The sequence below is a fragment of the Ixodes scapularis genome, unplaced genomic scaffold (genome assembly GCF_016920785.2).
Source record: "Ixodes scapularis isolate PalLabHiFi unplaced genomic scaffold, ASM1692078v2 PGA_scaffold10__122_contigs__length_95168666, whole genome shotgun sequence".
NCBI classification, from domain to species: domain Eukaryota; kingdom Metazoa; phylum Arthropoda; class Arachnida; order Ixodida; family Ixodidae; genus Ixodes; species Ixodes scapularis.
In genome coordinates this window covers 49282553-49354641 of record NW_024609836.1, presented here as the reverse complement: position 1 = coordinate 49354641, position 72089 = coordinate 49282553, and the positions used below count along the sequence as shown (strand labels likewise).

Genomic DNA, 72089 nt, shown 5'->3' with positions numbered 1-72089 from the left:
TTACTAGGTAACAGATGATGTTTACTTGTGCTTGTTGTGATTTGTCGCTTTACATAGTATTCTTCTGAAAAAAAGATCAAGCACTAACCATTGACTCTAGATCCATGATGACGGTGGGTATTATTATGTGTATCGTTTTTGTAATATTAAAAAAAGAGATAATCTTAATCCATAAATCATGATGTCTGCCTTTTCAACATTACACATGTTCAAATTCTACTCTCACTCAAACTATTAATTTTAAAAAAATTGATAGTTTTATGCGCGCTGTCAAAACGCGTTTAAACTTGTTTAAAGAGTTCTTACCGTCTGACACCTACTGTGAACACTGTGAAATTATACCGCGTACGGTAAAGATTTGGGAACGTGATAAACTTTATAAGTGATCTGATACCAATAGTCTTCTGATTAGTGTGTGACAACGTGCATCTCCGAAAAGAATGTTATAGAAGCGTTCAACGCCTGCTCGAATAAAAACGAGATCAAGTTCCGGATCACATTTATACCTCTTGAAGGTATATTGTATTTCATGAAGCTTGTGAAAGTTGTAGTGCAGGGTATGAGAACATATAATGAAGTGATATAAATAAACCAAAATTTTGCAGCTATAAAAGTAAGCAACATACTAAGATGATTTTACAATTATCCGCACCCTGGCTGTAGAATTTATATTAGTCAAAACCTTTCCAAGCCGAAGCCGGTCACAGAGTATTACATATGCAAAGCCTCAACTAATTTGCAAATGATTTGTCACATAATCCACTGACACTAGTCTATACGATAGAATCGGTTTATGTCTACGATCACTGCATCATATCATCAGTCGTGGATGCGGAAGGGCGTTCGGCTTATTCTTTATGGCCGACAGTAGTGCGTCCCTTGTTGAATTTCTATACACATTTAAACACACTTCTCTGCGACAAAACACTTTCAAACACACTGCGCACAAAGTCTTCGGTAAATATCGGCGTCAGACACGCTCAGACCACAGAAACGTTAGCTCCCCCACTTGTGTTATTTATACAAGGGAGAGCAATTGTTTCAAACACTTAGGCCTGAACTGAACTGGCCTAACACGTTCAAATCTGGACAGCAGTAAGTGAAGAAATAGTGAACTCGCACAAACAGAAGTTCTAAGATTACTGGAGTGCAAATGAAGTGGAATCACCCTTGTAGCACACACGAACAAACATGGAATGAAATGTTACAAATTCAACTTCTTAGTGTGCGAACGCAAAAAAAGAGACAAGGGACACGCAAGAACACGGCAGACACGGTTTAACGTGTTTTTGTGTGTCCCTTGTATTGTGTCCATTGTGTCCCTTGTATAAGATGTTTAATCAATGAGTTTTCCTAATTCTATCTATGTACAAATTCAAAGTCCTACATTCTCTGCGAAATGCAGTCTGTAACGTTCGGTTATTATTCTCGTTAATTAGATAATTTTACTCAGTAAGAGGAAATCGAATTTAAAGAGTGGTGATGAAGCAAAGAGAGTTGAGAGATTGGTGCTAACGCCGGTTTTCGAAGAAGATAAAACTGCTTTATTGTGTTAACTTTCTTCACGAGTTCGATTGGTCGAAAGGCTCTGGTTTTAGAGAAGGCATTCTCAGATGATCCACCCAGATTCATACAAAGCAAAATGTTTTACGAAGTGACTATGTTTAATCCAGAATATGAGTGTAATAGGAAACAACATGTTTTGTCTCCAACGAGGCAGATACGAACACGACTTGAGGAACGACCAGAGCGTTTGCTCATCCCACACATCGACTACGTGCGGCGGTTCGCTCATGACACTGCCGCCGATTTCTATCTTTTTTATATGCCCTGCAGTCGCGTCTGGACTTCAGAGCCTCCAGTGTCACCAGTGACCGGTTTGGAAGAAGAAAGTATTGCCTTATCCTTCATTTACACCCACACACATTGAGAAAGCATTGCAATGTATACAGAGGTGTTGGACCACTCGTCGTGATGAATTTCTCGGTGATTCTATCAGCCCCGTATGTCGGAATGAATAATCTATAGGTGAGATTTTATTCGTTTATTCTTTCCTACGCACCATGAACAGGCGTTGGTCGTCTCCCACATAGATACTCTAGTCAGCTACGCCTGTGCCAGTGCATGTAAATTGTTGGTCCGGATAAAAATATCAAGAAAATATTATTGTGGATTTGCTTGACTTAGTTTGCAATGGAAAGGTGTTGAGCGCGTCGGCTCTGATCTTAAATGAAGCTTTCACAAAACATACGGTCGCATTTATAACTCTAGTAGCATTTTGTGAAAAAAAAACAGTGAGTGTCCAGGCGAGCTGGTGATAGTTCATCATAATGTTTAAAACCCAAAATTGTGGTTAAAAGAATAGGAAACGGTTTTTTGTTTGTTTGCTGTTGCAAAGTGAAGAAATGGTTTGAATGCCTATTGAGTTTCAAAGGATGTGTCTGGGAGAGAAGTTGGTGATGGTCGTATCAAAAATGCCTGAACATTTCTAAGAAGTCATTCGATGGCCGATCCATATGTATCTAGGAGTATATTCGGTGCATTGGGAACGAAGTGTATGTACCGAAGGGGAGGTGTTGGTGTCTACCGGGTGTACGAGTGAGAGAAAACAAACGATTTGGCTGCATTCTCCTGTGCCTTTTTCTTCGACTTCAAAGTTTTCTATTTTTTTTCCTCACCAGTCTCGATTTTTTTAGACATCAGGTTTCCGTGCTCTCATTTTTTTATTTGACAATACCGCCACCCCTGTCAAAACCAAACCAGGAGTGTAAAATAAAGCGAAACAACTTAACAACTTAAAAAAGTAAATTCAATACAGTGTGAAGATGCTGTAAAACAAATGAAACTGAAATAAAAAATCGAGCGTGCAAAGTATTTGTGGATTCAAAAATGTGCGATAAACCCCCTATTTCCAAGGATGCAATCTAGCCAAAGAAACCCAAAGATAAAACAACCCCGCGCCGGTAATTTTGACCTAAGTTTGAGAGCGCAGGTCTCGGAGGTCCCGAGGAGAGGTCACCTCAGTTTATTTTAAAATCTCGTACGATTGACAAAATGGGGTGTTTATCTTGTCAACATCCGTCCAGGAAAACGCCCGGTCATTTTATTTTGGAGTCAGGACAAGACCTGATCTATGCATCTGACAGTGCTATCCACAATTAAGGGTTTTGCGTTTAGATTATACTGTACTCGTTTTCGCCGCAAGAACCGTAGTAAAAGAAGTGTGGCTCTTCGCGGTGCATTACTAATTTCCCCTTTTTAGATAGAGAATCGAGATATCTGTGGGTGAATTTTAGACTAGATATCTGTTATCTTATCAAAGCGTACACGCTTGAAACGCCGAAATCATCGCTTCTTCATTCAATAAGCAAATCTTGTAAGAACTACTCCGTGCGGCTTATGACAATGCGCCAAACTTTCTATTTTCTCGAAGTGAAAACGAACATAGATATCCACTAGACCAACTACGCAGGGAGAGAATCGGCACTCCATTGCCCAATCAGCTTGTGGGCGCCGCCATTTTGGGTGCTTAGTGCAGAACGTAGTTTCAATTTAAGGGTGTGGCTTCCTAAGCATTACGGTGTCAAAAAGGCTCAAACGATGTTTTTTTTTTAGATGTTTGCAGACAATGTTCAAAGCATACATGCGCATGAAGCAACATTGCTTCGAACCTGCTCGAGGTGTGTTTGCAAGTAATTCTGTCATAATGTCTGCAGCACACAGAGTGTTTTTTTTTTTTTTTTTTTTTTTGTGATGTGTACGACCAGTGTGTTTGCGGTTCAAAGTTTCCATATCACTCCTTACAACACCGCGGTGACGGACGGCGCTTTTCTGTGGCATTTTTGGAAGGTCTTGAAGTTCATATGAATGGGAATTGGGTGAAAGATTCCCAGCGAATATACGTCGAGGGGTTTAGTGTGTTTTTTTTTTTACAATTGATGCCCAGTAAAATATTAGCCTTGTTTGGAATCACATCACCGGAATCAGCCGAAGATACCTTGACTACAGATTGTGAGGTATTGTATTTGTTTCACCGTTCATCCTGTGCGTTTACGGGGGGGGGGGGGGATGTCTCTGTCCGAATATTATTATTATTTGTATCTATAATTTGGTAAAACTCGGAACAAGCAATAAAGTAAACTGTGATTTTCGGAGAAATTAAAATTTAACTAAAATAAACACTTAAAACAGGAAAGTTTAAGCTTATAATTAGACTAGTGAATTCTACAGTAACAAACGTTTTATTTTTATGAGTATAAAATGCTAGGGAATATTGTGTATAAAAAAAATTTAAAAAATTGTCGTGGCTCACTACCAGATGCAAGAAGGGCATTAGAGAAGCCACGAAGTGAACCTGCCATAAGTGCATGACATATACAATATTTATTCGAGTAATATGCCCACTGTTTATGACCACGGCCTGCGCGTCAACTTTCCTACGGATCCTGGCCTTGCCAATCATCTCGTTCGCCAGAACTGAGTTCGCTACTTATGGTAGATACCATCACCGCTCGAAAATACTGTCGGCACGGATCACATTTTTGTGGAAAATGGTATTCTCGACGTCGTTAATATATTGCCTTCATTATAAAATAAAATAAAACGCGTGGCAAGCCACTCATAAAAAAGGAATATCGGTCGTCCGTCTTGCATGAATGGGAAGATAAGGAGGGGTACGAATTGGGGGGGGGGGGGGGGGGGGGGGGGTATGGGAATATAGTATATAGGAGCCACCGATATCGTGAAGGCGGTAAATTGTTTCCCCCCGCCGACCCAACCCCGGGCTGAGCGCGCGTTCCTCGGAAGGTTACCGACTTTGTTCAACCGAAGCACAGCCGAGGTCCCGGCGCACATGGCCGGGCCGGGGGAACGACAGGCGACCATCACCGCCTCCACACCCCTTGAACTATGGTGTGGGGGTGAGCTATAGCTATTTACGATTTTAAGTATAACGATGGAATTAGCAAGGTCAGGGCCTGAATTCGATGCTTGCAGCCACTAGAAAGTCAATCAGGGCTTTTAGTTTGTTGGTCCTCTTCATCTAAGAACCTATCGGGAAGAGTAGAGCGCTGGAAGCTTCCGGAAATACGTTAAGCGTCTTCAACTATTTGCTCTATGAAGTCCAGCCTTATTGGCGCCTCTAATCTTGAGCGGGCTGGAAGCGACGATGTAAATTTGGAACCTTTTGCACTCGCCTGTACACCAACTCAACCCTCTGACGTCACGGCACCGCGGTGGCGCTGCCATCGGCAGTGTGCATGCGCAGACGCTTCATCTCACTCGAATATGGTTTCTGTGCACGCGCGTTGCGCACACCTGGTGTAGACTAACACTAGCTTGTTTGTCAGCAAAGTGCTGGTAAAAACGGCGAACGCAACAGTCCCAGAGAGCCAATCAGCGCGTCGGAAAAAGACATGGAACTGTATACTCTCATGAGCTGCGTTTGGCCTAATCAACCTTAAAAGGAAGTATAGCGTAATCAACCTTTTCAATCTTCAAGCATTTTAAGGTTGGTTCGGAGCTTTGTATTGGTTGCGCTCACAGCTATTAATAGTTGCCGTGGCAAGCATCAATCCTTCGCATACGGCGTGGCAACCATTTTAAGCAATCGCTGCAAGATGTGATGAGTAAAAAAGATGCGCTATTGGAATAAACTAACGATGTGATCTGTCCGTCGTCATTTCGCAGTATGTGAGCTATGGTTGTCTCAGTGGCCGCGCTGCGGTATTCAAATGTCTTAACTACCTTTAAATGTGATACCGCAATCGACTCTCTTCGACATTACTATATTCCACAAATTGCCTTCCATGCCAGTAAACGTACGATTGGGAGTGTATTACTTTCAAAAGTTGACATTATCAAATCGTATTCAGAAAATGGTGCCGGCTGTGGCTAGATTCAGCGTCCGCTTGTGCGTTCATTCAGCAAACGCTTCGTTGCCACGGTGACGTTGAGTTTAGCAGGCGGACTTTGTTGTGCAGAGGAAAACGGTGGTGTGGCGACATTTGGTGCGTGCTTGGGACCCTTAGTCGCGAAGTTCCGATAGGCGAAACATGGGGCTAAAATATCAAACTGCAAAACCTTGGATGCATTCAGCAGGGCTAAAACATTTAAAACGTTTTTTGTCGAATACTGAAATGCAGAATGATAACCACTCATTAAAAAAAAAAAATAAAAGCAATTGCTTCTTCTATTGAAAACGAAATACTTGTAGCCCGTTTTGCTTATTTATGACAAAACTCTCGTACGTAGAATACATTATACTAGGATCGATGTGCTATTATGCATATTTGAAAGCTTGGTGATTTCTGCTGCGTCGATGTTGTCCATGTGACCTGATCACGTAATGCGTCACGCGACACAACACACGCCGTCACATGATCACGCCGCTTCACCTGATCACGCGACGCCTTACGCGAACGAAACCACACGCTACGTTACTTATCTTTTGATGCCCCATTACCCCAGATTCACTTAAATATTCCAAAGCGCATTAACCCTTCCGTTTTTTTTTACGGCATTCACATTCAATGAAGTGCTTCCGTTAAGTTTGATTGCGACTGTACTTCGCATACAAATTCAGTACCTACTGCGCGTTTCATATTCAATATTCCAATGTCGTTCGCAGGCACACTAAACGTAAGACATACAGTTATCGAGCCAAGCAAAGATAAAAGAATGGCAAAATGAATCGAGCGAGCCGGGCCAATTTCAAGCGAGACTCAGTTGTCGGTTGCAGTCTGCGTTGGCAACGCGACCAGATGGCACCGCCAACGCCGTCCCATCAGACGCGAGCGCAACACTTCCTCGCTTTGTTGTCTTCCCGAGTACCGGATTTGAGTGGGCCGTTGTGGGGATCCGATCTTACAAGATGCTTCTCTGCGAGGCGCCATTTCGTTATCAGCTCGAGGCACGTGTTTGTGTGTTTCTGTTGCCTGGTGTTTTACGACAACAAGTCTGAGCAGGTCGCAGCGGCTGATTTCAATACGCGTGGCCGCCGAGAGATGAATATTCAACTCGGCGCCTCTTTAGGTAGAGTGGGAGTCCATTCAAGATATTCTAAAAGAAAGAAGGAAAATGCTCGCGCGTATACATCTTTTACGGTGCCCTCATGCAGCCTAGCACTGTACTTTAAGCAGCAACCTCGGTAAATAATTACTCCGAAGATATGTATAATCATCAAAACTACGTCTTCGATGTGATCACGAGCATGTTCGTGATCTTCTAAAATGTCATCCTAAAGGTGCTCATGCTAAAGATACCCGTAACACATGTCCCTTTAGTAAACAAAGGGATCTTCCTCTCACAACGGGTGCAAATGACCATTTCCCTAAAAGAGAATCGAGGTTGCACGAGGCAGCGTTCACCCCACGAGTTATAACGAGAATGCTTTCAGACACGGCAGTTTTATTTTAATCAATAAAATACATTTGACACAAAGAAATCCAAAGCAAACGACTGTGAAAACGCCACAAAACCTACTAGATCGATGTCGGCAACGACGAGGCATCTGCACTGGATGGAGTGGCTGCGTTCTGGAATTAGTTGTGGCGGTTTTACTGACGTCACTTGGTCAGAGGCATTTCTGACCCCTAGAAGGAAGGGCGGACCGGCGTCACGTGCGAGCCACGTATACTTACCACCTTACTACACTTTTAGAGTGTGACTATTGTATGAGTAGCCCGTTCAATTCGACGGTATACACTGCATTCCTATGAATCGCGTGGAGTCCGGCCGGCCTAGATGCAATTAGTTTGAACCCTGCCCAATGGAATATAAACGACCATTTCCATTTCTTGTCGTCGCAACATCCTTTATACACAGACATTGTTTTTCGTGGTCATTGGCAGACATGTGGCTGCAGCGGTGGTCGCATGGGTTATTAACCTACCCTCAATTTACCTCAGCGCGGGTTGATATCTTTGTGTTTTTCTAAACATTTCCAACCCACCAAACCGTGACATCGTGTGCGTCCGTTGGTAGTGGCTGGATAACAACCTTACGGAAAAAAAAAATGTCTCCACTCCGTTTATTGGAAAGCGTTTCCCCACAAACTTTCGACGGGAATCTTTAATGTACTTCCACATAAATGTTGCATGAAGTATGGGATATCACTGACATGTGACGTATTGTAATATGACGTCATGTAACACTGCGACGTTATGTGACACTACGCCCACGACGTCACTATGATGTGACGTCATATGACGTAGTGTCCCAAAGTGCTCGTTCTAGTTTTTTTTTTGTTTCCTGTGGAACCATGATTAACTGTTTATATGACTATTATGTGCTCTGTGCTTTATTGTACCACTCCCCTCTTTAATGCCGTGCGGCCTTGAGAGTAAATAAATATATAAACGTAACACTGGATCCCAAATGCTATCGCACTACCACTCCCTTGATAAAATCTAAAAAGAAAGCGTTCTTTTTTTCTTTTTTGTAATGAGATTTGTTACTCTCCACCTGACGTCACAAGAGCCTTCGAAGCATCGGTAAAAAGTAAATGACGACAACTCTTCATTACGTTAAAAGAACAGTCAGTACGACTGATTTTGATTCCTGCTCAGTAAATCACGGACAACGAGTGTTCAATCATTCGCAAGCAATTGTTTGTTGCAATCCACTGACCCACTTCATTCACAGGTCTCCACAGCGTAAACCCAGACTAATCGCAGCATGACCGCCTATCTTACTATTTTGGGTCGTTCCAGCGAACAAAACGCTAGCCGATTACAACTTTATATTATGCGCACACACCCTGATGCGCGTACTCAAATCGTGCGCATTTAGAACCGACTGTTTAAGAGAATAGCGTTTAAGCGCAATTTAGCGAATGCCTTTCTTTTCGCCGACGTGCGCCGTTTACGAAATGACCTTGCACGTCCAACGAGCTCCAATGGGAAGCCATTAGTAGGGCGCCTCTTCGAAGTCGCATTAATAACCACTCGGCTCTCGCTTCGACTTTGCCGGTTCACCCCTATACTGACAGTGGGGTGGGCGGTACGCGCCCGCCGGACCAATCAACCGCTTGTGTTTTGTTATATGACCAGTCTTTCTGCGCTTGGTTATGAGCGGACGCTCATAATCACGTGGCGAAAGATGGACGTCTGATTGGTCAAATGGGCACCTAAGTCCCACCGCACTGTCAGCTTGGGAGTGAAGGGAGCATATCTGCGGTGGTACGGGGGGTTGGAGGGGGGTAAGGGGGGGGGGGGGGGCAACGCAAGGGGCACATACCGGAAACCAGTTGGAAAATGCTTCTCCTCTCTGTCTTGGGTTGTCCACTGCGCTGCTGCTTTAGAAACCTGCGCTTTTGTTGTGTGTTTTCTTTTTAGAAGTTGTGAACCGCTAGGGGATTCCCGCGCCTTTTGTCTGGCTTGGCAATTTTAAAAGTAAACAGAACTGAAAAAGGAATAAGCGGCGCGTCAGACAAGCAGTTCTTGGAGGGGCGTTATGACTCCATCGTTCACTTCGACCGTGGTTTGCTTTGTAGTGCAATTTTCACTCCCCCCCCCCCCCTCTTTTCTTTTGCCAGGAAAAAAAAAAAAAAGAAGACTTGGCTCAACTTGGCTTCCGCCTCCAAACGGAAAGGTTCAGGTGCCAGAGCGAACTCGGACCTTTTGAGAAAGCTTCCGCCAGTAGTTCGTGGAACAAGATATGAATAGGTCGCTTAAGACAACGTCTTTTTTTTTTCCGTTTTTTTTTTTGTGGTACCTTCAAGGTCCCTTCACATGCGCCTAATATATTAAGACAATGTACTTCTTCGAGTCCTGGAAGATATTTACGGGAAAGAAGAGAAGAAGGGGGGGGGGGGATCGATGACCGAGTGTTTTATTCTCGCGGGCGACTTTCTGTGGCTCTGCATGTAGTCAAAGGAGGACGTTTTGTTCAAGATGAGCATCGTTACGGCGTGCGGTCGTGTAGCCACGTGGTACCGCGTGATCCAATTTAAAGACACCAGGCTAGGTGTGGCACTACACTAGCAAAGTCTCTCATCTACAGTGCCAACACCGGGCACCCACTGGGGCCGACTATAATCTCAATGTCTATGCAAACAAACAATTATGTTACAGGAACGATGGAAATGGAAAGATGTTTACAAATCTCTGAAACGCGAAAATAGAGCGCAGCTTCTGAGGAGGAGGTGGAGAGGGTATGCCCCTCCTCGTCCTCCATACCCTTTCACCTTCCCCCACTCCTCCTCCTCATTTCCTGCTTCTCCGTATCCTCCTCTCCTCCTCCATACTCCCGCCTCCTCCCACAGTTTCCCCGCTAAATTTAGCTGAAAAATTGACCCCACGTGACCTTAACACCAATTCAGCTTCTTGCTAAATTTAGCGGGGAAAATGACGTCACATGACTTGGTGTCAAGTCACCTACGAACAAATTCCGTTTCACCGCAAGTTTTAGTGGGAAAATTGACGTCACGTGACCTCAACGCCCATTCAATTCCCCGCTAATGGGGATTCGAATTGTTGTTCGGGGAATTGAATTGTGGTAGAGGTAACGTGACGTCAATTTTCCCGCTAAATCTTGCGGAGAAACTAAATCTGTCCACTAAATCCAGCGGGGAATTGAATTGGTGTTGAGGTCACGTCACGTCAATTTTCCCGCTAAATTTAGTGCAGTGACGGCGACGGCGAACACGGAAACGGGCGCCTAAGAGCTTCGCTGTACCTCTTCCCCAACAGACACAGCGCTGACTTTCCCCACTAAATAAGCGCTGTGTTAGCGCTTCGCTGCTTGCGAAACGACGTCTTTCCGTTCATAACCATGTATACTACGGCTCTAATTCAACGCCGTCAGTGTAGACAGTAAAGTGCGTTGCTGCAACGCACTTAATCTGCGTTATCCCAGTGCTGAGACGCTGTTGTGAACAGGCATTAAATTATACAGGGTATTTCTGAGCGCTATCTTGCCGTCGAAAAAGCGCATAAATAAACAAAGAAACGTATCGGCTTGAAACTTGTCACAAATGTGTCTTTTAAGTTTTGCATTTATTCTACTAAAATTGCACGAGTGCGGGTTTCACGAAAACAATTTAAGGCAGAAGAAACTTTTTTCTTCTTTTCTTATTCAAAAAAAGAAAAAAGAAAAAAAAAAAAGAGACTTACCTGGTTGACGCCGTTGCTCTCAGGGTCGGTTTTCTCGAAGCGATGGTAAACCCATTTTGGTAAACCACGGTGCCTTGGAAGGAAAAAGTACTTAGGTACTGTAATAGACGGCCGGATATAAAACAACAATAATTATTTTTGATTGGGCAGTAAGATGCGCCATCTATCGGTGAAACACGCCAATCATTTTGTTTATCCTCTTTTTCCGCTGGTTGTTATCGATCTAGTACGGTATTTTAAGTCAAAATATAGTCATGTTGTACTTGAAGACCAATTTATTTGTTTCAGATGGTACGAAGAAATTTTAGGAACTATGCTAGTTTTCGGACGAATATTCGAAAATGTAAGAAACATTTCCTTCAGTATGTTTCGCCATAAACAACGCATAACTTTCCCGTGTGCCATCCAGTCTGGCAACGCCGGTGCTGTAGTATCGTTTTTGTTCCTTGCGACGCACGTTTCTGCGATTCCTGCTGATCTCAACTGTTTGCCGCCTTTTCCTTTTGCCCAACCGATCCACCGGTGACGATGAGCTAAGCTTCTCGTCGCCGTTGAATTGCTGGCCACCGGGGATATGTAGAAACCTCGATGCTGTCGGCATACTGTCGGCGCACTGCGAACAAAAAAACAGTACAATGTTCCAGCTGTTCACCCGGAACGAAGACTTTATCGAGGATAACCCCCTTTCTTCGCAAAGTAATCGCTGCTCACGAGTTGGCGTGCATAATGTAACAAATTAAACGTGTTAGTATAAATATATACCAACACTCGTTCGCAAATCATTTTTTTACTCACCATAAAAACACTTGCAAGGCTTATGTACCGTCATATATGTCTTGGATCCCGGACTGCTGAAGAGTGATGCGTTCGCGGAATGCTGCGGTCGGCTAGTTTAGTAGTCCCTCTGAACTACGCTTTGCTTGACGTGCTAATAGTTTGATGGTGCGTCATTAGTATAACAGCCGCATTGAAATGAATATTCAGCAGAACCAAGAAGAACTATTAGCCCTCATTAAGCGACGTCGCGACCATTTTGCTTGTAGGTACTGCTCCTCAATCGGCGCCCCTGCTCTCCCAGTCACGTGACCTAGGATTCCCTCTCCTAGGGGCAATAGTTAACTTTAACCCACGGTTCGGGTTCGAGAAAACGGGCCCAGGTGGTGTACCACATACGGACGAATTTTGCTGGGTCTACCTACGGGTATTCATCCCAAAGAAGTTAAAAACGTTTTTGTATTTTGTTGCATCATCTCTAAGTAGCGGCGTCATACCAATTCTTTTTTTTTTACTTTTTTACTTCTAGTGGTTACAAAAAAAAAGGAAAATAATTTAAGCTTAAATGGGTCTCCTGAATTGGCGCGCCAAGGTGAAGCGGATATACTCTCCAGCCAAGACGCTGCTGGTCGTACAATGTTGCCAAGCGACTTTCACTGAAGCATACACAGACGAGTGCAGAAACTAAGATTTATTTCTAAAACATACAGGTGTTCTTTTCGACCGCGAAAGAGCAGAAACAATTAAATAAAATACCTGAACCAGTAACAAATCGAAACATTAAAAAAAATCTGAACTCTTAAAGTGCTAGATCAGAATGCACCGGAAGCCGCATGGCCATTGCATCAACGATGGTTGCGCTCGTGGCAGCTCTGGCATCCCCAGCATTCCCAGACACTGTCTCTTTGCGCCCTCTCTTGGCTATTCTCAGCCAAACGCAGTAAAATTATCATATCAGCCAAACTACTTCAGAAATCCTTATGTTTCCCGGGATATCTATAGAGGGCACTAATACACTCTTATTGAATACCTACTTGAACCTCAGGATTGTATACTTTTTATTCCTGGGCCCAATATAATATTGTTACATTGGGTCTTATGGGCCACTTTGCCAAAATTTTAAATTCCTTCTCACTGAAATGAAGAATCGTAAAGTTCGCGATAAATATAATAGCTGCCGACCCACAGCACACACCACAGTTAATATTCGGTATTTTAATTAATAATATTTATTCCTCGAGACTTTCAAATTCGGCCCGCTTTTTGCCCCTGTAAAGTTAGCACTCCGACCTGCACCAAGAAGCTTGTGGCCAAGCTACCTTTACATTGGCTTATCGAAAAAAAAAGAAAAACGATTTGTACGATGCGTTTTTGGCAGCATATTGACCAAGAATGTGGCGGTTATAATATGACTACATAATAATTAGATGATTACAATCAAAATTTGTGCCCTGTATTTCAAATATAAGCAATTGCTATGTAGGGTCAGAAACACTTGCATTGTGTATATTTTGCCTTGAATTTGCCTGTGTACGTAAAGTTTTATCTCGGTTACAGGCACAAACTGAACAAAATTCTTTCAGGCATGTATAACTAGAAATAACTAGAAATATAACTAGAACGTCGCGCCTCTGGCCGTTTGATCGTGTGTCTTTTTATCTATCTTATTTTATTTATACATACATAAGCGTATAAATTAACAACACAACGACGACGACGTTGAGAGGGTGACACACAGGGCGACGGCGGTGCCTCAATCTGAGCCCTGATTCATCGGAAGCGTCAGCTTCTACTTTGACTGGGCTACCTCTTTGGAGCCTGATGCTTCGACCCCAGTGGACCCCAGTGAGCAACAGCACCATCATGTTCCGGGGGATCCTTCATGCACCGATCGAACGGCGTGCCGGATCCCCATGGCTCGCTGGTGACTCGCCCATCCTACCGCCATGAAATCAGGACTTCTGCGAATGGGACTGCCATCCTCCCCAATACCAACAATCCATGTCGTCGTCATCATGCATGTATATAGTCCTCACATTATCATGTCCACTAGACGCGGCACCGCGGGCCTCCATGGTACGGGCTGCTGCCTTTCGGCGGTGCCGCGGCTCTCCAGAGCCAAATAAATAAAGACTAAAAACCAAGGACTAAAGACAAAATGCTTTGCTGCCCAACAGCCGGTAGCGCCTTAAAAGAAAGAACAAGAGTGTTTCCACGTTTAGAGCATACAAATTCAAAAACTACACCGTACTAGCGGAGCACATCACTGAAATGACATACGCAATACAGAAAGTAACAGTATGTCTGTTGAACGCAAAACGGCAAAATACAGATAATTGGGGAGGTTTTTTGTTTTTAGAAGCCAAATTCAGAAACCTAAACTACTCTAATGTTTGCTGAAACTCGGAGTATATCGTGTGCATTTTTTCAGAAAAATATCAAACGAAAACACCATGCAACACATTTGACGTTGTTTGACACCTCGAGACACTGGCTTGCACTGGCGCAGACCTCCTCTCCTTCAGGGCTGGATTCGGCGCTGTAGGCGTGCTGTCTAATGCAATTTTTTTTATTTATTATACTGTTAGCCCGCAGGGGCTGTTAAAGGAGTGCAACAGTACACAAAATGGAACACTAGGTAATACATATAAAGGCACATTTTTGAAGACTAGAACTCACGAAAGACAAGAGTACACTATTTTGGTAAGTCACGCAAATGAGCGGAGTGGAATGTATTCCCGCTAGTAAAGTATTTGGCCAGACGCAAACGGTGAAAAGGCTGGGAGGCCGGAGAGATGCACTGGAGAGGAGGTTCAGATAGGCGGTCGCGCGCTTCGAATAGACCGATCTCACCAGCCAGTTTGACAACGCAACCGCTGCCGCAATGCATCTAGGGAACTTTAACCTTCCTGCGTGTGCAACAACCTCGCTGGAGCTCTGCGCGTGCAGGGCACCAACAGGCTCGTGCACGGCCGATTGCCTTCTGTGAACTAAAGTTATGGCTGCCTCGCGCATGCGCCAAACGCTTGGTGAGATCGGTCTATTCTCCGTTCATCTTGCTCTAGGGCGCCTACATGTCTGTTTGTCTGAGGGTGAAGACATCCATTGTTGCCCTGAACGTGCCAGCGGTGACGCTCTCGCGCACTCGGTGCGTGACTTGGGCGGTAAAATGGCGCCTATGCATTAGCCAAAGTTGCACGCTCGAGCTGAGTGACACCAGATTGCGAACGCTTGAAAATGCATAAAAAACGATTGGGCGGGAAAATGGCTGAGATGTCACCACTCATCAAAAGCGCGCGTGCGTACGAAGGCACTCTATCTTGCTCCAAAGTCCCTCGATAAAACTTACGTTTACAAGTAGCGCCAACCATTGTTGTGGAAACGCGAAAGACACGTGCCACGAGCGGGTGCGCCGCCGCCATTTGCATCCAAGGGCCGCTCATTTCAGTACTGCGCGCCATTTGCTTCCAAGGGCCACTCGAGACACGGGCCTCGTGCACTGGCGCATTTGACGCCACTTACAAAAAAAAAAAAAAAAAAAAAAAAGCGCAAGCAGATCGAGGGTTTTTATCTTGCTCAAGGTTGGCACGCCACGTGTCGTGAGAATCGGGAACTAAAGCAGCGTGTCTCAGAAAGCTGGCCATGCTTCCACGAACGTGCTGCAACAGAGGCTGCGATCGCTAGGAAGTCAGCTTCAACCCTTAAACATGCCCCCTCCTAGAATATTTGGTACTACGATTCTGCGTGGATACCTCCTCCCGCGTTCCGAGCAGTTAGTGCGTCGCTAACGCTGGCCGTCGGCGGTACAGCAGACGCCGCCATCTTGACCCCACGCACCCCAATGACGTGCCTCTAGCGCACCCCAAACATGGCGGAAATATTACGCGGCGCTATCTTCACTCAAAACGGTAGCGCACAGGAGCCTTTCATGCAAACCTGTATACTCATGAGATTTTAGTAGGATAAATGCATCAGCTATAAAGACACCTTCGTGAAAATTTTGACAGCATTCAGCTACTTGGTTTATTCATACAAATTCTTCTGACGCTCGATGACTGCTCGGAAACACCCTGTAAATCTTCCCGCGGTTACCTCAGTGTCCATCTCGGAAAGAATCGGAACTTCTGACCACGAGGACACGAATGCTGTACATGACGCGTGCGCGCGCGTGCGAGACACGCATATCTGACGGGAGCAACAAGGTTATTGATGGCGTTTTCGAATGGGCTCCCGCGGTAGGAAGCGGAACAGCACCGAAAGAGAAGGGGGGTGGACCGGACTTTGTCCCTCGGACATGCACGAGGCGCGTTCCCCTTCAAGCTCGCCGCGGGGGACCGACGTGACTTATATTACTCCTCGCTCCGCCGGACAACACAAGTGCAGCGCGCGCTCAATCTAGTTTATCGAACCGGCATCGCCACAGACCCCCTCCCCCTCAAACCATAAAAGCAAAAGAACAACAAAAAAATCAACAACTACGCAAGATTCTAACATCACGCACAAAAATAAATCGTGAAGCAAAATGCGGGCTCGTTGAATCGTCGGAGCGGGAGTCCTTCAAAACAGTAAGATGACTGACACCTTCACCGAGGGCCGGGCCAAATCGCCTCTGTTCCGTATAGCTTCGCCCTATACCTATCTAGCCCTTCGTTTATGTGTATCTACCTGTATTGGTATGTGCGTATGTCCGCGTATAAGAAAGGCTCCGCTTTTAACACGCATGAAGTTCACATGAATTGATCGACCATACACGAAGTGTGAATCTGCGGTTCGCCGGTATTACGGGTTTCTTTTTTTCATTTGGGAAGAAAATGAGTTGGGGATGCAGCAATCTTTGCATGTTTATTACGGTACATTAGATCACCTGAAAGCGAAGCGTTCAGATATATCCTGGCTTTGTAGTTGGGGCTCTTTTGCAAATGGCGACGGATAGCGAAAAAAAAAATTGAATTTACTTTTTTTTTTTTTATTTTGGCTAGAGACTGTTACAGTAAAGAGATAGAATTCGTAGCCACACTTCAAAATCGACATGTTATCGATTCGGAAACTATCTGAGATGAATAATCGCGCAACTTGAACAATTTTTGTCGGGAACGGTAGTGAACCACGTGTTGAACAAAGGGCCTATACTTGATTGAACATGCCTGATGTTTGTCATACCGGTATATTGACAACGTAATTGAAGAATTAAAGGCCACGAACGGGACGATGTACTGTGGGAACAGTGTTGGCGGTAACGCGTTACTCCATATAATAGCAACATACTGCTCGTTACTGTTTTTTAATACATTAACTGATAACGTACCTACGTTACTTATTTTGTGTGACGGGTAACATATAGTTACGTTACTCGTCAAATCTTCTCCCCCCCCCCCCCCCCAAAAAAAAAAAAAGATAATTTAAATTTTTTTGTTTGTTTGCTATAATATGCCAAGTGATGAAATATTGAACTCATCCCATACACCTTCACAAGCTGACCTCTCTTTTCCCCTCGCAAAGGCTCCCAATTTAGAAAAAAAAAACAAAAAAACAATGCCCACCCACGCCTTCTGTCCGAGTGTCGAAAAATGCTGTCGCCGTCAATGGCAGGAAGGGGTGGACCTCATTAAAAAGTAACAAAAGTCAAAGGGCGTTACTTTTCATCGGTAAAGAGAACAGTACCGCGTTCCTTTGATTTTAAGGTAACGTAGGGGAGTAATGCACTCCTTTCTTTCGCAATCACCGAGCAATGGATTTCGTTACTTCTTTTTCGGTAACGCCTAGAACATTGTGTTGGAGTCGGGGAGAATTTACTTACACGATGGCAGGTATATGCGTACATAATAACTACGGTTAGAAAAGTCAGCGTGACTTTCTAGAATATTATTAACAAAGAAGCGGACATGAAGTGAAATAAATATGTGTGCTTTATCGTACAAAAATAGATCACAGGCGAGCAGCGGGGGGCAATTGAACAAGGCACGATTCTTCCCGAGAACTATAAGGGTAACAATTGCAAGGACATACTAAATGGACAAAACGTAATCTCCGTAATTGCTACTACCAGTGTGTTGTTTTGCCTCCATTATAGCACTAACAGCAATACTGCCGCAAGGAAGCGAGTTATACTCTCAGGGCAGAGCTGTGGTGTCGCTAAGAAAATAAACGAATAAATACAGTAAATGGATTGGGAAGACAGAGGAAACGTTTGTCCGCGGAGACAATTCAAGATAGAATGAACCCAAGTAAGCGGCAGATGTTGATAAACATGGCAGAGCTGGTTTAATATTGTTTTTACATATTTATCGCGAAAATCATATGTAGGGTCTCTCCGCCCCTTCCCCCCCCCCCCCCCCCAAAAAAAAAAAAAGAAAATGAACAGGGTTTGCTTTTTTGAAAAAATAATAAACTCCGCAATCGCCGAACTCATTGTATAACCGAATGGAGCGCTATAGCTCTCCGAACCAGATGCCAAAATTTCGGAACTTTTATCTCATTCAAAAGCTATAGGTGATTTTTTGAAAGTGCGATGACAAAAATTTGTCCGTTTTTGCCCCTCTTTTATCAACGGCGCCGTTCAGTTCCATGCATTCGCAGCCCCGTCAATAGCATTTTGCCATTAAAAAAAAAAAAAAAAAAACACTTTTAACATTGGATTAAGATAACCGCCTCAAACTTTTGGCAACATGGTTCGGACCGCTGGCGCTGCAATTGGGTGGAGAATGAGCGTTCGGGGCGATCCGTAGTATATTTTTGCAGGAAAATAAGCCCGTTAATACTTAGGGGGCACCTTGTACATAAAGTAAGTCAATTCCATGATACTTTAAACAAAATACTTACCTTACCCCACTACTTTTTTTTTTTAATATTTATATATAGCTGGATAGGATGCGCATGTTAATTTTTTTTTTCTTTTTTTACAACTGAGAAGGAAATGTTTAGTGCATTGTTTATGTCGCGAGACTCATTCAAGAGATTCCGAAACAGACTACTTTTTCGGGGTCCGCGTCTCGAAATAGAAAGCATATTTCGGAATCAAACTTCAGCCAGAATAAGTCTCGTGGTGTAAATATTGCGACACAAATATTTCTTCGGGTGAAGTGTGTGTGTGTGTGTGTGTGTGTGTATGTGTTATCCAGTATTTAAAAAAAAAGAAAATGTTGGGTGTTTGTTTCACTAGAGTGTCACTATTAGGGAATATATCGGACCGTCGCCTCCCTAACGGCTAAGTTGAGAACTCAACCGGTGGGGACAACAAAAACACTATTTGTCTGTGTTTCCCACGCAGCGCCCGGCACGAGTAGCCGAACGTTGTGTCGGGATTCGGCTGAGGCACGTCTCCAATCGGTGAAGCAGCGATTGAATGAGAGACCCAACCGAACGTTGAAGGAGCAGCATTCGTGTTTCGTCTGCGTGTGCCTCGCGCTCAATCCAGGAAAAGGACACCAAGAATCCAATCCAGACGCATTGTTTTGGTTAAACAGTGGTCTCTGGAACACGAAACTGTGCAAAGCGCCCCCAATAGTTCGGTCTCCTCGCCAGTTCAGACTGACGCAGTGCAAAGGAAGACCGACGAGCTTTCGCGCTGCTCTACGGAGTGTACAGCTGATTGGTGGCTTTCTTGCGCGGCTCCGACTACTTGGTGTGCGGTTAGTGCGATGACGAGGTGGGATCGGCCGCTTCTCTCCGGGGTCGGGGTTGCGTAACCGGTCAGAAGGGGAACCGACGCACGCGCGTGCACGTCAAAGTGATCGCGGCAGCACGGAAATTTGCTCCGCGCTGCGCTGTACTCCGGTCATTTCTGAGCTGAGTGTGCGGGGGGAGCTATACGCAAACGCGGGACCAATCAACCGCTTTCGTTTCGCACCTGAACCCCGTTCTCTGTGCGTGGATATGAACGGGAAAGCGTGATCACGTGGCCAACGACATACCTATATATACGACTGTCAGCGCAGGGACGAGCGCAGTAGGCCAGCCGTGCGAGAATAGTCACACCCCCGGGACTTGACCACCGGAGTCGGATGAGCTGGACGTGTTCTTCAGCAGTCTCGTTCGTGCGCGTATATCCTGTGTACGCTGTTTGGTTTGTTTACGTTGCGTCAGGGTACGACTGCGAGACGATACGTCCGGGATTCGTGTGTCGCGTGCCAAACTACTGCTCGAATTGTGTGCTATGATGTGTACAAAGAACGCAGCATAGCAACTACATACTCACCGACAACTTAAGAAGTGGAGAGTGTCGCTTATTATCGCCACGCTCCTTGTTTCGCAATTCGTAGTTCAGCGACTTTTTTTTTTTTTTTTCGGCTGATGTGTTAATTTTTTGTTTATCGGCGCTCAAGAGTTCATTCTTTTGTTTCGGTGAATATTCGGACGAAAGGGGCGACACAGCCTTTTCTGCTGCGGTTCGTGTGTCAGTCCTGCATAAATTCTTTGCAAAGATGGCGTCTGCACAACCTTGTATATAGTCACTCTGACAGCTCTTCAAGCTTGTCGCTTCGGGATTCCTCCTTCCTTGTCCCCATCAATCTCATCGGCCCAGGAGCGATCATGAGAAGCCCAGGATCCTCCCCGCCCGGCCTTTTCTTAAGCCGTCGGTGGCCACGACAGATTCTGTACCATGTAACCTCGAATAAGAAGAGCCGCTGAATCGGCCCTAAAACAGGACGACGAGAAGAAACAGGTCCCGGAGTGGCGACACAGAAGCGTCGACGGTCGTACACAGCGGCGGCTGAGGGTCCTCCTAGCTCCGATACTCGAAGGTGGATCGTGTCTCGCATGCGAGTAGTCGTGCCGTGGCTCTCGGGGCGGCACGTCTCTGTCGCTCGAAGCGCGTCAGTCTCCCTCTTGAGTGACGGGCCAACGTCGCCACTAAAAACCCGAGATACGCATGTCCAGGGAGGCTCCTCCTGCTCAGGCTTGAGATAATTTCCTCTTTGCCTTCAACTGTAGCTCAGTTCCACTTAACGATGGATCGCGGAGGACGCTAAAAGCAGTCGGAGTCAATCTAACGTCGTGGGAAACGTCAGGTGACATCCGGGAAGCGTGCAGCGACACACGTGGTGCGTTGTCACGTGGTGCGTTGGTAGCGCTGGATTTGGTGCGATGTCTCGTGACGGGCGCCAGCTACGGTTCATCGTGACGTGACAAAAGCTACATAGCTCCTTTTTTTTGTTCCGTCGATTTTGTGAATTAGGAGAAGAAGAAAAAAGGGGGGGGGGGCTGGAGTTGTCCGCGTTTACCACTTAAATCCTGCTTTGGTTTGCTGACTGGCTGAAGAGACGACCGACATTCTCACGTAAACACGCCGACGTATCGAGATAGCTTGGCGACCAGGGGGCGCATAATTGTGGGTTGGATTCCGACGACAATTTTTTGTCATTCGATGGCTTTTTGTTTTTTCTCACGAGGAAAGACAGAAGAGGAGAGTTTAGATAAGCCAAGATAAGAAAAATAAATAAAGAAGAAAACAAAAAGCAAGAGAGGAAGAAAGAGAAATGGGGGAAAATGGTGAAGGCCCATGGAGACTGGTGTGTGTTTGTTTAGCGCTCGCAGGTGTGTATCAATGCTCGTATGTTGTTTTACTTGGTCAGCTTTGAAGTGTTCCGGCGTGAATTTCCGATCCCGTAAACACTTAAGAGGGCGTATAAAACAATAATCTGGGGTAGGCGAACTGCTTTTAAGGGCACGGACGGCTGATTTTGAAAATCGAGGGAGCAAATTGGAAGGTAAGTGTCCCCATGACGTCCATCCGTCATACTTGTGCCGCGGCGGTCTTTTTTCACTTTCAAAGGATACTGGTATCACTTAGAGTTTACGCTTAGTTTCCTCTAGACGCTTATCAGTGCTGGTTCACAGGTAACGTCTTTATTGTGGCAGCCGAACAGCCAACATGAAGGAGCGATTATAGTCACCCTTTCCAAAGATGTCTTTCTTGAAGTTCAGAATCATCGATCGTTTTTAATGCCTAATAATTTGACGTGTCATGAGTCACCCTTCAAGGTCTCGCTAATAATGGCCTCTACAATAAAGAAAAAAAATATTTTTTTTTTTGCATTTTATGTGTCTTCACATATAAAAAAAGAACACTTGTTTGGAAAGAGAACGTAGATAGAAGGATTTCATATTTACAGAAAACGAAAAGGGCAACGTGCCTTAATTGCTGATTTGCTACTACACAATTGTTTCTGAGAAAATGGTATCTTCGTGCGACAATACAAAGAAAAAAAAACAAAAACAAAGCAATTCCTCATTTCATTAAATATATACCATTCATGAGAAAGAATTCTCAATCATTAAAAAAACGTTCTCGCTAACTTCTGTTGTCCCTGCTGCTAAATACCTAAAAGATGGATTAACGTATTCGGAAAACCGGAACATTATGTACAAGGCTTAGGGCCGTCAAATCCATGCAAGCAAAGATAAATCGACCACATCCTGCGTGGCAGCACCGGCAGCACCGTCTGCTGAATGTTCCCCGTAAACCTACCACTCCAAATGGACAACAATCGAGTAAAGCTAAAGAGAACGAAAAAGGCAGGAAGAAGAGGGGAGGCGGGGGGAGTTGTTGATCCGAGGTACGTACTCGAGGGTGATGAAGGCAGCGGGTGAGAGAGAGGCGAGAACTAAAGGTCGACCTTGCCCCTCAACGCTGCACGTAATCTCGCCGAATTATACTTCGCCGACAAACGCGATCCGTTGGCAGCGGCATGTTGCCTGCCGATGAAGGACAGCGGTGCGTGTGGCTGGCTGCTCCGTTTCACCTTACCATGATGGACTACAGTGGGTGCCGCGAGCCATCAGAGCCCATCCGATGCCACGTGACCGTCTCGTGACATTCGGGAGGAGCGCAGCAAAGCTTGAGGTGCGTAGTCACGCGATTCATTCGCAGCGCTGGACCACTGGCAGGGGTGGCCCGTAGCGTGCGTTACGCTCCATCGAAAGAACAAACTTGGTGTGGGGGAGAGGGGGGAAGACCGCCAGACCATCTGCAGAACGCGTTACAGCCGCCAGAGTCGTTGCCGCGCGTTGTGGGAGTGGTCCAATTCCAAATGCCACCAGACCAGCTAAGGCGGGCGTTTGTGCGTGCGCTTCGCTTCTGTACGACTGTCTGTCCACGCGTCTGTCAATCTGTCCGTCCATCTGTCCGTCGCGGTCCGTCTCGTTGCTAACTCGACGAAGGAGGCGGAGGAGAAAAAAGATGATAGGAGAGGGTGAAGAGGGAGAGAAGGCGAGTAGCATATGGAAACGGACGTGGTACTTTTGGCGGTAAACGAAGGAGATCACGGTCTCTACGTCGTGCCCACTTGAACAGCCACGGCGTTCGAATATCGACCCAACACGACGTTTGCAAAAAGAAAGCCCAGCGAACCAGATTCCTCGAGGGAACCGTCTGCGCGTGCGGCGAACCGACAGCAGCGCTACTGCGGCGGAGGGACGTCAAAGCCGCGTGTTGGTCTATTGGCGACGTAATCGACCTATAGGGGAAAAGCGAACAAATATTTCCTGTTGTTTTCCCCGTAGATTTAGTCCTCAACTTGGTGGCTAAGGGGCGCGACGGTTGAATCTCTCACGATACGTAAACGTATATGTTCTAAATTGAGTATCATACATTCGTATGCCAGCTTTACAGACTACCTAATACCCAAACGAGTCATGTTTTCACGTTATAGAAACAGGTAACCATTTATTGTTTATTTTTTAGACACTTGCCATCTACGAAAGCGTCTAAAGCCTCGCGGAGAAGGCTATGTAGTTTAAACAAGATCCAGCGCTGCTGATCGTGTTATAGAGCACTTCGAAACAAAAAAAAAAAAAAAAAGAAAAAAAAGCCAGAATTGTTGCTGTCGCTACGGTGATTCTCGACGAAATGCGTTAGCATTCAGCGCAGGGGTTCCGATTCAGCGAAGGATGGAAATTGCGAACTCGTAGAGGTCCGCATATTGTTGTCGTAGGAGAGCCAGTCTGCAGTGGTCTTCCGGGCGTCGGCGGTTTCGGATGCAGCGACCGCAGCTTTTCTCGTTCGCCGCCTGCGGTCTACATACAGTTTTCTTCGAAGAGCGAATCTTTTCCCCCGAATGGCGACGGCGGTCCTGCGCAAACGGCGTTGTCGCGACGCCTCGAGTTTGGCAACTTCTTAGGAAAGTAAAAAAAATAATGTTCGTACAAAAAGATTTTTTCCCAATATTTATGTTACAATATGAAATTTTCGATGTGCGGGCGAAACCGAAACGGTACCCCTGTGGGATGATGATGATAGAGTTTTTACTCAACTAGTGCACAGTTTCGGTTTCGCATGCAACTCGAAAAAATTCGTGTTGTAGCGTATCGGGCAAAAATAATGTTGTTTCGACGATCATTATTTTTTAGACATGCCTGTTCTAACCAGATAGAAAACATATGTTCTTTTTCCCCTAGGTTCAGGACTCATCTAAGTTGTCGCGTACGTTGTATATCACCGCCAGGGCCGCTCGATCCCGTCCTCTCTTGCACGCGCGGCAGTGAACGGCATTTGGCAACTTTCCGTTCCTTATAGGAAATTTTGTTTCACTGTTGACAAACGACGACGATGATCTGCAAGCCTGTCTAAGCATGGTTCTGAAAACTATACAGTCTGGAAGTTTCAAAATTCTGCTTGCACAGGCTTGCAGCTCATTGTCGTCGTTTGTCAACAGTGAAACAAAATTTCCTAAGGAACCGGAAGTTGCCGAACGCCGCTCACCTATCAGAAGCGTGCCACAAGACTCTTTTCTCTTGTAGTAGGGAAGGTGGACGTAACTAGCGAACGACCTGAGCGAAAGGGCACAGCGGGAACCAAACCGCGGCCTCACGAAGCCAGTCCAGTCCAGTTCAAACCACGACCGTCCAAACAAAAGTCATCTGTATGCCCCCAAACAATAAATACTAACGCATTAAAAAAGCATATAGTTTTTGTAGGATAGGACAGTACACAAAAGATGTTACTTTTTGTACTCTTCCTCAAATTTCCTTTAAGTTCAACAAAATCAGTATTATCTAATTAAAAACAGTTCGAAATTACGCCCAGCCAGGGCTCACTTTCACCAGCGGAGTGGTTAATAAGGATCGTACTCTTTTGCGCTTGCACATACCAAACTTGGTTATGCTTTGAGCGGGGCTGCCTCAAGAAAGGCCGACTTAATTCCATTTGAAAAATCCAGCCCAGGTCTTAAGACTGTTATGGACACGGGAGAATTATTGCCTATATAGGAAAGAAAACAGAAAAAATAATTCGCGTTTTCGGTGTCAGATCTGATGCTCAGAGCCTATCTAATGGTCTAGCCTCTAGGAAGACACTTTAGAACGCACAGCCCCTGCTTCTTTTCTTTTTCTTCTATGAAATGCGTTTTTTTTTTCCTTTGGGAATTAAAATAAATAGGGCAGTAAAAGGGGCACTTTCTATCCGAGACTTCAACGGCAGCATGTAATCCCCGTTCCTTTGGTTCACATTTTAGCCACCAGGCCGCGGAAGTTTTCGCTGAACGTTTCGACAGGTGCGAGCGTCTCGTTTCAGACAGCACGCATTCGCCGCAGGGTGGCGTCACTTATTGTGGAGTTGCGATTACTGACAGCTTAAAACAAATGCAAAGTGGGACCAGCACCAAGCATCTTATGATTATCCTAGCAAGTTATGATTAAAGCATCACTGGATCACAACAAGCGGAAATAAATGTCAAAGCCAACAAACACCGTCGAGACAATTTGTCTAATTTAGGTTTTTGTAACGATCATAAACATTATTGCCTTTAAATTAGGACATCATCGCTATAGTTAGCTACCGCGCCTAAAGAAGCAGACCACTATTGGCAAACTCTCCCGACACACCGGTGCTCTTTAGAGTAATCACCATCAGCAATGACTCTATAGTAGTGCTGGAGCCAAGACTACAATTAAGTCATCACGTTATAGAGCCAACAACACCATCGGCGTTGGCTTTAACGTGTAGTCTTCAAGCCAATACCGATGTGTCTGTAGCAAACACCTGTGTTCTCGTGTAAAAAGCAAGCAAAAACGTTTCATAACCCCTATGTATGGCTCCAGCTAATGTCCCCTTCGCTACCAATTACAACTTGTGTTTATGTTCGCTCATTAAGTCCTTAACGGTAACTCGATCCGTGCAAGGTTTCGATTAGTAACTAGATAAATGGGCAACGTCTGTGGTCTGGGCACGGTTGCTGTTTATCGGTATTAACAGCGCGTCAACCACCTGACCATTAGTCATTATGTTTGCGCGCGAGTCTGATATTTGGAAGCATCTTACAACTGCGTTGATATCTATAAATAAAGAGGGCTTTGTCCGGCATGGTTTTCCGCAAAGCTTGGCGTTTATCCAACACAACCTAGAATAATCTAGGTCCGTGAACTACAAGATTGACGTCATCACAGTGAGGTCGAATTAAGAGGCAGATTGGATACGAGTGCGGTGTCAGTGTTCGGCTGGGTCTCGTGTCCAATCAAAACGTCGAAGGACGCTCGGCGTAGTCGTCTGCTCCTTGCACAGAAGTTGCGGTGACGTCAGAACGACGCCGAGCTGTGATTGGCTTTGATTAAAAGGATAGCGGGTAGACCTCAATGCTAGATGTCTTGAGTTCCACCCACTATTTTTCTTTCAGTCAGTCAATAAGAGGTCGACGTTCTGACATTATTGCAACCCCTGAGCAAGGAGCAGACGAACTTTCGCTCCGCATCGAGTTGTTGCCATCTGACTGTGATACCCTCGGAGGAAAAGAACAATGGTCGCAGGCATTGATTTCTGTATAGGTGGCTTGGTTTGCCCCACACGAGGCCTACGGACTGAAATCTTTACTTCATCTACCCTGAATCGATTGCGGGGTACAAACTGGAACACGAGTGTTGCCTCGGCGTTACGGAAACCCTTCTCGAACATCAGCCCCAGACGAAGGCTGACGCAGCGTTCGGTTATACATCGGCCGAAAGCCGATGTACACAAACAGTTCATGTTGTCGGACACAAACAGCAATTCATGTTGTTGTTGTACCCACGGGTGTATAGTTCTCAACGTAGCCACTAGGGGCGTGACGGTTTCGATCTCCTCTCCATTTGCGAGACGCGGTCGAGAATTTCGCGGTGGTCTGGAGGTATGCGTGCTCTAGGCGGCCGTTATGCAAGAACTTCGGTCGATCTGGTGGAACTTCGGTTGGTCTTGCTCCAGGATTCGTGCATCGGTGGTGTTTCCGGCTAATGTAGCTATAGCTTACTGGCTCCAGAGCGACAATAAAATGCTTAAGACTGGCCACATCTTGCATTTCTTAAGTTATCGATGACTATTTCGACTGATGCAAAACGAACGTAATTTGAATTACGTGCGTTACACCCCTCACATTTCCTCGTGTCATTCCATCGCCAGATATTTTTTGAACTCTCTAAATATATTTTATGCGATCGAAAGTCTCTCTTTGGTGTTTCTTTTCTTTTTTTATGCCAGCTTTAGATGATTTACCTTTACCTTAAACGTGAGATTTGTTTATAAGTGAAAATATCCGCTCCGCGTTCTTACGTGTTCGACGAGTGCAGTAGAAAGAAAAACAAAACTGTCTTTGTCTCCACTGCATTCGACGAACACGTTCAAATGCGAAAGTCAAACGCCGGACGCCGGCGTTTGATTTTTGTAAAGGCTCGTTTACACTTTAGCGTTTGACTGCGTCTCACTGCGTTAAGCCTGCTTGCGTCGAGCTGTTTCTATGGCAACCTTTACAGCGAGCCAATGAGGAGGTGCTGTGCTGCCCGACGCACGCACAGAGCAACGCAGTCGACGCAACTGTGAACTGGAGACAAAGGCAGATAGCCCTAGGTATACCCACTAATCCTTCCAATCCTGACGCAAAACAACAAAGCTTCATTGAAGGTGACGTTAATCCTCAAGACAAACAACAGCTTACGAGATGCACTTCAGCTGTTTGTTGTTGTTTGTTCTGTTTGTCTTTTTGCAAGGGGGGGGGGGAGGAAGGGGAGGGGGCGGGGAAAGAGGGTGATGAGCGTATAAAACTCATGCACGGGACCCCAGCTCAGGGGCATCGTTTAACCTTTTACACAAAGCGACCCCTCCCCACCACGAACCTAATTACAGTCCCCACCCTAAAGTCGTACGAAGACAAACAGACACACCCGGGAAAAAAAAAAAAGAGAATCAATAAAAAAGCAGTCTTAAAAAACCGGTCAAAAATAATACCGAGAAAAACGAGTGCAAGAAAACGCAGCAAGAGTTGTTTTGACAGAAACAGCCCTAACAGCGATTCTGAAAATATAGAAAAAAGAAAAATGGTAAAACTAGCTCGCAAGTCTCTCCCATGCCACAAAGAGTAGCATCGGGATGAAACAGCGCTCTGTGGGGTGGATCCGAGAGAAAAAAAGAGGGCAGAAAAGCAAATAATCAGGGAGTTCTAATAAAGAAACTTATGTGGAAAAAGGGCCCGCTACTTCCGGTGCAAGACGAGCGTGGCGCCGCCCCGGTGGCAGGGTCAGACACTAGAGAGCGGACTGGCGTAAAAGGACGTCCACCCAACGTTGCCTGCTCAAACCCGGTTATCCGCAGAGGAAACAAAACAACAACAACAACAACGGATCCCCGCCTTTTTCGGATAGACCTACGCGCAGATGATCGGGACAGGCGCGATTAATCACAGTACGCCCTGTCGTCGAAAGTTTCGCGTTTTTAATAATGATATCACTGCCGTACTGGATCGTTCATTTTGAGTCACGTGCTCAAATATTCGTGACTCTTGATTTCTCGTTCGAGGTGCCTCGCGTTAAGTCCGTGAGTTTTAATGTTCGTTAGCTTTAATTTCTCGTGTGCGACGCAGCCACACACAGCTTGAAAAACGTCAGGGCGTGTCTTTCTTATTGCGGTCGCGCTTTTTGCTTCATAATGGACCTTTTTTTTGGAACCCCATCAGGCAACACTGGCGGTTGTCTTTTCTTTTTAGACTTAAGGTTGATGGCAGAAGCTACCGCTTGTTACAAAGGGTATAGCCATTAACATCCGTCCAACATCCATCCATCTGTTCGTTGAGCACGAAGCGCGTGATCGGATCCATGTCTTCGCCGAATGCTGACGCAGCGCTCCTTCTCGTTACGAGCTTAGCCGAGTTTGCGCCGAACGCCAAGGCATCCCTCTTGTCCAATAGAGAGTCAGCGCGCGTGCCCGAAAACAATGGCGGACTTGAACAATTACCGAAGCAGCCACTATATGGCGCGCACATTTTTGAAAAACTGTTTATTCGTCCTTCGGAGTTTTTATTGGCTAATGTCGCAATCTCATTAGTCGTAGATCAACCAATGCGATTTGACGTTTCTTAAGCTGACAATGAGTATAGCTGATTTCAATTCAATCACTTTTGTTCACATTCGTGCATTCACGATACTCGCGATGTTCATGGCAATAAGAATCAAAACACTATAGATATAGGAATGTTTGTACGTTTATGACATTGGAAGGTATACACTTGAAGTATATGTGCGTAGTTTACTGATAGCGTAATACGCCTTGACTTTGTATAGTTGCCCGGCCAAGGTGGACGAACACAGGAAACCTATGAATCAGAAACAGATACACCTAAAGTATATTAATATAATACTGTAAGTATTTGAAGCGTAGTGCATTATGATATAAAACATTATTTATGCGTAGCTGTTTCACAAAAGAGTAAAATTAGTATGCTTTTATTGTGTTCAAGTTTGCCAACAGCGGAGCCACGTAGAAAAATCCGACATAGGTCAGCTCCATGTAGTTTAGGCGATAGCATAGAGTACGTTAAAAACTACCTGCTCGGAATGATTTCAGTTGTGCGTTCCGCAATCGTTGCCCAGTGGATATCTCACGTGTTTTCCTTGATCAATTGTGAAAGAGCCAAAGAATAGCGCTTGCTTCAAGTGCCACCATGACCAGGGTGGCATGGTAAATGAAGCCAAGCCGCGGCTGCTTTGTCAACTGCGCTTTTCTGCGGGATATGGAGGCTATGAGAAACGAGTTCGTAATCGAATTCGATAACGGTGCTTCCGTCAATAGTCCCGTGGAAACGGCGCCTTTTATTGATGCTATCGTGGGATGAAGTCCATGACTTACTGATGTCCATTTAGTGGTGAGCATGGCTGCAGTTTTCACGCACGTTGCAAGCGGTGAACATTTTCACTATTCCCTTCTTCAGCTGCTCGGCGATCTGGCTCGACTGCGAATGAATTGCCGAGCTGAACACCATGTAACTTCACGCAACACTAAACTTAGCGAACACAAGGTCCCCCATGCTGCGCCCAGTTGAGGTAACCACCATCTTGAAACTAGTGCTCTCGCTGAGCCCCGAAACTTCTCTAGAGCTTCCCGCAAGGGGCCCGCAAAGCCCGCAAGCCCGCAACGCAAAATCCCCAGCTTTACGCGTGACGCAATGCGCTATCCCTTCTATTGTGTTCTGCGCGTGCGCACTCCCAACCCGCAATTTCATTGCATACGCAAAGCTTGGACGTATGGCCAACCCAAACTGTCTGCTCGGATGGTGAAACTCCGTCTGCCGTAATTTCTAAGTAAAAAATATAAACAGCCTTTCCATTCTCGTGAAGAAGGAAGACCAGCGGAGCTGTACTCGATACACTGTGTGCTTCTTCGTCGTCGTCTATTTTTCGCGCTGTTTCCTACGATGAATTGCCACCAATACGCCCAACTATCCATTCGACACAAACCTACTTGGACAGCTACCGCCATCTACATGCGACGGCGGCAGCTGTCCAGGTAGGTTTGTGTCGACATACACGGACACAATCCTGGGGAACCTAACCCTTAACAGCTCCGCTGTGAAAGTTAAAATAATGTCACGAGCCCAAATCGAATGCTCACGTAATGCCCAGGGCCAATCTATGAGTCATATTCAATATCGTCCAACGCGGAACTATGCCAGCACTGCGACCTCCGAGCTACGTCATCAAGTTTTTGTGAAGGAAGAATTGAAAGAAAACCCTCACTTTTATCCTTGAAGTCACATAATAAAAAGGTTTCTTGGTCAGCGGCGTTGCGTGCGAGTATACTTGGATCTTACTATAGTAGGTTACACGTCAAAAAGGTAGAGGGTCTTGCCTTTCTGTCCATATTTCCTTTATCTTTCGATTTTGACTTAGCCTCGTGGAAGCCACGAGAGGGAGATTTCCCGCTCCGATGGAAACAAAGACAACTTTCGGGGATTAAGTTCCCCCTCCGATGGATACAAAGGCTGCTTTCAGGGGCTCGGTTCCCCCTCCGATGAATACAAAGGTCGCTTTCTTAAAAAGTGGGATCGGAGACAAGTTGGCATCACTCTGTAGCCAATATCTATCCATTGAAGCGGAACAAGGAGCGTTTCCAGTGAACTCTTCTTTCGACTGCGGAGGGATTTGAAACCGGCGCATCACGCTTGTGGTAGGGGCTTCTCCTACCTTCTTAACTTGTAACCGACTATAGTGTCAGTAAAGTCGTGAAAACTGCTAAAATTCCAACTGGATACTCGTTTAATGCCCCTTAAAATTGCATGGTGGAGGCTTGCATATCCCAGGGAAGATTCTTATGAATAGTTCAAGAAACTATACGAACTAACTTGTAATATTGTACTTAAAACATAACTATGCCAATACGTTACAAATCCGTATGCTGACCCCCCTTAGGTGCTGGCTGAACGTAACAATGGGACGTTGTCTGCGTAGTGTCCAGAATATTTTGCAGCAGCTCAGTGCCGGGTAATGAACTTTTTATAATTGCGCTCGTAGTTTTTGTAATTCAATGATTTGCACAAGATTAGATGTGACTCGAACAGTTGTTATCGTGATTAATACTTAGCTTAGGATTTTAACCGCCTTTGGATTGGAGAGCATGTTGGAATTCGAAGGATCATTTTATGTGAGCCCAGACGAGGTGGCTAATAATAGCTCTGCGTGACAGCTTAGTCATGTATAAAACACAGTTACACGGCCTAAGTATGAGGTTTTGTAAAAGAAGCTAATTATTAGCGTAGAACAATTACAATATTGTCTTCTTTCACCTTGCACCTTGTTGCGAGGCTACACACTTGTAAAAATTTCTTGGCGAACGAGTCGTTCAGTCAATTAATGTGCTTGTTGTTTCTGTTTAATGTGGGAACACGATTTCAATTTTCATCCGAACTTATGCATTCTGTACAAAAATAATGTCCACAAGCCCTAGTTCCCTTCACCAAGAACTCACCTTTCTCTCGAAACCCCAGGCTTTGTGAGAGACTAGAATGTTTTGGAGAATATCAAAGCTTTATTTTGTATTACCGCAATCAGAACTTTCGCTAAGCTCTACTAGTTAAGCATTGTATGGTTAATGGACAGTATAGTATTGCTGCAGCACAACAAGAACACTTTACTTTGGTCGTGCACGAAACTTTTTGACGACACGAGCAATCTTCCTGCATGTTCAAAGGCACATTGCAATTCGTTGAAGCTCAATCGCAAAATAAAAAAAATAATAACAAAAAAAGTTTGATACACCCTGTCAGCTTAAAGTGCGAATGTATCAAAAAGCTTCAGGAGGGAGCCCTGCTTTCAGCGTACCTGCCAAGCGCGTGCATTCGAATAGTGTAATCATCGTTCGGGGCAGCATGCTCGTGCCGCGGCTTGGCTTTCACGCAAAAGGAAACAAACAATAACAAGCTGTATTGAACGATGCCTGCGATCGGTGTTTGTTATTTGCTTAATTTGTCAAACTAGACTATTACTAAGAAGAAACTATAACACAGAAGCGCTAGTGCGGACGTTTCTAGCCCATTACAGCGACGCAGGGCCATCGGCATCCATAAAACTTGGACGGCGGAAAGCAACTTCACAAGAAAATTGAAGGAGACTGGGGGGAGAGGGTCGGTGGAAAGAGGCTGAGGGGGAGGGGGATAGACAAAAAGGGGTGCGTCCATCTTTTTTTTTTCCCCTTCTTCCAGAGCGCCGAAAACAGATGATGTCGCTGAACCCGCCCCGTGAACCAGTTGACCCGCGATTGAGATGCAGCACTTGACGCCTTCACCGCGCTCATGGAGGGCGACCACCACCGCCTGCGTACGACGACCGACTCAAGTGAAGCCGAGTCGATCCAAGCCAAAAGCCAAGCCGGAAGTTGAGCCAGGAGGGGGAGCGATGCACCTGGCGAAACCAAGGTAAGAGGTAGGCTAAAAATGATAGAACCTCTGTCTTTTCTTGCTTTTTTTTTTAAGGGCCGGGGGGGGGGGGGGGGGGGGGGGGTAGGGCAGGCGTCATAGCATGGTCTTCGCCTTCGGCTACAATATTTAATTTTCTTGTGCCGTAGATCAAGCATCGGGCAGGCCAAATTAAATCGATCGCGTTTTGATCGTCCTGGGCAGTTTCCTGGGTCACCAGCGACACCAGATGTCGAAATCAACACCATCTTGAAGCTGTGGCCGCCAGGAAGATGGGGACTTTTGGATCGGTCCACGAAATGAAACCTTCTGGTGTGACGACTTTACAGGAAGCTTCGAGAATAGGTAGAACAGTTCATTCTTGACCACACCAAAAACTCACCTCACTTTGCTGTGAGAGAATAAAACTGCAAAGGGAGGGTGCGAAAAAAAAAAAAAAAAGAGCACTTTTTTAATGGAGACACAGTAATGTAGGCGTTACGAAAAAAAGAAAAGCAACGAAATACGTTACACGTTGCTTGCAAATAAAAAGGAACCTTACTGTTTTGAAGACGTAACAAGTACGTTAGTTCGTTACCGAAAGGGTTACCGGTAACGCCGTTACCGCTCATACTCCGTAGACGCGCTCATCCCAGGGATGACGTCTCCTTTACAATCTCGTCGCGTGCCACCGGCTGAATCAATATCGGCATTCAGGGCGCAAATGCACCGCGGGCAAAAACGTGAGACCAACAAACCAAGAAGCGAGAACAACTGACACGGCGCGATATATAAAACGCCGGCGCCAGTTTGCCGTACAGCGGGCCAACACGCGTGTACGGCAATTTTGATTTTAATTAGAAGTGTGGTCAGCGTGTGACCTCCCCGCTCCCAGCAGAAACAGGAACCCGCGCCCGAAACACTTACCATAAAAAGAAGGGGAAAAAATAACGAAAAACAGCAAGAGCAGCAACAAAGGACCATAACCTGAGAACCAGCTGGAAAAACAAAAGAAGCATATACATATCATATACGTAAGAAAGGAGAGAACCCGTTTAATATAGTTTTAGACGCGAATGAAAAGTAATAAAAAAATAAAACAGAGAGCCAGCCGGTGCTGGGGGCTGGGGGGGTGGGGCATTATTCAACTCACGCCACATCCCGTTCGCGCCAGATAAAGATAGCGCCATGAGGAGAGAAGCAATGCGAGTAAGGTCGATTAAAAGCGGAGCCACTCTCGTTGCGCGCAAATTTAATTAAACCCGCGGTTCAGTTGCGCTTTCTTTGTTTATTTTTTAATCAATTCAGACGCTCGCGCACATAAAAATGCTCTACTCCGTTTCGCATCGTGATGGACCGCAAGCGGAAGGCTACCAGTCATCGGAACCGAAGTACACTGGGACAGTGTCACGTGTACTTCGGGAATGCGGCGTGATCTTGAGGTTCTTTTATTTTTATGCGAAGACAGCCGTGACGATGCACTTTTGGCGGTGGTTGATTGGCTCCGCCGGTTCGCCTAGCCTCTGTTGCGGTCCATGGAAAGGTGAAAACAGCATGTGTGGGTATCTCGCGCACACGCGTGCGCACGAGACGGCAGAGGTGTGCGCGTTGCGCGCTGCCCAGGAACCTGGTGCGAAGTATACGTGGAGAACAAAAGGGGCGCCTCGTGAAACGAAGGCCGGGGGCGTTGGTCACTTATTTAGCGAGGTGCCCGCATCAGAAGAGGTTGCGTGCCGCTAACGTGATTATAATGGCTAGATAAAATCTTTGGGGTAGTGCAGAGGGGACGGCGCCATGCCTTTGCCCGCCTGTGTGTGTATATAGGGAGAAGAGTTTGGTTCGGTGGGGGGAGCCGGGCTTTTCGGGCGGTTTCGATGGTGTGCCTTCTCTCACCTTCGGTTCTGACTTCTCCTTTGTCATTTATTTGCGAAACCAAAACACGAGTTGGTGTGCTTTATTTTGTTTTGTTTTGTATTTTTTACAACGCTAGGAGTGTCTTGGTGGGGCCTTACGTTTTATTTGTTTTCAGGCGTATGTTGTTTTAATGAAAATGGCGTGCTTTCGAACTTCAGTACCATATTGTTCCCCTGAAGTCAAGGTGTACAAGCGCCTGGAATTCTTCAAACTTCTGTCTGATTAGGTTTTTCTCTAAACCCAAGATACATTGAGTTTCCAAGCTATGCGGCCAAGGTCTCCGGTTCCAGAACGTTACTGCTGTATGGCTATGGCTTGGTATGGCACAGTCCGAACGTACGTTTTTTTTATTTTTTTAGACTGAGTAAAAAATAATAAAAAAGAAAGATTGAAAAAACGGAAAGTTATATTTTATTATCCTTAGTGATTCGAATACGTCGATATCGGTTGCGCTGTCATAAGCTTCTTATTTTTGTCGTCGGGGCACTGTCATTCTGTTTCGGTGCGTCTGGGTTGGTGCAAAAATGCGATGGAAGATTGGTGTTGTCACAGGCTCAGTCTGCAACGGCACAATTTAACGTTACCTTTTCAGCTAGCTGTATATTTATATTATTCATTGCAGAAGATTACTAAAAAAAAAAAAACGCAAAAGCTTTTTGCAAAAAAAAAAAACTATATTAGCAGCTTTTTTTTTTTTTTTTGCACACGGCGTCAATTATTTATGTGCATCAAACATATTTACGCCAAAATTCGTATCTGTCGTATTTTTTAAAAAGCAATCCGGTCATTACTTTTTTTATTTTTTTTATTTTGGGATTACGCCTGTTTTCTGCTCAGGTGGTGTCCCTGACTTACAACTTACAAGGTATAATTTTTTTTTTCGATATTTCGTGTACTTTTATAAATATCACGGCTCAAAGTTTTGTTTGGGGCGTCTACGGCAGAACAGAAAGTATCTGCTAGAGGAATGGCGACACTGATACAGTGGTACAAAGGCGACGTGACGTCACCTTGATGCCGCGGTTCCCGGTACGGCCAATCAACCGCAGCTCCACCGCGAGGGAACGCCAGGGTGCGCTGCGTTCCTTGAATAAAAACTAAATCGCTTGCCGCCCGTTAAAGAGCAGCTGGTCGCATCTTTAAAATCGGTTTTACTGGTGTACGCGACTTTACTTTGACCTTATATTTCGGCTGTGATCATATTTCGTGTCGATAAAGCGATACCAGTCATTTCTTCTGGTTTCGTTTTCGACCGGCGTCGACCTTTACGCTTTTTTGTTTTATGCAAAATAGTTCTTCGCCGCCCAGTTGCCTTTCTAGTGCGCCAGGGGACGATAGGGCATGAAACGAAACCGTTACTCATGAGCTGCATAAGCTATCGCTCGACAGCCAATAGGATTGTGGTGTTGGTCGATAAAAACGTCGAAGAACCAATAAAAAAAAAAACAAGAAAAAAACAAAAAAAAAAAACCACAAGAAGTGTGAAGATAGCCTGCGTTTCCTTTAGGAAACGCAGGCTTTGCACCCAGCGTTTCCTAGAGGCATGCTGAACTGAAATTTGAATTTCGAAAAGTAAGGCCGCAGAAGCGTTGAACGGGATGCTACACGAGCTCCAAAACATCACTAAAATACCTCGATATCCCAAACGGATGGACGTATATCTTTGGAAAAGAAAAGCGCGATCGAGCGAGGACTGTGACGTCACGATCTTTCTGGAAAAGTTGAGAATGTGGGGAAGCGGCCTTTTGCCTCTCTCCTCCTCGCTTCGGTTCACTTGCTTGAGGGGACGAAGCGAAGAGCAGAGGGAATTAGAATCGTGACGTGCCATGTCTCGTCTTCCTCGTCGGCCGTGTTCAATCGCGCTCTTTTCTTTTTTTTCTTTTTCCTAAAAAAAAAGCAAAAACAAAATACTGCCGACAGGTATAGAGAGATCGCGCTGTATGAACAATGTTTCGGGGTTTTGCAGCGTCCCGCCTATTGCTCCAGCCTTGATTTGGGTAAAATCCAGTGACTTTAGATTTGGGCAGTTCCAAATTTCGGTTTAGCATCTCTTTAAAAAAAGCTAGAAAGGTTCTTAAAAAAAATAAAAACGAGCTAGCTATAGGGGAAATTTGAGACTATTTTTATCCCGTGAATCTGAGTATCACGTTGATTTTTTTCCGGAGATGTAACCAAACACGATCAAACACGCTGACCCTCCGACCAGTCGTTTCGTCTTACTCAGAAAGTTTGGGCTGCCAAGCGCGTGTCGCTCGTGTGGACTGCGCGTGAAATTGCAAGCTTGCAAGGTATATTCCCCGCACTGACAGCAGTTTAAACTTTTCTTTTTTTTTTTTTTTTATTGTAAGAGGGCGCGTATACACATAGCTTTGATAGGCACTGAAGATGCGCGAGAGCGGAGATTCTGAAAACTCTGTATATGACGTCACGCTCCCTGAAGGAGGCCGTTGAGCACCAAAGTGAAAAATAATTTCGATATTTCTGATCCTGGATCTACAATGAAGACGATTTGAGCTTTTTGTTTTTCTTTTTTGTCAAATACAGAACCGCTTTAGTTTCCCTTTATAGCTGTCGGTGACATATATTTACGACCTCTACAGCTCATGGAGGGCGCGCTGGCACCCATATACCAACACGCGGTTTTGACGTCACTTCTGCTGCGGTGCCTGGAACGCGTCTTCGACTGGTGTGTTTACCGGGTTCAAAAAAGTGGTCCCTCAATTTCCGCCTGATGACGTCATAGAAGTGTCATGTTGTCGCCTGCTGCGACCCTGGCGGCGCCCCAACAGTTGTGGTATAAGTGGCAGACGCCTGTTCTGCTGCAGGTCGCTTTCCACTGTAACAGCTCACGAAAGCTAGAGCGGCCGGAAGTTGGGACGCCTAAAGGGACGTCGTGACAACAGCGACACTCGCGTTCGCTCGTGCTTTTCGCCAGCATTCCTACGGCCAACCGCCAGGATCGCGACAGGCAACAGCATGACACTCGCGTCATTTGTTGCCACATTGGGACCACTTTTGATGTATGGGCGGGATAGGACGCTAAACATACCAGTCGAAGACGCGATCCAGGCACCATACTTCTGCTGCGGTGCCGCTGCTACCAACGTTACTAGACTACCTGAGTTGCAGAACTCCCGCAAAAGGGGGTACACCCCTTCACTCACTTCAACCCGCCTCCTGTCGTTCGAAGCGCCATCTAGATTTTCGTTTACGAACTGTGTGTTCCACAGAGCAGAGCTGGAGAGCCATCTAGACGCTCCACTTCGAAACGTACGTATTCCATAGAATACACTGTAGTTACCGTAAGAGCCGTCCGGCGCGTTGAACGACGGGAGGCGAGTAGTGGTGAGTGAGGGGGGTACTGCTCGTGCATGCAGGGTCTATGAGCATTTCTATAACTGAGCTTATCTAATAATGTTGACCGCTACTGACAGGGCATATTCGCAAATGCCACACTTCACGCGAATCTGGTTCCTGCGCATGCGCCGCGCCCACGGCTCGTGGGAACTGCGCGTTTGCCCACAATTCGTGGGGGCTTGTTTCTAAAGAGCGCGTTGGCCGGGATCAGTGTTGTACACGTTCCTTTAAAACAAGGAAGGAAAGCTCGTTCCTCGTACCGTCACAATCTCGGACGAGTTCCAATATACAAGGTCCAGTAGTTGGAAAGGAGCGCGTTCCCGTTACGTTTTCAAGATTTTGGAACGTGACGTTACGTTAACCCTTAACACTACATATGAGTACTATTAATGACATAGTGAGCTAAATAATCACCAATAGACAAAATAAAACGAGCAAGCGAAAATATCCGCATCGAACTATACATGCCGTGTTCCAGTTCTTCGTTTCCGACTATCTCTCGGAAACTTCCCCATTTATTCAATTGTCGGTAGTTGAAATTGTCGATAATAAATGACCTATATGCCTAATGAATTCAAGTAAAAAAAAAGCCCCGGTTTTTTTTGTGCTTTTTTTTTTTTTAAACGTAACAACTTCCCGTTCCAGATAGCCGATGCAAGATGAAACGGAGGCGTTCCTCCTTTCCTCGAAAAACAAACACGTTTGAGGAATGCCGTTCCGTACAACACTGCGTGCATGATGTATACATAAAACAGGAGCAAGCGGTAACGTGTAAGTAATCTACAATTTGAGAGCATGAAGCTAAACCAAAATGTTACTATCTCGCGGATACCGTGGATCTCCATGAGACGCCGAGAGCACAAAGAAAGCGAGCTGATTGCACGAAGAGTGCCCTTTGTCGGCGAATGAACTGACTGAGCCTTCTGAGCCGACAGGCCGGAATAGTCTTGAAGGTTCCACGAGTGTTTTCCTGATAGCGTGGTCTATATATGAACCAAGGTATGTGTAATACCCCTATGAAAATGGTTAATGCCATTTGAAAGTCATATTATTGCCAAATGGCAACAGCTGTTTACAAATAGTCAATCAGCAGGCAACAGATGTTAATCGTCATTGAGACGTCACCCTGCTGACCCGGATAGCCATTTCGCCACCGTCAACTTTTTGCCGTTCTATTGGTTATTGTCGGTGTATCATCAGTGTATCTACATGTTAATGTTAAATGGCTAAAGGAGGCAATCAAAGGACTATACATTTTATAGTCTTTTCACTGCCTCCAATAGCCAATTAGCATTAGCATGTAGATACACTGGCAATGCACCGACAATAACCAATAGAACGGCAAAAAGTTGACGGTGGCGAAATGGCTATCCGGGTCAACAAGATGACATCTCAATGACGATTAACATCTGTTGCCTGCTGACTGACTGCTCTTAAACACCTGTTGCCATTTGACAATAATACAAAATGGCATCAACCATTTTTATAAGGGCATAATTATCACATAGACGTCAATTGATCGAATTTAGTGACCATTTCGCCATTGTCAACCCCTTGTAAACTTTAAGCTGGCGAGCCGAAAAACTGCAATAGTTTACATGGCCTACCATTGATTCCATGCCTGATACACATAGTGCCGGCTTGGAATATGGGAAGAAAACAAAGATTGAAGGACGATTTAAAGACCCAAAATTTATTTATCACAATGTCATTAAAATTACGTGTTTTTTTTCAAGACTAAGTTAATCACCCAAATGTAAACGATGAGTGAAAAAATAACCTTTCCTTGCTTCCTGACATGTCTGTAAGGTGTCAGCTGAAAGAAGAAAAACATTATAAATTAAGTGGGCATATAACCAGAAATATTCTTGCAGCACATTCAAAAATATGCACAGAAGAACCTTGCTCACATGTTTTCTCGGCTGTTATGTTCACGGAAACCGGTCCTATCGAACGTCCAAAAGTATATATGTGTTAGAATTATAGGCTTCATGAATTTCCTTCTTGGTTCTTATGCCCTAACACTGCCACTCAAGGTGGCCAACATGACTACTAGAAACACATACCCTGTTCCTTTTGCTTTACTCCCTTTATTTTACCTCCTTGCCTCTCTGCACTGTGTTTCTTGCTTGGTCTTGTATGACAATAAGAGATTCAGGCTCTCATGACACCCCATTTTTCTTTACCACCTCCATGCCACCACGTTCAAGCCGTGCTGATTGCATCAAGCCCCACTGCTTTGATGTGGCATGCAGGGTGCAGTGATTTGTTTGAGGCAGCTGTGGTTTAGCTCGATGCGCTCAGAATTTCTGCATCCTTATATTTCAATATTTTTTTAACTGCAACTATAGACAACGCATCACTGCGATGGCGCGGCTGTCAACACAGCCCATGTACACACATGTCTGCTCACACGAATCTAGTTCCTGCGTATGCAGTGCCCATAGCTGCTGTGGGCAAACACAAGCTTGTCTGTAAACAGTGTGTTACTTATAGTTCAACCACAATTTTAAGAAGTGTTGAAAAAATTGTCAACATATAAAATAAGGCAATAATTTTTACAGCCATAAAAGCTAAGGTAAGGTAAACAGAGAATACAGCTTTCTGAAACATCTATAGCTATCCCAAGGGCATTATCAGTTACGTCTTCGCTCATGTCATGATCCTTTATTGCGACTGCATAAAGATGCAGCAGCAGGGTTCTACTGTATTTAACACAATGTTTGAATGTGCAATAGCTTTAACTTCCACAACACATCAGCCAACCACAGGTTGTCAAAATGTGAACTCCACAATAATGTAATAAGTATGAATACAATAATAATCCCTGGAAAAGGGGTACAAGGGGGAGAAAGGTCAAAGAGGAATCTCCTTTGTCCCCTTGTTCCCCATTTTATTTGATGTGATTATTATCGTCATTCTTGTCTTGAATAAAAGGGTCTACTCGTGTCTCTTAAGAGAGGGAAGCAGCTTACCTGGAAGAGCATAGCGCCCCCGGGACAGAAATCGAGAGAGGCTGTCCTCGACTTGCTTCCCCACATTGCTGTACTCCGTGAAGGTGCGAGCTGAAAGAGCAAATGAGAATTGCAATTTAAAATGATAATAGCCCCTAGAAAGCTACACTCAAGTATTGGTACCCTTTTCCTCATTGTCCAGTTCTGCCAAAAGGGTCATTCATCAATTTGGATGGTGAAATTCGTTCATGCGCATGCAGCTTGTGGGCACTGCCATGTTGTTATTGTGTCATTACTTGAATTTAATGTAAATATTCACTTCACCTTAGACAAAGATTTATCTATTACTTTTGATAAGATCTTTGGATGCTTGGCAATTTTAACAGCAGCTTGGGGAGCGCACTCATAGATGCACCACTCTTCAATCAGTTTGGGGAGTGCGTCTTTAAACGCTCACTCCTTTTATCGTATGGGAGGAAGCACCATCTATCCCCTAACACCAGAAATAATTTTCCTTTAGAAATTAAAGCTATGCTGGTAGCACAAGAAAAGTTCCGTACAAAAAAATATAGGCAAAATAGGGACAAAAATTTTTTTTCATGGGTCCCCAGTCAAGGGGTCAAGAAATAGATTAATCTTGTGTGTTAACATTTTTTTCAAAGCAAAAACATGACAGGACTATGTTATCAAGTGTATAGCTCTTTTTACTGTGGTCATAATGAGGCGGCATAGCCTTTGTCATTTGCCCAATAATGCTCAACAAACACAAAACTAAAACAAAATTCTCGCAGACCAAGAGCCATTACTACATGCAGTGCAAGTTTTGAGGGTAAACATTTTGGCAGAGGCCTGCCTGGTCGGGAGAAAGCTTAAAAACTCTAAAACATCCGTCCACACACCCGCATCTGTGTTCCCTACATAAAGGGGACTAGCGAAGCGCTGTCATGTATGCTGGTAAAAGAAAGTATTCAGGTGTCCCACAAACCGGTATCAACACTTTGACGTATGATGCTGCGAATTAAAGGTCATCCCTCTAAACAAAGCGCACAGGGCATTGTATATTCAATTCCATGCCACCTACATTGGAAAAACAAAGAACTTCCCAGAAAGAATTCAACAACACAAAAACAACTGCAAATTCTACCACGAGCGCAGCGCTGTTGCAGAGCACTGTGAGGACAATGAATATCGCACCAACTTTGCCAACACCCTCATAAATGTTGAGACAAACTTCTGCCAGCAGCTTTTTATAGTCATGGCATATCCAAACAACACCAGGAAACATCAATAGGTCCACTGGCACATTGCCATCATGCTACGTGAACGGACTCAGCCACCTAACGAAGTGAAAAAAAAAAGAGACTATCGTAGAAGAAAACGAAGCTGTTGTCCCCTATCTGGAAGCAGTCACCCCTGAAGAAAAAAACAAGCTGTTTTTGAAACGTTGGGACCTTGTTGTAGGATATGGTTGGTGATTTTTTTCAAATTCCAATGTATGAGTTTTGCATTTGTTTGAGTCATCATTAACTTTTTTACCACATTTACCCGCATAATGAACACACCTCTTTATTCTGAAATTGACATATATTTCGGGGGTGCGTTCATTATGCAGGGTAAATTTCTGCATTTACACACTTCGCGAAAATGTAATTTTACGTGGCAGTATGACACGGCAAAGTACTGTGGCATGTCTCCACTGATGGAGGCGCATTGACGGCTGGTCGTGGGTGCGCTACAATAACCATGTTCTACAATTTGAAAACCTTTTTTTAGGGTGCTTTCGGTGTGCCTTCTGTCAAAGGAAAAGCGCCCTCCTAGTGAATAGTAAAAAAATCTTGCATGTAAGAAATTTAGGTGTCCAATAAAAGCATATGACCAAATAAGATCATATAAAAACCTTATAAAAACGTATGAGAACAATATAGGAAATATATAAGATTATATAAGAAGTTTTAAGAAACTGAAAAGAAGTTTCTTATAAGTTCAAATATAATTTTATATTGTTCTTATATGTTTTTATAAGGTTCTTGTATTTTTTTATATGATCTTATTGGATCATACGTGTTTGTTGGACATAAATTTTTTTATACATTTAAATTTTTTTACTAGGGAAGCTCACTCAGCATGGTGAGTGACGCGACCGTCCTTAGGCCTAACCACTTTCACGATTTCACTGTCCGAAGGCACACTACAGATGACCGCGTGTTTGTTGACATCAATGCATTCGGTGGGCGAAACATGTCCAAAGCTGGGCAATTCCTCGACCCCAGCTTTGTTACGTGTATGCGCCGCTCGGTTTCACTCTTGATCACATCCGCAACTACACACTTGCAGCCATGAAAGCATGTACCGCTATGCTTTGCCTGGTTTGAAGTGGCCTGGCCGCTTGGCGGCGAAAGAAAATTGGCTTGATGGCTAGCCGAGTTGGACGTAGTTTGAGACTCATGGAGCGAGTAGACACGGTAAATAAAAACATTCTAAAACTTCTCAGGTGTTCCTCAAGCTTTGAGTACTGTGACCTATTTAAAGCTTGAGTAATTAACATTCACCTCTAAGCTGACTGTGGTGGTAACTATGCACCCACCGGATCAATCAACCACCTCCCTCTCGTTACCTGACCCCGCCTTCTACACATGGTTATGGGCGGGAGTGTAACACATGGCGAAAGGTAGACATATGACTGGTCCAACGAGCATGTAGCTTCTACTACGATTTCAGCTGGTCATTCAACAGAGTGTAGTGATGCAGCACAAAAAAATTTGTGCCATTTCAGAATGTCTGAAGGAGAACACACCCTCAAACATCCTGAAACTGTAGAGAGTTTCCTGCAAAGCCACTCGATTTGATTGGCCAAGCAGTAAATAAAAGGTACACTCACCAAAGCACTGTGTCGCCCATGATAAGCCTGCAACTCCCTTCAATAATTGGGAAACAACCAAAAAGCCACAGGAATGTAACACTGGATCCTGAAACAGAAAAAAAACAGCATAATGCAGGAATTAACACAATATACAAACCGCTTCAGCGAGTGACACTTAAAACTAGCTACAGTTCTTTGGGCACCGTCTTTTTATTACAGATAATTGTGAGTGAGGACGTGCTGTCATTATTTTTCTAGCCCTGTAAACCTTTCCCATTCGAAGGTCTCCGACGTCGGTTTTGCAAACTTCATAAAATCTGCCATTGCTCCATTATCAAGTTCTAGAGCAAGTGACAAGTTAAAATTTCAATGGTGGAGGCTCACAGACATTAAGCACCTGCTTCAAGCCCCTCGGCTGTCGAGAAAACACTATGTCAACCGCTCCGAAACATAGGTTTTGTGCAGAAGAGAGATTGAAGTATGCTACTGATTCAGTAGAACTACATCATATTCATCAACCATTGTTAGCCGATTCACTATGCGACTCATCGTGAAAACGAGACTTGGACTTGGATAGGGCAATATGTTTTACAGAGAAATGTTTACCGATTTGACGGACGCTGTCATTTTATTAAGCAGCCTTATATATTTGCTCTTTATGAAGCAGATGAAGAGGAGCAAAACACAAATAGTGCTATGGACAACGGCAAGTTGATGAAGTGATAGGACAAGCGCTACTTGTGGCTCTTCAACTTGTCCTCGTACTGCCATTTGTGTATCACTATTGTTTGAGCAACGCAACTTGTCAAGCGGTTCAATTTAGTACCCGTGAAGCGGCTTGTCAGTGGCCTTGTCACTAAAACAGGGAACATGCAGACAACAAATCACTTTGATGGTGATGAACACAACATTTTCATGTCATCTCAGAAAAATCGCCCCCGCCTCCCCCCCGCCCCGCCCCCCCCCCCCCGCCCCCCCCCCGCCCCCCCCCCCCCCAAAAAAAAAAGCTGATCCTGCACTTATGTTGCAGAATGTGTGCATCGTCTGACGGCAGAGACTGGAGGGTCACACTGCAGTTCTCTTCGTGCGTTATACTCCCAGTTTCAATGCGGTGACCAATAAATGTTTCGGTGATGCAAAAAAATAGAAAGAAAAAAAAAGACATTGCTCTGAATATTTTGTTGTTCCCCTTATTTAACTTATCAAAACAAATTTCCCGTTAATTGGACCTCAAGATAAACGTGACACGCCGACCTATTAAGGATAACAGCAATCCAGTCCTCGTCAAATTAACTGAGGGCAATAAAAAAAAAACAAGGAGGTCATGCAATAATTGTATAGGGGAATGGCAACGGTCCCAGGAAGATATGCTTCAGTTTGTGCAGTATCATTGATTTCCTCATTAGACAAGTGTCATCATCTTTGGCCACTGCTCATGCATTACATTTTAGAGTGAAGCACACTGTACAATGGCATGTTTACTCCATGACATGCCAACCTTTTGCTGGGTTCCCAATTATCCTGAATAACACAAAAATTTGCAAATAAAAGAAGCAGTTAGATCAATAGGTCACAAAAATCTATGTGAAACGAGCAGTCTAGATCAGTGCATGCAGGGTGACTCCATGTGGGGCTGTATAGGAGCTTTACAACCACCCCAATACCTTGTTAAATCAAACCCAATTATCCTCTGCTAAATGTGTGAGCTACATGGTCTTGGTAGACAGTTCAAATTCCTCACTTATCCCGCATATAAGTCCTAGAGTTGTATTCACACTGCTTGCGTTTGCTTTGGCCTCCACCCCCCCCCCCCCCCCCCCCCACCCATTTTCTCCCACACTAGGTGGCAGAAACACTGTTCTTATTCTGCATGTGGCTGATTATTAAAAGCCTTTTGGCTTTTCAATTTAAGTAAATGCACATATTGAAAAGGAGCTTATTGCCTAGTAATCAGGTCTACGAGAAAATTTTGAAGTGTAGAATATATGAAGTTTGCTAGACCTATGGCGGACAATATTTACCCTCCAAATCAAAGCAGCACCAAATGTGTCAGCCATGTGCCCATGACAACTTCAGATGAGACTAATAACAAATGCATAAAGCATATGATAATTACAGAACGACCCGATACTATGACCCAGAAAGTTGAACAAGCTTACGTGAACACGCTTACAAAAAGATATCTAGAATGCCAAAGAATCAATGGAAATAAAAATAGGAAGACTTGACTGATCCTCTCTGAAGTCCCAATCTTGGTATCAATAGCATGCATCGATGCTTACAATCATGCTTTGCGGTGTGGCCAGAAAACACACCTGAGTGAAGCTCCCAATCATTATGCTCTTAGGTGGACAAAAGGCTCACTTCAAACAGCTTTCAGCAATAAAAAAAAAAGCATGCCAGATACTAACATAACATGGTTTCCCCAAAAATAAAACATATAAATCTCCAACATCTTTAGGGGCTAAGGAAACAACCAAGGACGCACAAGAATGAAGCACCTCATCCCAAAGTGAATGGAACGCCAAGGTGCAACACATCGCTCTCCTAAGCAACTAACACTACTTACAATTTTTTGAACACCTTCCTGGTAAACTAAGAGCGGGAATATTAATTATAATTACATGTGGTGCATCGCCTTCAGGATTGCTGGATGATGTGAAACTCTGGAAGATCTTCAAGATTAAAGTGAGCAGAAATTTTTTACTTGGCCTGAAAATGCCTCATACTTTGTATCTTGTTCAGAGTTAGGCAATAACACCATAGCTATCTACTAACACATTACGCCTAGAAAGTATCACCTACGTAAGACAAGAATGATTCAGACACTACCTATTGTTAGTGCCATTTTGTAAAAGAGACTTGCACAGTCTGCTCACTTTCCATGTGGCACACCCATGAGTTCTTTCGCCGGGCAGATGTGCCAGACGCATATTAAATCTCTCACACCGGCCTCCATGTCCACAACAAGGCTCTAACATTTCAGAAGTGTGGTCACGTGGCCATGCCCCTCTGCAGATTGACTGCTGTGGTGACATGTAGCTCAACAGCGGTGGACTTCTCCTACTAGAACCTCAACATGGAAGGAACGAATTCCCAAGGGTTACGGCAGAATGTGCGGAACTTGAACTGACCAGCTGTGGCGGCAAACCCTCTCCAAGTTCCAGCCACCATTTCAACAGGGACGACGGGGAGCAAAGGCTTTGTCAGTAGCGACGGCACCCCCACGAGCCAAAGTCCGTGGCAGCACCTGCGACAAAGAGCCCTTGCATAATCCCTGTCACCACTCCGGCTGGGATCACAGGGAGCACAAATGATGGCGGTGGAGCCACCACGAGCCAGAGATACATGGCAGCACCTGCAGCAGCGAGGCCCCCACAAGTATACCACTCACCATCTTGAATGGGAACTCGGGGAGCGCAAGCGCTGGGAGGTGACGACAGCGCCACCACCAAAAATGATGTGGCAGCACAAGAACCAGGTTCTGATGACAACAGGCGCTGACATCCAAGTCAACTTGGTGGCTGTCCCACCAAACAGACGTGACGCGTACCTGAGAAGGCAAATAATGTTTTGTAGTGATCGAAGTGGCCAAAAAGTTTTTAAGCGAAACTCAGCATTCAACTCTAATGATGAGCCACGCTGTTTCGACTATGATCGACATGTCTGCGAATCGCTCTAAACCGCAGAAGTGTGAAGGCTGCATCAATTTTAATGGACATGGACAAATAATGGACCATTTTTGTGTGCAGGCAACAAACTGTCAGCGAAAACAGTGATGAAAACTCAAGTGAGTTACTCCGACACTGCTAAATAAATAGGACAGCTTACCATCATCTCCTATTGATATCTGCCATTAAGCCTGTACCTCGGCACTGTAGGTGATGTCAGTGGTGTCCGTCTCAGGGAACTCAAACTAGTAGTTCACTGAGCAACTCCTCCTTCACCAGGCCTGCAGCGATTATAAATATGAAGAACAGATATATTACGTTACATAAATGACACAAGATAGAAAAGGCACAGACAGTACCATACCTTCCAAGTTTGGGGACACCGAATTCGGGATAATTTCTAAGCAGGGGAGGGGGGGGGGGGGGGGGTGTTTTAAAAAGAAATATTGGGAACAAATTTGCATGAAGACAACTTCATTATATTTATATATTGCACTGCCTATGCTCATGGGATTGCAGCCGTCCACAGTGATGGCAAAAACTCTTTAGTACAAAAGAGAGGGGGAGGGTAATTTCTCTTTTTGGGAAGTTTTTCTGTCAATCATACAAACTGATCAAAATTTAAAAGACTTCTGGGTAATACGGGGAAGTTGGCAGGTGTGCAATACTAAACAGACACAATTTGCTACCGGCAATGGCAAAAGAGAGTGCAGGTTGGATCAGCTCTGCATAAAGGTATATGCACTCCGGAATGCACTTCGGACGGAAATGGCTATACGCACTCCGCTTTTCTCGCATAAAACGAGTGGTCACAACGAATTTTCTAAGCGGAGGCATGGCATAGGGGTCAAGGTGTCCGCTTCATACGCAAGTGGACGCGGGTTCCATCCGCAGTAGGCCTGCTTTTTTTTCTTTTTTTTTTTCTCAAACATTTTGTTTTGTCGAGGCATTTGGCAATATTTAAAGCACTTCTTTTTTTTTTTTTTGCGATAAACAGTAAAAAAAAAAAATCGAGTGTTGAGAAACTTTGCAAAACTAAATGGTATGGGACTCCCTTTCGAGGTGCGATCGGGGACAGCGGGGCTTGGATTGCCGGCTGGACGCCGCGAAGCGGCGTGTACTGGTTACGATTTGTAATTAGCAGCCGATACCGTCGCCGCGAAGCGGCGTGAACGCAGGTGGGGGGCTGTGTTAACGAGCTCCCCAGTGATACACGCGCCGTTCTAAAAGGGTGGCCCGAGCGGCATGATCTCTCGGAGGAGTGCGTATAGCCATTTCCGTCCGAAGTGCACTCCGGAGTGCGTATAGCTTTACTCTCTCTATATATACATATAGTGCAGTAGATCAAACGGCTCCAACCACAATGTTTTCTTTTTTTACGCGTTTCGCTCGCGTCGCTTGAGATCACCCACAGCGATAAGACGCGCGGGCCGACAAAGAAACCTGGCCAGTACAGATATGGGTAGGCAGCGATGCGTGCCGACGCGAAGTGACGACCCACGTGCGATAAAACGTTTGACAGGTCGACCGACGTGTTGGGTGACCGAATCATGGCTTCGCGATTAGAACTCGCAACCCGTCGGACGGTTTGACGAAAAGCGCGAGGAGAGATGCTCGCCTAAGGAAAATACCTGTCAGAATACACTTCTCGGGCGCGATTAGGCAAAGGCAGGGCAAGGAAACAAACCAAGGAGATGCTTGAACGGAAGCTTAGGAGGACACAGAGAAAAAAGGCTTACCTTCGAGAAGCACCGAGGAATGAGCCAATTGAGCAGTGCCCATAACCTCCAGGGCTGTTCATTCTTGCTCGCGTGGTGCCTCGCCACTTATTAGTCGCAAAATCCATTTTCGGACGCGGCATATCGGATCGATATGAGTTCTACGTAAAAATAAAAGACACACCAAACCGCAACAAATCTTCGGAAACTTCGACGCAAATGAAGTTCAGGGTGGATTGGATTGGCTTGTAAACGACTTTATTTCCAGGTGCATAATAAATGCGAAAATAAAAAAGTTAACGTAACATTATTCGTAAAACAGTGGCGAACCGAAACAATAAAACGTTTTAACAAACTTAAAAAACTAAAACAGATGTATTAAAAAAAAAGTTTTATACGCGATACGAAACTTCGCTTAGCCACATAAATACCAGCAACTACGACGGGATTTCAGTTTCGGTTTGGAATCGGAGGCTGCGTATTTTCGACGCCGATTGGATATCCAGGGGGCGTGGACAATGGCGTCATGGACGTAAAAATAGCAGCTTTTATTTTGAAAAAAAAAAAAAAAATTAAAGACAAAACGAGCGTGTTGGTAACGGGAAGTCTTCGTTGTCCGTCCCCCCTTTCTTTTATTTTGACATCTTAGTTATCTCTACGTCAACAACACGTTTTCTTTGGATGCCGCTGACTGCATTGTGAAATGTCGGTAGCTCGGCGTATGTGTGGCCGGGTGCTCGGCTCGGCGGTGTCCGCGCTGGTGCGTGTTGTCAACATTGCCGCCTGTACTCGTCGCGTTCTCAGGAACATCAAAATAAGCGTTCTCCATTTTCAAACTTCGCCCGGTGCCGTCCGTCACTCCTGTTGCAAATGAAGATTACGTGTACCGGAGGCGACAGAGCCCAGCCGCAGTAATTTCGTACGCATTTTTCTGGAGCTGTACTTGTGTGCAATACGACGGATTGTCACCCTTGCATAGAATAGCTGCGAAGGCCGTGCAAGCGGCGAGCGAGTAGCCTTGACTGGCATGACTGCACCCGCACCAGGAGCGCTCGTGGCGCGCGATCCAAAGCAACGAGCTCGCGCTTTTAGCACTGTCGTCGACAGCATTTTTTCTTTTCTTTTTTTCAGTGTTAGTCATAAAAAAGAAATGTCGTAAATATAGTCAAATAACAAAACAAAATTTCAGAAAAAAAAAAAAAAAAGGCGGCCGAGGCTGAGGTTTTTAAGGGTCTATGAAGTAATTTTTTTTTATTTATTTGTTTGCCAGTTTTTTTGCGCCCCTCTTTGAGTACTGTCGCATTTTTTGTATTATTTTCACGTTTATTTTTCGTTGGTTTTACTTCGGATATTATTTGCATAAGCATTTTTGAGCTGACTTCGCACCTGTGGATATTGTCATGATGGATTCGGGAGCCCATATTCGGGTCTTTTTTTTTAGTTTGAGCCATTGTATTTCAACTCACTGTAAATAATTTAGAAAAAAATGAAACGTTTGTCTGTAAATATGGTTGTATTAGCGCGTGTAGATGTAGAATGTAGTCATATATTAACACTATTAAAATATTCAGATATAGCTAATTGTCACATTTTTATTTGCCTGGCTAACAAAGGTGTGTCAACCAATTTTATTTTAGTGATCTGGTGTCTTCGTGTATATAAACTAATTTATTATTATTTCTTGAAAATATAAGAACGTAGGATTTCATTATCCCAAATTGTTAACTTCTCTCATTAATTTAAGAAAATTTATCAAAAAAATGTACAATTCGTGACATATATTCGGCGATTCAAACATTTGAGCAAGGAATGAAGAAATGCGTTGCATGCTTAACATGTTGTTTGAAGTTATATAGACGAAAATGGTCGCTCCCAGAAATAAGTAATTGTAAAGTAATTGCATTACTTTTTGATGTAATTTGTAATTGTAATATATTATTTTTCACATAGTAGTAGTTGTAATTATGGTTAAACTACTTTTGGAGCGAAATGATTGTAATTGTAATTAAATTACATTTTGGAAGAAATTTACCATGTATGGTTTTCTTCAATTTGCCGCGGAACACAAGAGCCAATTGAACCTCTAGCGTATATTATAACTATGGTTTGTACCTAAAGTTTGATTTACTTGCAGCAGAATTTGGCCGGTATTGCACTGCCACCGGGGGCGCTTGATTGACAATAGGATGAGTATAAAAAGACGATACCCGAATTCTGTATTGACACCTGCCAATAAAAAGACGCTAAAGGGTTCTTTCGCCATTTGATTGCCATTGTAGCGCCTACCACGTCAGTGCCAAACTTCAATAAAGGGGTAATACCGTGTCCATAAATTTCAAGCGAGAGCAATCGAATGGCGATAGGGGCAATAGGATGTCAGTCAGATGTATATTGAATGGCGGAAGCCATTTTTATAGGGGTAATCACGTGCAAGAAACCCACGTATCTCACAATATACTTTTCTTTTTGAACATTTAAAACGTAAATTTTTGTAGTTTTTGAAGTCGTGGCCAAGTTTTAACTTAGCTCTTCGAGAGCACCAAGCCGACAGACCATTGGCTTCCCGTCGACTCCAAGCTCACGTCGATACACTCCGGGACAACATTGTGTTGCATTTCTAACAAGAGGATGAGTGACCGTGCGCAGCTTTATGCGACGACTCAAGCAAGCACTCTCGTACCTTTGAATGCGCAGCCACACAAAGTTGTCTCCAAACATAGTGAGCTTAAAAGAGAGGGAAGGGAGGGGGGGGGGGGGGGGGAGGGGGAGCCTTTCTCAATTGATCAACCACTGAATCAGCGGATTCGTGATGTAAATGAATCCATTGATCCAGAAAAACGGGTACTTTGCCAACCAAAGTAAAAAACCAAAACGGCAACAAGCTGACCAGTTCGACAATCAAGGCGGCATCAAAGCGAGCGCCTTGCATTAGTCTCGCAGAGCGCTTCCTTTAGCTGTCAGAGACCCTGTAGGATCCTGCCTGTGAGACAAATTACTCGCAACCGACGGGGTGGCCGCTCAACGACAAAGCAAAAACGAACGCGCCGCAGAGGGGCTTTTTGCTTGGGCTCGTTCCCTAGCTCGTTTGTCAATGGGAACCGCAGGTTTCATGATGGATCACCTCGAGCCTACTCTCCGCGGTGTTCAAATCGAATTAACACCCGCTTCCAGCGTGAAAAAACACCATCAGTCGATGGTATAATATGCCTGGAGTTTTCAGAGTGTTTCCAACTGCACGATCGAGGTCACGTGGTTGACGGGCCGCGTTCGGTACGCGAGCTGCGAGGAAGTGACGAGAGCGCTGATCGTCGGGAAGTGTCTGCGCTCCTGCCGCTTTCTTTCTTGCCACGCGACAACGAAACGCTTGCGCACTCGCGATCCATTTCCGTAGGAAGCGTCCGCCGTTCAATTGCAAACGCTCTTCGTGGTTTGAGTTGCTCTCTCTCTTAAGCCTAGGGTCTCTAGTCAAAGGTCGCCGTGTGAAAGGTCGTGCCAACACCGAATCTTTTACGCACGGGCACGCATAAACGAAGGTGCACAGTTTGCACGTGCGCGTCGGAGGTAATCGCTGACGCCGGTTTGCTGCGCGCACCACATTCGAGTTCCTGGTCACGCTTTGTTTGTTGTATACTCCGCTTTTCTTACCGGGAAATAGAATCGAGGATTGTTGAAAGCTAAAACGAATATCCGCTTGTCGACAAGATTAGAAGATGAAAAATATACTGCCTAGTGAAAAAAATAAAAAAAATATCAAATCTGATCTTGTCGGCGCGTTTTCTATATAGCGATTTGCAAACAGGAGGGGCTTGTTGAACGAGTGATGCAGGCTGCACAGACAGGTACATGAAAGAAAAAAGGAGGGAGAGAGAGAGAGAGGGGGAGGGGCGCTTGTGGATTGATGTGGTTTCATCGCGGTAGGGAGAGGTCAAGATCGAGAACCCGCCAAGTGTTTCCGTTTCTTCGAGATCTAGTCGCTTTTGGATAGGCGCGCTACCCAAAAGCAGTGACGTCGAAACGCGCAAAACTCCGAACCGACCGAGCCACGTACTATTAGCGATGTGCGCGGCCAAAAGCGTCGCTGTGGTCAGATTTCCACGATTGGCCAAACCATGGGCATATGAGCACTGTCAGATTGTCAACTTTGACGGTGTTAGTTTCGGATTGCGATGGCTCCTAGCTTCTACTGTGCTTTTTAAGCACACCATCGAACTCGTCGTCGCACCCGGTGGTAAGTAGCCAGGATAACAACTGGTGACGTCACGGCGAGGCAAATCCCAGTCGTGACGTCACGGAGGGAAACCATAAGAGGGCGCCACTGAAACATCGCGGCGCTAATAATCGATTCACCACTAAGCTGACTGCGCGGAGGAAGCTATACATGAACGTTACACCAGTCATACGTGTCCATCTTTCGCCATACGATCGCACTCTCGTCCCATACCCATGCAGAGAGTATGCGGTCACGTGATGAAAGGGAAGCGTTTGATTGGTCCGGCAAGTGCGTAGCTTCCACTACACTGTCAGGTCAGGGGTGAACGGAAGCACTCCGTTACAACACAAAATGGACCGAGGTCGACACCGTGAGCCATTAAGGCCAATCTAATGACCTGTGAATGTCACGTGACCCTGGGGAAGTGCACAGCGACGCATAGTGTAGTCACGTGATACTTTCGCAGCGCTGGATTGGCTCGTGGCGTCCACTGAGGTCCATCGCGTATGCGGTGAAAGGGAATACGAGTCACTACAAGAACAAAACCCATACGAACGGTTGAAGTGGAACGTGAGCCGCAAAGTAAGACCACCGTCGTTGCATGACCGGGTCCGTCGTAAGCTGACAACGTAAATCCCTCCCCAAAAAGCGGTTCGATGCAGCGAACCGAGGGTGCACACGTGGAGGGATTGTATACGAGCATCGGAACACACCTCTATGCAAATGCGGCCGCGGGAACTTACGCAAATCCGATTTTGAACGGAGCCGTCAACTTCTCTCGTGTTCGCTCCTTCGTACGAAACGTGTGTGCGTGCGTGCGTGCGTGCGTGCGTACGTGCGTGCGTGCGTGCGTGCGTGCGTGCGTGCGTGCGTGCGTGCGTGCGTGCGTGCGTGCGTGCGTGCGTGTGCGTGTGCGTGTGTGTGTGTGTGTGTGTGTGTGTGTGTGTGTGTGTGTGTGTGTGTGTTCTTTTTGGTGAAGGCTTCGGGACGGAGACCGCGGTAACGCAAGTGAGGGATGTTCGTCGGATTTATTTATTTGTTTAAAATTACACTGTATCAATGACCCGAACGTATCTGGGTTAAACGAGCCAGGAGTCAATCATTCTGGTTTCTGTGGTATTTGCTAGACATTGCTGTATACCCAAGCGCGTGCTTCGTGACAGCGAGCTTCCACGTCAGTTCTGCAATCATCAAGATTGGCAGTGGACTAGTGGGTCCTTCGAGAAACGAAGCGCTGCTGGAGGCGAGCAACCACAGAAAGCATTCTGAGGTGTAGTTTGGATTAGATATTCCGGCTAATTCAAAGGGAAATAAATAAGGCGCTCGAAAGGCCATACGAAGCGCCCATGCCAAAAAAAACAACATAGATAAATGGTTTGTGAAAACTAAAGTCTTTTTTACATATAATCTTGCAACAACGTCGTCGACAACTCGATCCGACCAAAACCATTCTACTGACCGTGATCAACTGGTACCCAGAACGCAACGTGTGGGGAGTTGCCTGCCGGGAATTATAAGAAAAAAAGGTTCATTGAGATCTCGCGTTCAGCTCGTGCAACACAACCGTGTACCCTTGCAACGGCTACCACAGGGGCCAGTGAATTGACCCTTTTCAAAAGTCCGCGCCATCGTTTGTCTGTCATTGCTTGATGACGTTCTCCAATCAGGTATTGGATACGAGTGTGACGTCAGCGTTCGGCGTGGACTCGGATCCAATCACACGCTTCGTGTCCAAGCAATGGCGACCGCCAAGCTTGCTTGATGAACTTTTGAAAAGGGACTATTCCGCGCATTTGTCGAGTTCTCGATCATGACACGACATTATCGCCATTTTTATGACCGTCCCGCGATGTAGTATTTCACGAACAAAGGGTCCACCAGCTGGTAAAAGTTTTAGTATCGACGGCTCTGGGGAAGACGACGTGCTGTCACGCTTTGCGTCATGACAAAGTGAAGATTTCAGTAGCAATAGTGGTAGTAAACTTTATTTTGTCCGAGTTGGGGTTTAGGGAGAAGGGGAGTGGGAGAGCACGTCCTCTTCTTCCTCAGACGGTGGCCAAGACCTGGGCTTTGGCGGCGTCTTCGGCCATCTGGACGACCCTGAGTTGGAGATCCGGGTCTGAGCTATGCAGTGCAGTCTCCCACTGCTCTAGGGTGGTAATGGTAAGGGGAGGTAATGAGCTGGTGCGTTTCTGGGCACTTATCAGGTGGCGCGCCCACATGATGTGGTGAAGATCGGCCCTACCTGCGCATAATTTATGATCTCCTAAATATAGCCCGGAATACAGGTGACTGCACGTCACTGGGTTTACGAATGTGTGCGTTTGTAAAAGCAGCGGCGGGTTTAATGCCCCCCCCCCTTCCCCAATCCCCCTGCCCTGTTGGTAGTAATGTACAATTTCCTTGTAGGACACCATCCGGTCCCTACCTGAATGACGAAGGGATTCGAGCTGCTCATCGCGAGAGGTTGTCGTGCGTCGGCGGATGGCCAGTTCTCGGGCCGCACTGTGAGCAACTTCGTTTTTCGGAAGTCCGGAGTGCGCCGGGTTTGGGGTACCTGGGCTAGAATTTTGAGGGCTTCGGACGAAACGCGCCCTTTCGCGAAGTTTTGTATCTGTCTTTGAGTCGCTTTGACTATGAATTTGGCTGCGGATGAAGGCGTACGCCAAGGCGCTTGTGACTTCCTCCCTGAACTCCGGCAAAGCTATAATGATTGAGCTTGCAGCGACGGTTTGATGTTGTTGATCAAGTACAGCCACTACCATGGTGTCTCGATCACGATACTCGGTCGCGTCTACATAGGCCACGTCTTCAGAATTTTCAAAACGTTTTTTTAAGGCTCTGGCTCTTTCCTGTCTGCGCTCTTGGTTGTGCAGAGGGTGAGTGTTCTTAGGTTATGGTGGGACGTGCATGCATGTGTTTTCTGAGCTCTGTGAGAATGGCCCGCTTTGGTCCGAGTTGGGTGTTGTATGCAATCCCGAGTGATTGGAGAATGTGTTGCCCCGTCGGGGAATGCCACAGTCTCTCCAGTTGGACAATTCTTCGTTCTTCTATGAGCTTGCCAAGAGTATTGTGTATTCCCAGAGCCTCAAACGTTTCATTAACGTGGTAATTGGGAGGTGTAGAACCGGCTTGTAGGCTCTCTTGATCATGAGGTTAATTTTGGTGCGTTCATCACTCTTTAGTTGCAGGAATGGGGATTGCGTAGACCATTCTGTTCAAAACAAAAACCTGTACCAGTTGGCGTAGATTAGTTTCTTTCATGCCGTGATCTGTTGGTAATGCGCGAAATGAGTCTTGTCGTTTGATGCACGTCCAAGTCTTGCGCCTTTATCACTTCATTGTTGTGTCAATTGACCTGTATTCTGAGTCCAAGGATCCAGATGCTCGATACTATTGGGATGTTCTGTCCGTTAGCTCTGAGCGTGATTTGAGGGGGTATGGAGGCAGTTTTTCTTCCTCTGCATGTAGGTCAATACAATAGTAACTCTGAATTTTGCGGGGAGCAAGAGAGTTCTTTAGGTGTCACGTAATCCTTGACTACTTTGATCGCACTTTGTAAAGTTTCCTGGATTTCTTCGTCACTCCTTCTGGTTATCCAGGGTGTGACGTCGTCTGCATATATGCTATGCTGCAGTTTAGAGATGTTGGTTAGCTTGCTTGGCAATCCGTGCATGGCCATATTGAAGAGGTAGACAGACAAGACCGAGCCCTGGGATGTCCCTTTATTCCCGAGCGAAATTCTCTCCGAGGTTAGCCCACTGACAGTAATTGTGGCTGTCCTGTCTGTAAAAAACCTTTGATGTAATTGTATGCTCTTATTTTGTTTTTAAAAAAAGAAAAAAATAGCCTTAATTTAAGCCATAATATTGACAACTAAGATACACACACACAAAAAGAAACAGTTACAGCATTGTACTATACAGCGTGTGCTACTGGGTAGTTTTGAGGGGATCACAATTTTCTAGAGCAATATTGATATTAAAAGGTTGCACTGCAATTTTGAAGGCCACTAACATTCCATATTTTTTCTAGCACTCAAGACCAATGCCTCAGTTCAAATGCCGAAACACGGAGATCAATATCTGTTCTCCCCCCCCCCCCCCCAAAAAAAAATAAAAATAAAAACGTGGATAAAAAATATCTTGATTTTCGTGTACACACAACAACACAACCGAAACGTTGGTTTGTCCCAAGTCAAGGTACTTGCTGCAGTAAGTATGGTCGAGGGCAGTTCTTTCCGTCGTGTTTTTAAAACGACGTTTATTCGCCTAGACGACCAGCACGTTTATGTTTTTTTTTCGTTTTTCCCCCATTGTGAACTAAACGCCCCCTACGAAAGAACGACCGATTCGCACACGCAAGCCGCGCAAACAGTCCTTAGCCACGCACCCTGACCTTGCAAACAACGGCTATCAGTCGAAAAAATACCCCTTCAATGTTGTCTGCAAAAGCAAAAAAAAAAAAAAAAAAGAAAACGGGTTTTAAAGGGAACGCTTGAATAGTCCCAGAGCCATGATGCGCACCTCGGTGCAGTCGGCCGGCGATTTGCTTGCGCCTAATAAAAGAGTCCGCTTTAACACCACTCGAGGCCCGTGCTGAAGAAATAGCGTCGCGACGCACGCAGGGCGCACGAGAAATCTGAACTTTGCTTTCTTTACGGCGCAGCGTCGTTTACAAGCGCGTCTGTGTCGTGTCCAGACGAAATAAAAATCGACGCCTGCTGTCGACTTTCATCTTCTTCGGTGGTCGGCGCTGTCGGCCCAAGCGGGAAGTCTGCCGCAGCGGTGCCGACGCCGGGCGCAAAGCTCGTCAGTTGGTGCTGAATGGATGAATGGATGCATACGCTTGAACCCTCTTTTAAATTGGGCGGCGAATTGCGCCACCTATAGCCAGTGTTTTCAACATCGACAGCTAACCTCTGCTAAACGCCGAGCCCTACGAAACTGTCTGAAAACATGTTTGAACCACAAATGTGTCTGTAGCAAACATTGCTTCGAACATCTTTGATGCGTGTCCGTAGTCAATGCTGTCATCATGTCCGCGAAGAAACTCCATGTCTTTTTGTAGGATGACTACTGAAGTAGCGTAGCTGCGGCTTTAAAATTCGCCGTTTTAACAGTAATGCTGATAAAAAAAAGTGCGATCTGTGTGACGAAAGTACGCACATCTTCATATACTTCAGCTTCTAGGCGACTCCTCGGCGAGGAGTCAGAAGAGTCTCCATCTGGTGGATTGTCTTCGAAGCCCCGGAGTGAGGATTACTCCAACGATATCTACTGTTTCAAGCAACCGTGCAGAGCTTGCGCGGCCAAGCATTAAACTTAGCCGCACGTGAAGAATAGGTGTAACGAAACAACAAAACTAAAAATCACCTAATAATAAAAAAAAAAAAAAGTTTACGGTGCGTAATTTTTACTAGGAGAGGTCAACATGCGGCTCGCTTAGATAACCAACAACAGCTTTCTTAGTATCAGAGCAATCTCCCACTAGAACCGCTTACTCGTGAACATGTTTGTGATTTGTTGGTTTGATGACGCCAAGCGAGATAAACGTCGCTAAATGGAGGTAAGTTTGGCTGGTTGCTTTCGTCGTCTTCTAGAATTCTTCCCTGTTCTCTATGCGAAAGTGATACGTGCACTTGTTAGCAAACTGAAAAATTTGTTCGATATTGTAAAAAAGTGGATAGATGAGTGTTGTAGACGAGAAAGTAAAGAAGCATTTTGTTTGTCAAAAATTTGAAAACACCTTATGTCTAATCAAACATTACTACTTTGAAATACCTCGAAGATCACATTTTCTGTCAGGAGCTTAAGCTGAGCTAGTTGTCGCCTTGTATACGATGCGCCAGCTGAACAAAGAATACAGCATACACAAACAGAAAACGATGTGTAGATTGTGTGTGTGTGGTGTAGTCTTTGTTCAGCTGGCGCATCGCAACTATTTCCTGTTTTTGAAACGAATTTTTTCCGACCTTATTACAACAGCTAAGCACGCCCAGAAAGTTCAAGTACGCTTATTATATGTAGAGATAGAAAGAAGCAGAAAAAGAGAGAACGAAAGGGGGAGAGAGAAAAAGAGAGAAATTAAATCCTGACTTTGGCGAGATTGGCAGCCATATGGTTACGGCTCTAGCTGCGTTGTCCATATCTGAACGCGTGCTATTAGAGACATATTCGCCAACACATTTTAGCTGGCGCCTACTTCAACATTCAACTCTCTAGAGAAGAAAAACATTGCACATAGAAGCTTGGCGGCTCTAAGTGAGCTTAAGATTTCGACAAGCGTTCTTTGGATCGTTCTAAAGGCCCGAATAAAATAATAAACCGCGCATCTATGAAAGACGACGGGTATCTGGGACAGACGAAAGTAGGCTGAAAGGGCGTACAAATACAAAATGTCTCGAAACATCTAAACTCTCATGCTTCAAGTTTTCATTTTGTTTCAGGTGCGTTATGAACCGATGGACCATTCCAATATTCGCCTTTTCCGCTTTGCCGTTCCTTGTCTACGGGGATGTGGACAGCGTTACGAGCTTGCGCAATAGCATCTTTTCGGCGCAACATGAGGCACCCGTATGCTTCCACAGTCCTGTGTCTTAAAATTCTTCTTGAGTCAAAGGTGTTGTCAAGGTGTATTCCAATCACCTGCCTTTCTATTAAACAGTTATTCGGTGTTGACGTTAATCTCTACGAGAAGAAAATGAGCACAAATACGTCCCATTATAAAGCAACCAAAAATGTAAGTCAAATACATCTACTCCACAGCGTCCAACACATAACCAAACTTTCTCTCCCCCCCCCCCCCCAAAAAAAAAAAAAACAACAACAAACAAACAGAACAAAGGAACAAAAGAACCTCCACCTGATCCGGCGCCAAGCAAAGCACCAAACTGAAACCGAAACGAAAATCAGCACACAACGCGCGCGCGCGCGCGAACAAAACAGGCTGTGGGAAGGGAGACAAACGGAGAGAGAGAAAACGGTGTAAAGGAACGGGAGGGAGAGGGGGGGGGTGTAAATTGACTCCCCTTCTTTCTGAAGCCCCGCCCATCCCGTGACGTCGACGGGGGTCCGATTGGCTGTACCCTCCCGACCGCTATAAGACGAGGCCACGCGCGAGCGGTCCGCCGCCAGAAGAGCCGTAGACGCTCAAGGCGGCGATCGCCCATCGGGCCAAGCTGAACCAACTCGAGAAAAAAACTCAGCAGCCGTTGCAAACGTCGGTCACCTCCCACGGGAGTACCACCGCGTGCACCACAACCCGTCGATCGTCTCGGAGAAGAGCAAGAACCACAACAAGAGCACGTGACTCGTTTCGACACCGGAAGCGGGTGGTGCGCTGCTGTTGATCCGTCTTCGTTTGATCTCCCGTTAATCCGCCCCCTGGACGTTAATCCTGCCACCAAGACATCCCGTCGTGGGCCTGGATAAGTTTGGCCGCTCGGAGCGTTGGGAGGGAGCGGCGGCAACCACGTCGACCTGCGAGCAGTCTGGTGGTGAGTACGTGACGATTTTTGATTCGCGTTTAAGTGTAATTGTTTTTGCTGAGTGTTTAGGAATGCGTCCGTTCAAACTACGGAAGGAGTTAAGTCGCTCACACTTTTATCAATGGCCCAGGGGTCTCTTTCGACAATCAGTAATTGAGTGGCTGGTGGCGTCGACACTTTTACAGCCCGTTCGTGGGTGCGACTTCAAGCTTTTTGAAGCTCGTTTGTAAACGTATTATTACGCGGCCAGTCACAACGTCCAGTTTGATGTTCTCTGGTTTTCGTTTACAGCGCAATGTGGGGCGCATGTCTATCACGAATTCTAGATATACTTATTGTGGTTTAATGGTTTTCTTGTCAGGGTATTGCCGTAAACGGTGTCCGCTTGACCTGTGAGCAACTAATTCACGATTCTCGGTATATTTTGTTGGGTGCCCTTGTGGTATGTGTTCACAACATGTTCGCGCGCGTGTTCCATTTTAGTTATCTCCATTCAACCTGAGCCAAGTATGGCAACCCGATTTTCAAAATATATTCCTTGTTAGAAGAACAACAAAACTAGTTAGCAGACATGTACATGTACACGCGTTTTTTTTTTTTTTTTGCTTTACATAGATATTTTTGTCATGTTTGCACTTAACAATACCGTGTGATAAAGGAAATAGCTAATGAAGGAACAATAAGCTTTCAGTAAGCAATAAGTTTTCGTGTTATTTTCTGAAAACACAGGATTATATATATATATTATCAATTCAAAATTGCAGCCCGAGTGAGTCGCATATTCACATATACCCGGCAAACTTTGGAGTGGCTTAGAGCCGCGTTGCTTTCGCCCACGCAGTAGGTTCTATATTACCTATATGAAATTTTAAAAATAAATTTATTAACACGACGCGAGTTCCGTTTCTGTTCACGCGTGCGTCCTCCGCTAAATCATTCTAGGTTTTGGAAATCGGGAAGTAATTGCCTCATCATGAAATTACTGCACTTTGATAACGGTGGATAATTTAATAATTTTACAACACACATGTCTTGACAGGGATCTTAAAAAGTAAACGCGGACTGCTATTAGCTATGTAAATAGATTTAGCGTTTTACTCCAAGATTTGTTTAGATATAAGTCTGACGCCATCATACGTCACCTGTAAGGTATACTTTCTTTTTGTAACCTGTTTGCTACTCGACTCCACGGAGACCTAAATCTTTTGCGTTGACAGCTAGATTCGAAATTTAAAAAAAATAATGCCATGAAATTGTTGGAGACCTCGTGAGAATGGACCCCGAAAGTCTTGATATATGCTAGTTTGAGTCGATAAACAAACGAATAACACTGGTCGCTGGCATGACAAATGCCGGACCGTCTTTAGCGACATAGAGCCTATTCAGAGGCACCTATTTTGTCGGGGTTCGCTGACATAGACTCCAGTGTTAAAAAGAATAGACGCGAACAGCGATACTCATAGCGTTAGTCAGTTGAGCTAACAGGGGGACCTTGCTCGGATATCATAAATTTGAGCGTTCACACGACCACTGCCCGGTTCCTCAAGTTTCAGCCTCATGTTTTGTCGTGTTATAGAAGCATGGAGATGCCAGCGAAAAATACACCCCATGACAGCCACGTTTCGCTAATACATCCAGCTTTTTTCCCGGCATTAAGCAAATTAAAACTGTTAACAAAAATCCTGATAATATTCTCTGTTACTTTCACGCTTTGCGCGTGCACCTCTATAGACACCGGGTACTTCCGAGCTCAACGCAAATAGCGACATAGAAAAAAAAAAAACACTGTCCTATGAATTATATATGATTGTCTCTTGAATAAATTAGATAGCCGGATGGGGTCGATATAACGGCGAAAAATGTTTGATTGACAGAAATAGCTTTCATTTCACCATCGACTTACAACACACTCAAAAAGCCCTGCATATGAACATTAAGACCTTCTATAAATTTGAAGAAGTGCACAACTTAACGACCTGTACGAAACACGGCTGCTTAGCAGTCTGGTGTTGCTATATTCGCATCGTCTGTAACATTACAAAAACACTTATCTTTATATCGATGCAAATTTCGTGAACATCCCTAGCAGTTTCTCCTGACGCCCCTAACTTTACTTCGACCCCTCAAATCGCCAATTTCTCTTGATATTATTAACAAAGTCCTGATACCGGTGTTATTTCACCAGATTCATATAAACGAGGGTTTTTGTATTTTTACATTAATTGCCCTGAGTTTGCAAAAGTCAAATTTGGGGGTTTTACGTGCCAAACCTACGACGGGCATCTGGCACGCCCCAGCGGAGGACTAAGGATTAATTTCGACCACCTGGGGATCTTTTGAGGTGCAACCGAAAGCTCGGTCACACGGCGCCTTCTCCGCAATAAGCCTCCGTCATATTGCGGGCACCTCGGTCGGGGTTCGAACCCGCCACCTAGGGATCCGTAGGCCGGCGCTCTCGCCTCGGAGCCACCGAGGCGGCTGCCCTGAGTTTGCATCCGGCACCACAAAGAGTGGCACGGGGAAGGGTACCTTATATACCCTCCTAAAAAATCTGGTGCGTCTACAATTAAAAAAAAAAAGGGTGTAGTGTCACACCCATTTCTCCCATATAATGCAACCCAACACTTCAGTTCGACGTACAGAGCACTGCCGTCCAACTGAGGGCCCCAACTTTTACAAGGGGATTCATAACGGTGCGATATAACTTATTAAACTGGTAAAGCAGGTATCAAAGACTACAGAAAAAAAAGGTTTTTCAGTAAGGCCGAAAAAAAAAACGATAAATTTTTTTTTCTTTTCTTTTTTTTTTTTTAGTCAGTAACACGTACATTAGCTATTTTAATAAGTTGTACCACACGGCTACGAAGCCGCTCGTGAATGTTGGTACCTTCGGTTTGCCAACAGTGCGCTGTACGTCGAACTGAAGTTTTGGGGTGTATTATATGGGACAGGGGGTGTAAGTACTACACCCCCTATATGTAAAAGTGTGCTTCTCCGCACAGCGCTTGGAAGAACCAATGGCTGCAATAGACCGATCTCACTAGGCGTTCGGCGCGTGCGTGTCGCCGCCATAACTTTAGTTCACAAGAGGCAGACGGCCGTGCATGCGAGGGCTCGTGTCGTCTCGTGCTCCACACGCGCAGATCTCCAGCAGAAAGACTAAAGTTCCCTGGATGCACTGCGGCAGCGGTGGCGTAGTCAAACTGGCTGGTGAGATCGGTCTATTATAGGAGAGGAGCTCGGTGTTAGACAAGGTTGAACATATGGCTAGACCTAAAAAAATACACTTTGCACTGTGACATTTCTTGGGTGGGGACGTATGATGTGCTTTCATCATGCTCAGTTTCATAGTGCGGGCTATTCTTTTAGGACTAAATATGTTTTGCTCTTCGCCATTCGCAGAGCTCCTTACGCGTAGACTACAGCGATTGGATTTCCTTAGTGCGTTGGGGGAAAGTACACGTACCACCACATCTTTGTGTATAGTACAAATAAAACTTACGGCTTCGATTTCTACTTTAAGTTCCTACAAAAAAAAAGTTGGTGGCGGTACGTTAGTTGCTTCCAAAGGACCTCGAATCAAGCATATCACTAAAAAAAAAGACTCTCGCCCATAAGTTAGTAAAGCTAAAACTAATAGCTTCACAGCAATTTTGTTTAATGAACACATGGCCAGTCCCTCTGAAGAAACAAACGTACAAAATGGATACCCACCTTTTTTTTTTTGTGGACCAATTTGCTTGACAGCATTCTCGCTTGTACCTTTTGTGCCAAATATCTCATTACTCCAGATTGTTTGAAAAAAAAAAAAAGACATTTTCGCATCAAGCTGGTCAAACGAATTCCTAGCGAATGTCGTTACCTAGAGGCGGCTGGCAATTATATTGCACACGATGAATGGTACAAACGGGGCCGGCTTCTAGTGGGGCACATTTCCGGTTCCGGTTTAGACCTGATTAAACACCGCAAGCAATACGACAAGACAAAGTGTCCCAACAACGTCACGGACACCCGATGTTTCCATTTCTCTCTTTCGCCAAATTAATCTGTCGACATTCTATCACCAATGGCTCGCGAAAATGCTTTCACTTCTCACTCGCTGTTGATTAAGGAGATCAATTATCGGTGTATTGGACGCATCGTGGTGTCTGTTTACGAGATCGTGTCAAAGGCTGTAGGTAGTCGGACGGGTCTACCATGGGCGTTTGGATGTAGGGGTTTACGCGCAGGCATATTATTATAGTTAATGTAAATTTAAGAAACGCCGGACGACGCAAGCCCCGTGCGTATTATGATAGCTCCGAGGAGATAATGACATTGCTGCGTCAGTCGATAAAAGCAGCGAAGAAACGAATGCCGAAGCAAGAAGCATGGACCTATCAAGCACGCTACTTAAGTTGTTGGTGTTTATAGTTAGTGACAGTTTAAGAAACGTACCGTGTGTCGACGTCTGATCCCCTAGTAGCACACTTAGTTCTGTGAATATCTTTCGGATGCCCTTACGACGTCCTAACATTCTGGGATGTCTTATGAACGTCCACAGGACGTCCCGAGAACGTTACGACAACCTAAGGACATCACAGAACTCAGTGTGCTACTACGGGAGCAACCTTTTTGGTCGCTCCGCAACCAATGCATGAGGTTGCGGCATGAGCCGATAAGAACTTCGAAGAACGACCCGTGTTTGTTACCGGGACGTTAGTGATCTCTAGAGTGTAAATCCACGACCACGTGTCAGCTTCGCGGACGACGCGGAGAGTTACACGCGTTTATTTCCTCGCTGGTATCGACGAGTGTCGCGATTGGTAACTCGGTGGAACGACCTGACGAGTGGCACTTGGAATGTTTCATTGACTGGAGCATCGGAATAATTGGGAAATGCAGTGAATGTCTTATTCGTCTCGGAGGGCGAACTCCCGCAAGAACTGCGAGAGTTTACCATATGCCGGTGAATGGAGCGTGTTTTGCACGCAAAGACCCTACTTGTTGCAAACTGCACTCTAAGAATTCTGGAGCTTCTGCAATTGGGAAATTTATCATATACAGCGTAAACCAGAATCGCACCAAGGGCAGACCGAGCTTACGCCGTCTAAAGACGAACAGCACATTTCTTTTTAAGCATCAGACTGATGGCTCGTTTTGATTTGCACAACTGCAGTTGAGACTGGTGCAGTATAGTAGTTAATGGCACAATTCTCTTTTTTTTACTAATTCGATTATTTAGATCTGAGACCGTTGCCTCGTGCATAACCAAAGATAGGCTACGATACGACGTGCAGGAAGCGCACCCTGAATGACATCTATAATATCTTATATATGATATATGCGGAAAATGCTGGTCGCATTTGAGACGAGATCATTATATGTGTACTATGGCGTGCTTTCTAAGATGCCGTTATACGAGTGAATTGCTACACTTTTAGACAAGAGCATTATACTCAGGTAAAAAACTAAAGAAGATGAGATTAGAGCATGCGGTGGACGTCAGAGCCCCGAGCTCTGATTGGAGGGATTAGTGGGTAGACGCAAAGGCTAGCTGCCTGTGTCTCTACCCTGCGTCTCCTTCCGAAGGGTCGACTGCTTCTTGCCCCTGGTCTGATGTTTGAACTCCCTACTCTGAGCTAGGAGCAGACGACGCTCTGGTTGGTTCTAACTGGAAGAAGGCAGTGGGTACGTTTACCCCCTAATTCTTCCAATCCGAGCTCGGTGCTCCAACCTCACCGTATGCTCTCATCACCTCCTCTCCTTCAGTTTCACTCCGTATCCATGGAGCAAGTCGTCTGCTTATTGCGCAAAAGTTGCGGTGACATCAGAACGATGCCGAGATCTGATCGGCTTTGATTTAAAGTATAGTGGGTAGACCTCAATCCTAGATGCCTTGAGGTTTACCCACGATATTTTTTAAATCAGCCAAAAAAAGCTCGGTGTTTTGACATCATCGCAGCCATTGAGCAAGAAGCAGACGAAATTTCGCTCCTAATAGGTCTGGTATTTCGGGCGATTAATGCATCCGGTCATGTATGAAAAACAACCGGGGCGCTGCTGTAACATACTAAGGAAGGTAGATGGATAGCGGAATATAAATACAAAATTAATCGTTGTGGACATGTTTCTGTCATCTTTCGTCGAAGCTGAGATTTGGGCGCGGAAGAAGGATTCGGAAAACACCTTGAGCGCCAACGTTTCTCTTCGTCCTTGGAGGGACTTGACGCTCGCTTGCACAGCCCCGAGAGCCACGTCGTCGCAGTTTATCATTTCTCTACGCGTCTATTGCACAGGCTGTCATACTGCACGCGGCGAACGCTCGTAGCACGAACCAACAGGAAGCGTCATAAATCTCCAATCGAGCCGTATATAAGTCTTCCAGAGGTATAAGCCTAGTTGGCCTTCGTTAGGGCTAACGCTAAGCCTAGGAACTCGACTTTGACTCGCACGCAGAAATAGACGCAGCCGGGTTGGGCTTCTTTGATGGGACGGGCAAACCCACGGGAGTGCGTATATCCGAGATAAATCTTCTTATTCATTAGTCAAATGAACAGCAAGGACGAACGCCCGTGAGTTTTCCTTTCTTTTTTTAATAAGACATCTGCAAGTTACACAAGAAGAGTCGTTAAGTTACTATCAGCATTCAAAGTAGTTTGAGTAGAGTAGAAATTACGGACTTCCGAAGTATTTGAGTAAATTACTATCTATATTAAACTAATCAGGTGCGTGAAACCTACGACCAGGTGCGTGTAACCCACATAACAATGAATAAAACAAAGCCCGCTCTTTGTGCTATCTTCCTTTGTAATTGTCGATGTGCTCTACAATTCACGGGTACGGACACGGCCGTCCCCAATCCCCTGGTTGGCTAAAACAATTCGGTAATCGTTCAATATTGGCCGTCCTTAATGATTATATCGTAAATGGTTTTAACCCTTCCTCCCCTCCCCCTTTCTTGCCTACGCCACTGTCCTCAGCAAATGTTAAAAAAACTATTGTCTGATATCACTGCTCTCCGCATTTCCGATTGTGTTCGAAAAAAAAAAAATCATCCATGAGCATTTGACATATTGTTTAAGCACGTAATACCCTATAGGCAGCATGGTTTCATGAGCGCTAGGTCTGTTCAAACAAATATTGTGTGTTTTTTTAAATGATGTTTCCCCCAGAGTCTTGTCTCGAGAGTAAACTGACGCCTTGTATTTTAAATGTAGCAAGGCGTTCGATCGTGTAAACCATAAACTACTGTTACACAGACTTTCTATGTATGGTCTCTGTGATGAGTATTGCTCTTGGTTGGAAAATTCGAAGTTATTATTCTGCAGGAGAAAAATGGTGTCGGGCACGCAAATGTACAGCCTTCTTTGTTTTTTGTACCACCTGTTTTACCCCAGGGTTCCAACCTTGGACCTCTTATTTTTAACATATTTGTCAGGTATATGCAAGATGTCATTCGACATTGGAGTCTCTTGGAGTTCGCAAATGATCTGAAGATCTTAAAAAAAAATATTTCAACATTAAATGATTGTGCTCTACTGCAGGAAGATATTGATGCTCTCTGTGAATGGTGTACAGACAGTCAGCTTGATCTTAGCACTGACGAAAACAAATAAACAAATAAATGTAGTATCTTTGACGCTCAAGACTAACCTAACCCATTTTGGGTACCACTTAGGAGATTCAGTGATTACTCAGGTCACGATTTTGAAAGATCTTGGAGTGAAGGTTGACTCCAAACTTAAGTTTAATTCGCACGCGTTCCACATTCTGAGCACATGCTTTCGTGTTCTCAGTGCAATTTCAAGATTTAGTAAGTGTTTTTTTAGTGTTTTTCTTTTGAGCTTTATCGAAGTATTGTTCTTCCAAAACATGACTTCTGCTTTTTTTAATTTGGAATATCCTTAGTCAGGCACGTAGCCAGAATTTTGTTTCGGGGGGAGGGGGGGGGGGGGGGGCGCTTATGACAAAATGCTGTATGATGGGGAGGCGGGAGAGGAGATCCCAGCAAAATGGAAGATATCGAGGGGGGGGGGGGGGCCCCATGGGCCTCCCCCCTAGCTACGTGCCTGTCCTCAGTGCTACAGCTTCCAGAAATGTTCAACGTGTACAAACAAGATTTGCCAGAAATTTTAATTTGAGATCTTCTTCACATGATCCATATCCATACGCCTAACTACTTAGACCATTGCAAAATGACTAACCTTGCATCAAGACGATATTCTCGCGACCTCGTATTTTTGTTTAAAAGCGTGCATTCTTATTACGATATTAACTCTCTGGTCTCCTCTATTAACTATCATCTACCAGGCAGAAATGTTCGCCATAATTGCACATTCTACGTTAATCATATTGATTTCACGTCGCCCTCAGGCCGATTATAAAACTATTTCAACCATCTGGAATCAGATGACATTTACATTTTCAACCTTAACTTACCTACATTAAAAGTGCATGCCTCATGTTTCAAATACTGTTTAGGCTTTGTAACTACTCAAATCTTGCATTGTTTCTTTTTTGTTGAGAGAAATGTGTTGAAATGATGTAAACGCTTTTGTTTGTATTAATATGTAGTCTGCGTTGTTACTAACAGGTGCACCAATGTGTAGGTTTCGGCTGTTATTGATCACTTAAAATACACAAGCACAAAATAATCATTGGCTGCTTAGCGATCATAAGATGACTGAACTGCGCTTCTTAAACTATCAGTGAATATGGAAGTTTTATCTCACTATAAATGTCAGACGCCAGTCCTAAAGAGCATCACCACCACCACCCTAATGATACTAATATTATTAAGTTATTTTGATAGCTTCCACCACAGTGAGAAATCGTCAATCGTGCAAAGCATTTTTTAAATTCTTTTTTTTTGTTTTTGGTAACACAACGGATAATATTCCTTATGTTTGAATAACTCAGAGCGTGTACTGTGAACGTTTAACGTATTCCAAGATAGAAAAAAAACAAGAAAAAAACTAACGAACAAGACGAGAGATTGCGAAAGAAATATCGTGATTATTGATAGATACTCGTTGGAAACTCAAGGCCTTTTCTTCTATTCTCGCTTCATCTCTGACCTTCTCGAGGTCTCCAGGGAGTGTGTGATGACGGCAAGAGAGCGATAGACGCATATTGATGAACATCGCCGCACGGACAAGGTGACTGTTAACATCGTAACAAGCAGCGTTGATCGAGATGTTGCGAAATACTTCGTAACTCAAAGTCGCGGGGTTCGCGAGTGGCACCCGAGCGAGATGCATGCATGTCGGTATAAGAGTTTACAGGGACCGATTGCTTCCTGCTAACCCGTACCCGTAACGCGAAGAAGTAATGGCTCATTCTATTTCCGGAAACGAACGGGTTGCGTACTTTAATTACGCTCCCCGCGACTCACATATGTTTACGTACGTCTTAAGGCGAACACGTATACTGTCACGGACGACCAGTGTTGTACGGAACGGCGTTCCAAGGAACGGCGTTCCTGGAACGCGTTCCTTTTAGGAGGAACGAAGGAACGCCACCGTTCCATTTTGTATCACTGGAACTGGAACGGGAACGCGTTACATTTTTACTGGAACGGAAAGAGTAACGGCGTTCCTTTTTTTCGTCCATTGGGGTAATTTTTATTTTGTTTCGAACAGAGAAAGTTTGAAGGTACAAATACAATATCTTTATAAAGTGCAGGATCTTGTTACCTTTTTGGCTACTAATCTTGTGGATTATTTTGTGTGGTCCTCGCTTGCTAACAGTTTCGTGTGCAGGAGAGCTGGTGGACATTGATCCTTCTTTGAGTGCCCGAAACTGCGGTACAAAGAGCAAGGCTTTTAGTCGTAGGAAAAGACAAAGAAATAGGATTGTTTCAAGCTCAGCTACTTTCTTTGGTTCCACGCATCCTCATACACCCAGAAATCTGAGGCCGACTACAACCACTTGTGAACTTCCATAACGAGACCTACAGTTCCAACAAGATCACAGACTGCGAGAGATCGAACTCACCCTTGTATCCCGAACATTGGTCACTTAAAAGATACACAATAGAAAATAACCATTATTTCTTCTCTTGTCGCCACCACCTTCAAAATGAACAACAAAGCCAACGTACAAAGAATTATTTGTAGTTTAAAAGACTGACCTTCCAAAAGCCCTACCCTCTCCTCGACTTGCTCGTCTTGCGGACAGCAACATCGAGAAGCAACTGTTGTGAAGTTCGAACAAGGGACTTTGCTCTATTGAAACGTGTGAGGTTGCTGTAAAACGCTCGTACAATGTTGGGTTCGGCTCGTCTGAATCGTCCACTACAAACATGAATATGGTTACAAGCTGAGATATTTAACTTGAATATATCAACAAATGAAACCGTGCTTCCGCTTGTTTTCTTCTCCTGTTGCCCTTCCATAACGACATACGAACTCGTATGTTTACTACTAAAGGGATAGATAAAAAAAAACTCTGCTTGATTAAACTAAATATAGTAATTAGCAATATACGAATGTAACGTATATGTAACGATACGTTCCATTTTTTTAAACTGTAACGGGAACGAGTTCCTTTTTCACAGATGTAACTTGTAACGGGAACGCGTTCCAAAAGTCAGAAGGAACGAGCTTTCGTTCCTTTTTTTGAGGAACGTGTACAACACTGCGGACGACATGTGAGCCGAAACAGCCCTTCATGCTTTTTTGACGTACTTGCCAGTTTATATAAGACCTGCAAGTACTTCGAACTAGGAATGTAAATGCGTAGTTAAACGTCTCATATATCGGGTTATTTGACAAATCCAGAGTCATTAGAGTTTGTTAAGACCATAGGCGCAGAAAAAGGCCAGATCGGGTTTTTTAGCTCGTATTGTCTACGGGATTGCAGGGGCGACATATAGTTTCTGAACTATATTTCGCTTCAGCAATTGGTCAGGACAAAGTAAAATGGT

At 45.0% G+C, this 72089-nt stretch overlaps 1 protein-coding gene across 3 annotated transcripts; it reads right to left on the bottom strand.

Annotated features, from left to right (window-relative positions):
* Positions 1-39997: 39997 nt before the first annotated feature.
* Positions 39998-49694, bottom strand: LOC121046685. 3 transcript variants are annotated; one of them, XM_042288293.1, is made up of 6 exons: positions 49503-49694; positions 47487-47645; positions 47227-47342; positions 44111-44198; positions 41254-41343; positions 39998-40094 (listed from the first exon to the last, which is right to left on the bottom strand). In XM_042288293.1, exons 1-6 carry the CDS (start codon positions 49622-49624, stop codon positions 40091-40093), a joined length of 579 nt encoding a protein of 192 aa, XP_042144227.1. In that variant the 5' UTR covers positions 49625-49694; the 3' UTR covers positions 39998-40090. The 3 variants fall into 3 exon arrangements, 2 of the variants coding, with proteins under 2 accessions (XP_042144227.1, XP_042144229.1); XR_006077262.1 differs by lacking the exons at positions 47487-47645; positions 49503-49694 and adding an exon at positions 47924-48054; XM_042288295.1 differs by lacking the exon at positions 47487-47645 and having other exon boundaries at positions 49503-49689.
* Between the last annotated feature and the right edge of the window lie 22395 nt (positions 49695-72089).

What these genes read in the sequence shown, in the direction of transcription:
- LOC121046685 (XM_042288293.1), bottom strand. Translation starts at nt 49,624, where the DNA reads ATGCCGCGTCCGAAAATGGATTTTGCGACTAATAAGTGGCGAGGCACC. An exon ending in TTCCTCGGTGCTTCTCGAAG is followed by an intron (nt 47,646 to 49,502) that starts GTAAGCCTTTTT and finishes TTGCCTTCTCAG; the next exon opens with GTACGCGTCACGTCTGTTTG. An exon ending in AGGGTTTGCCGCCACAGCTG is followed by an intron (nt 44,199 to 47,226) that starts GTCAGTTCAAGT and finishes TTTCTGTTTCAG; the next exon opens with GATCCAGTGTTACATTCCTG.